The 54,510-nt window shown below is 35.6% G+C and overlaps 8 protein-coding genes across 12 annotated transcripts; 6 read left to right on the top strand and 2 right to left on the bottom strand.

Annotated features, from left to right (window-relative positions):
* Nucleotides 1-2,366: 2,366 nt before the first annotated feature.
* LOC140867472 (uncharacterized) lies at nt 2,367-3,994 on the top strand. 4 transcript variants are annotated; one of them, XM_073272543.1, is made up of 4 exons: nt 2,367-2,459; nt 2,803-2,899; nt 2,995-3,081; nt 3,518-3,994. In XM_073272543.1, exons 2-4 carry the CDS (start codon nt 2,854-2,856, stop codon nt 3,814-3,816), a joined length of 432 nt encoding a protein of 143 aa, XP_073128644.1. In that variant the 5' UTR covers nt 2,367-2,459; nt 2,803-2,853; the 3' UTR covers nt 3,817-3,994. The 4 variants fall into 4 exon arrangements, with proteins under 4 accessions (XP_073128644.1, XP_073128641.1, XP_073128643.1 ...); XM_073272542.1 differs by lacking the exon at nt 2,367-2,459 and adding an exon at nt 2,512-2,569; XM_073272540.1 differs by having other exon boundaries at nt 2,995-3,994.
* On the top strand, nt 3,865-6,183 carry LOC140861778 (uncharacterized). The gene is made up of 3 exons (XM_073264787.1): nt 3,865-5,616; nt 5,715-5,780; nt 5,856-6,183. Exons 1-3 carry the CDS (start codon nt 3,865-3,867, stop codon nt 6,027-6,029), a joined length of 1,992 nt encoding a protein of 663 aa, XP_073120888.1. The 3' UTR covers nt 6,030-6,183.
* A 2,434-nt stretch (nt 6,184-8,617) lies between these two features.
* LOC140865688 (protein SMAX1-LIKE 3-like) lies at nt 8,618-11,655 on the top strand. Of its 2 annotated transcripts, none has more exons than XM_073270404.1 (3): nt 8,618-9,976; nt 10,100-10,337; nt 10,435-11,655. In XM_073270404.1, exons 1-3 carry the CDS (start codon nt 8,805-8,807, stop codon nt 11,563-11,565), a joined length of 2,541 nt encoding a protein of 846 aa, XP_073126505.1. In that variant the 5' UTR covers nt 8,618-8,804; the 3' UTR covers nt 11,566-11,655. The 2 variants fall into 2 exon arrangements, with proteins under 2 accessions (XP_073126505.1, XP_073126506.1); XM_073270405.1 differs by having other exon boundaries at nt 10,444-11,655.
* A 599-nt stretch (nt 11,656-12,254) lies between these two features.
* On the top strand, nt 12,255-16,215 carry LOC140863463 (eukaryotic peptide chain release factor subunit 1-3-like). The gene is made up of 2 exons (XM_073266915.1): nt 12,255-12,414; nt 14,624-16,215. Exon 2 carries the CDS (start codon nt 14,653-14,655, stop codon nt 15,964-15,966), a length of 1,314 nt encoding a protein of 437 aa, XP_073123016.1. The 5' UTR covers nt 12,255-12,414; nt 14,624-14,652; the 3' UTR covers nt 15,967-16,215.
* Nucleotides 16,216-16,616: 401 nt separating this feature from the next.
* On the bottom strand, nt 16,617-17,766 carry LOC140867196 (transcription repressor OFP13-like). The gene has a single exon (XM_073272271.1). The coding sequence runs from the start codon at nt 17,631-17,633 to the stop codon at nt 16,869-16,871; it is 765 nt and encodes a 254-aa protein (XP_073128372.1). The 5' UTR covers nt 17,634-17,766; the 3' UTR covers nt 16,617-16,868.
* Nucleotides 17,767-21,107: 3,341 nt separating this feature from the next.
* Nucleotides 21,108-25,268, bottom strand: LOC140864261 (serine--tRNA ligase-like). Its single transcript, XM_073268322.1, has 9 exons — nt 24,981-25,268; nt 24,843-24,913; nt 24,608-24,769; nt 24,416-24,521; nt 23,880-24,073; nt 22,579-22,682; nt 22,220-22,403; nt 21,847-22,026; nt 21,108-21,636 (listed from the first exon to the last, which is right to left on the bottom strand). The coding sequence occupies exons 1-9, from the start codon at nt 25,111-25,113 to the stop codon at nt 21,433-21,435; spliced, it is 1,338 nt and encodes a 445-aa protein (XP_073124423.1). The 5' UTR covers nt 25,114-25,268; the 3' UTR covers nt 21,108-21,432.
* Nucleotides 25,269-28,096: 2,828 nt separating this feature from the next.
* Nucleotides 28,097-30,332, top strand: LOC140864695 (transcription factor DIVARICATA-like). The gene is made up of 2 exons (XM_073268994.1): nt 28,097-28,687; nt 29,891-30,332. Exons 1-2 carry the CDS (start codon nt 28,299-28,301, stop codon nt 30,159-30,161), a joined length of 660 nt encoding a protein of 219 aa, XP_073125095.1. The 5' UTR covers nt 28,097-28,298; the 3' UTR covers nt 30,162-30,332.
* A 1,422-nt stretch (nt 30,333-31,754) lies between these two features.
* LOC140867306 (transcription factor SRM1-like) lies at nt 31,755-32,715 on the top strand. Its single transcript, XM_073272381.1, has 2 exons — nt 31,755-32,129; nt 32,256-32,715. The coding sequence occupies exons 1-2, from the start codon at nt 31,792-31,794 to the stop codon at nt 32,527-32,529; spliced, it is 612 nt and encodes a 203-aa protein (XP_073128482.1). The 5' UTR covers nt 31,755-31,791; the 3' UTR covers nt 32,530-32,715.
* The last annotated feature ends 21,795 nt before the right edge of the window (nt 32,716-54,510 follow it).

The following is a 54,510-nucleotide window of genomic DNA, read 5'->3' on the forward strand; positions in this document are numbered from 1 at the left end:
GTTTACGAAAAAGAAAAGGGAAATTAAACATTCTCGTTCACTTTGTTTGTTTGTTTCTTTTTTATTTTATTTATTTATTTGTATGTGTGAAGTATCCTTTTTTGACCAAGTCATGAACCCAATCTATCTAAGTTGATAAAATAGCCCCACACAACACAATCTGGATACACTTTTTCTCTTTTTTCTTGGTTATTTGTTACAAAATCCAAAAATCATAGTGAATCTTATGATTTGGTTTGAGGGATCCAAGGCATTCATTGTTTTTTGTGAAAGCAAAAAAGGTTCCATAACATCACCATCACACCCACTAATTATTTTCAATCTCTCTCAAAAATTATCCATCAAATATTTAAATTTTAAGTTTAAGATTTGGACATCAAATTATATGGTTAATTAGGATTATTACCCAAAAATCAATTGGGTGTCAAATTTTATTTTATTTTATTTATGAGAAGAGATAGTATATATGATTGGTTTCATAATAAAAATTGGTGGGAGTTTGATGAGATCCGAGGCTTCAATTCCATTATTTTGATCAAAAGGCTTTATGAATGCAAGATAGTGACAATATTTAAAAGGATCATTTATATACCTTTTCTTTTGCTAAAGAAAAGACTGCAAAAAGATCAATGTGTGGAAACTTTGTCTCCATTTCCAGACCAGGCCCCAAAACTTTTCTAAATTCCATCTACAACCCTTTTTTTAGATAATTACGACTCCCATCACTAGAAAATTTTTAGGCCCCATATAATTTTCGTATATCATATTATTTATGTTGTAATTTAAATACTTGTTATAGGCCTATAGGCAAAATATACATTAAAATAAAGCAAAAAATCACATGTAAATGTTGCGAACAATTAGTAGATCCTTTAATCACAGTAATCACACTATAGATTACATGGTTTCGAGTCCACATAATATCGATTAAAACTATATATAATTATCTCCCATTTTTCTTCTACATAAAATACACATGATATCATATGCGTCTCTCATGTATATACACACACAGTGTGTGTGTGTAAAAGTACGTACATAATGGTTACTTTAGATCAATATATTAAACCTTAAAAGGCACATTTAGTGCCTAGCTAGCTCTTTACCTTTTCTTTTTTTCCCTATCCTTTGGGATTTCTCCCATATAAATTATTTCTTGATTATATATATATATAGATCATGCTTTTCTTCTAACGGCTATGTGATCATAATATGATCATTAATATAACTTTAGACTCGCTAATTTTTTGAAAACATTCACACACACATATATAAGCTTTCATCTTGTTGATACTCGTACGATAGATATCTATATAACATTGATGAGGTGACGCGCTCACCCATTAGATGTAATGAAACTCTAAATCCAATAGATAAACGTCATCTAAGCGATACTCACATAGGTGTCCATAAAATTAATTATATATATATATATATCATGGTTGGCTATATTTTACGTTTGCATTAAATTTCTATTGCCTTGGGATTAGCTCATGAAATATATATATATATATTATATAATTAGAATTTAATTCAAAAAGGATAAGCTGAATATGAAATATTGAAGCATATTATTTCAAAGCTACATTTAGTATACATTCCTTATAAAACGAGGCTAAATTGTGTGTAACAAATTGAGTAATCAAATGGTTACATCCAAGTTCCACCAATAGATTATTTATTTTTTCTGGCAAAACATTACAAGTTTGAACCAAACTACTTGAACAAAAAGCAATAGTGCTACAAGTCTTTTGAGATGGAAAAGAAATTCTTTTGACCACTTTATATATACCTCCTCCCTTGTGGAAGTTTCATATATCTTTTATGTTCCTAATTAATATTGGAACATTTTGATAATTGTGAATAAAGATCATTTACTATCTTTTGAGCATTGAATTTAGTTATATACAAAAAAAGATTTAAAATAAATATTTATAGTTATAAAATAACCAACTCCTCCGATCCATTAATTATATGTATATATATATATATTCTTTTGTTGTTGGTGAGATCATTCACTTTTATATCATTCATTCCATAAAGGGAACGAAGCTCGAGATGATCATGGTATCTTCTATCGACAAAGATTGCCACTAATTAAATAATTATTAGGATCGGACAAAAAGCTGTTAATTAGTACATTATCAAATTGATGGGGCTAAATCAAATTCAAAAGAATGAATATTTACATTTTCGGGAAAAAACCGGATTTCGTTCCTCTAGTTTGGGATTTGTCCCAACTTGGTCCCTCTTCTTTTCCATGTGCCAAATTAGTCCTTCTACTTTCAAAACATGTCCGATTTTAGTCCCCGCAGTTTTTCCAGGCGTTATTATTGACGGGAATTCATCACATGCGCTGCACATGACATTTTCTCTACCAAAATTAGACTCAAAAACCCTAAACCCATTTCTCTTCTTCTCGACCTGTCTGGATTCCTCCCCGACCCACCACAAAACAAGTTCGATTGCGATTTTATTTTCTGCTCAAGATTTTTTTTTAAATTTTTAAAATTGTTTTCTTCATTTATTTTTTGAGATCGTTTCCAGCAATATTTTGAACATGATTAAAGTTAGTTTGTATTCACTTGTGGCAGCATCTTTATATTAGTGTCAATGATATGCAAATGCGTTGAGAGATTAAATCTCATGTTACCTATTTATTTAATTTTTAAAAAAAAAATTAGAGGAATTTAATTTTTTGTTTTAGAATCAAAAATTTTCTGATCGTATTATATATATATATATATAATATTGTTATCTTCTATTTCTTTTTTAACTTTCTCCATTATTGTGATTGTCCAGAAATTAGTCGCTGGATTCACGCTAATCGAAAGCGGTGGTGATTTATGGACTATGGCTATACGAAGTAAACATTCTTTGGAATTCACTCCACATTATGGTAATATTTATATTTGAAACTTTTTCACTTTTAGTTTTTGTCAGTTAGATTAAATTTTAAATAACTTTATTGAGTGTGAATTCTTTTTTAAACAGGCTATATTGGAGAACCTACTTGTTTTACGATCAAATTATATTATAATGGTACAATGGAAACTAGTTTCCAGAAGAAATCATACAAAGGTGGGAGTGTTGAATTTTTTCGATTACGTTGATTTAGACAAGATAGGTTTGATTGAACTTTGGGGATATGCGGAGGAGGTCGGATGTACGGAGAAAGCTAAATTCAGATTTTGGCACAAATTTGGAAAAACATTGAATATTGGGAGATATTTGGACAATGACGAGACTGTTCTTGATATTATGAATCATATTCCTAGAAACTTTGAAGTAGAAATTTATATAGAACATGTTGATTGCGTTACAATTAATCAGATAGATGCGACTGTTGGTTTAGAGAAAACAGGACTTGACTTAGTGATAAGTGGTAGCCAGAGTGAGGATGATATTAGTTCAAACAATGATGAAGATACAGATGAATTTTGTGAAAGTGAGTTTGACTTTGAGGAAGACGATCAATTGTTTGACAATTTTGTTGATACGAGCATTCAAATTTCAGAGAAGGAAAATTTAGGAACTCGAGAAGATATTTCTATTGAGTTGCTGTCAAGAATGCAACAAGATGAAGGAGACGATGATTGTGCAAATAGTGGTGATATGGGAAGTGCTACTGATTCAGAAGATGATGATTCAAACAGATTTCTAGCTTATGACCCAAATGTAGATTCAAAAAATCCTGATTTGAAGCTTGGTATGATATTCAGTTCGAAAAAAGAGGCAAAGTTTGCTATCGAAAGTCATTGTATAAGACGAGGGATGATGATAAAGTTTGTGAAGAATGATAAGAGCAGGCTATGAGTTCGGTGCAGAAATGAAGGTTGTGGATGGGCTATTCTTGTGTCAAAAATGAATAAAGATTCTTGTTGGCAAGTAAAGACATTTGAATCTGAGCACAATAATTGTTATTGGAATTATAAAAATAAAACCATCTACTCAAGTTGGTTGGCCAAAACCTTTGCGAAGAAATTCAAATCAAATTCTAAGTTGGGGAGTAAAGAGTTCAGGCAAGAGCTATGCGATACTTTGAAGACAAGTATTACAAAGAAACAAGCTTATCTTGCAAAGGGAAAATCACTTAAGATAGTGGAAGGCAGTATAGAAGAACAATTTAGCAGGATGAGAAATTATTGTGCTGAATTAAAGAGGTCTGATGAAGGTGCTTCAGTGATTCTAAAGTTGACAGAAGATGATGTTAGTCCAAGATTTCAAAGACTTTATGTTTGTTTTTCTGCTTGCAAAGAAGGTTTTAAAGAGGGATGTAGGCCTGCGGTTGGTGTGGATGGTTGTTTTCTAAAGAGCAAGAATGAGGGGCAGTTATTATCAGCAGTTGGGCTAGATCCAAACAATAACATATTCCCTATTGCTTATGCCATGGTTGAAAGAGAGACGAAAGACAGTTGGATATGGTTTTTACAACTTTTGGACAATGATATTGTTTTTGAGGATCAACATGCTTGGACATTCATGTCTGACAATCAAAAAGGCTTGGTTCCTGCCTTTGAGCAATTGTTTCCAAATGCTGAGAATAGATTCTGTGTTAGGCACCTCCATAGCAACATGAAACACGATGGCTTTAGAGGTGTAGCGATTAAGAATGCTCTTTGGGCCGCTGCGAGAGCAACAAGAGTTGAAGTATTCAATAAACGAATGGAACAGTTGAAGAAAATTGATGAAAATGCCTATAAGTGGTTGGCGAAAAAACCTGAACATCACTGGTCCAAGTCATATTTCAGCACTGTTCCAAAATATGACATACTTCTTAACAATATGTGTGAATGCTTCAACAGCTTCATATTGGATGCAAGAGAAAAACCTATCATTCCGATGTTCAAAGCAATAAGAAATTTGTTGATGGTTAGATTTCAAAAGAACAGGGCAAAGGCTGAGAAATGGAATGGTGTAATATGTCCCAAAATTAAGGCCGTGTTGTCAAAATATTATTTGGAAGCATCTGGATATAGTCTCATGATGTCTGACGAGACACACTATCATATCTCGGGGCCAGACCAACAACACTCTGTGGACCTATCGAGGATGACTTGCAGTTGTCGAAAATGGGATTTGACAGGAATTCCTTGCTCGCATGCCATCTGTGCTATTTGGTGCAACAGAAAAGATCCAGAATCTTATGTACATCGTTATTACAGTGTCGAGACGTACAAACGAAGTTATTCGAGACCAATCATGCCCACTAATGGACCAGATTTGTGGCCTGCATGTCATTTAACCCCTCCGTTGCCACCGTTTAAAGAAAAAGTTGGGAGGCCAGCAAAATTGAGAAGGCGGGATCCAGATGAATTACCGGCTTTGAACCAAACAAAGCTAAAAGGTTTGAAACGAAATAACAAATGCAGGAGTTGTGGCGAGATTGGTCATAATCAGAGGAGTTGCAAGAGACCTAAATCTAGTGATGTAGATGTAGCGGCGCACCAAAATGAAGGGATAGAACATGAATCAGCACCTCAAGAATGTAATGAAATGGAAATAGGTCTAGCTACACAATGCAGCAGCACGATATCAGTTGCAGGTGGAAGAATCCTTCCCACCAAGAAGGTAGCACATGATGAGTTGGTTTCAAACAACAGAAAAAAACTACAGGTTATTAAATTTTATGCATTTTAAAGCAGAATACTATGTGTTCTGTCATCTGTGTGCCATATTAATGTTTTTTTTTAAATCTACATTATTGTTTACAGGTTAAACGTAAGAGTGCAAGTGGACTAAAGATTAAAAACAATTCTACCACTATATCATCAGTCCATGTAAGTGAAATGAATTGTCTATGATTTTTTTGTTCTTGTCGGATACATTTTAGTTTTGTAAATTTTATGTTTTAGGTTAATCACATATTCAACAAACCAGATCATGTAATTGTCAAAGGTGGAAAGAACTTTGTGACGGTAGCGGGACTACGAGCTTCATTAACTGACCAAGAAAAAAAAAACACAAGCATATTCATCAAGAGTTGCAAAGGAGAAGAGTGCCTCTTCATCAATGAAAGCATCCACTAACAAGTAGTAATATTTTAATTGTTATAAGTTTGTTATGGGTATGTTGGATTTATTATCGTCATTTTTGTTACTCAATGGGATGTGACGATCTTCTTGTTATTTGGGTAGGACAACTTTTTATTGGTGGATATCAATATGGTCATTTTGGCATGTGGTGATGTTTTTTTTTTTTCTTTTTTGGACAAAATTTTGTTGGTGAATTTTATGTTTTATGTTATGGTGCATATTAATATTGCTAATGAAGGTCATCATTTTTCAAATCATATTATATATCTCTACTCTAATATTTTTTTTAAAATATAAACATATTATTATCTATATTAAAGGAACAACATGATGAATTAAAAGATAAAAGGCTTCCAAGGAAACGTAAATACCTATAGATTTGGCACAATGAACTCATCATTGTGTTTATCACAATATTGTATACCTTTTATTTTATATTTGTTAATATAAAGATATTATCTAAAACAACGCACGACATGATGATTGTAAAAGTAAAAAAATTCAAATGAAATATAAACAATTGTATGTTAATACAAATGGACAGTAGTAATAGCAAATCTAATCTATCAAGTGCAAAAGAGTCAAATATACCATTTATCTCTTCAGATATTTCTGCAACTCTTAGCGTGTGATTGCGATTCTCAAGTGTTAAATTTTATTGGGCATCTAATAACTCGGCTATTTTTCAGATTTTGTTATTGAACAGTTGAACTTGAACCACAACCAGAAGTTGGAAAATTCTTGCCACCAGTGGGAAATTAAGCATTTGGAGGTTGTTTCTCCATATATATATCCCAAAAGCTTTCAATGCTTCTTTCTTGCTCCAAATGGCTTACCATTTACGCAAATTAACCCGCGTCTCATTAATAAGCACATCCAAAAAAGGAGTTAGTAAGTTGCAGATTTAATACACCAATCGATCCTACAACATTATGAGAGCCAAACTACCAGCAAAGTCTTGTAATAGAAGAGAAGAAAAAAATTGAATTAAAAGAAACAACAGTTTTATCTACATTACTTCATTCAATTTTTTACGTAAAATTAGATATATTTGTAGAAGGACATACAAAGCCTGATGTGAACGAGTAGCAAAGCAAGTCGCGAACGAAGCTGTTAGGTGGTGAGTTGGCGAGGACGTATCGTTGCTGGAAACGTGTAATCCACCCTAAAATTGTCGAATTCTAATGTATATTTGAGCATTTACAGCTTTCATTTGGGCGAATATGGGAGGAATCGTGACAAATCGAGAAGAGGATAGATGAGTTTAGGATGCTTGAATCTAATTTTGGGATAAAAAATGTCATGCGCAGAGCATGTGATGAATTCCCGTCAATAATAACGCCTGGACAAACGGCGGGGATGAAAATGGGACATGTTTTGAAAGGTGGGGGACTAATTTGGCACATGGAAAAGAAGAGGGACCAAGTTGGGACAAAGCCCAAACTAGAGGGACGAAATCAGGTTTTTTCCCTACATTTTCTATTACAAATTGAATGTGTTACTTCGTTTTTTTTTAATATTAATATATATAGTTTTGTTGCATGTGTTTTACTCGGATGTCCAATTTGTTTGTTTTTTTTTTCAAAAAAAGTTTTTGAGATGTTCGTGCAAACATCTCATGAAATGTCACATCAGTATTAAATGTTTTTGAAACGTTCGCACAAATACATCTCACGTCTCATTTATATTACCGTGCGTAACAAAACTCTCTCTATATATATTCTTTAGTTGCATGATTATATGTATGACAAGCTTTTATCCGAGTCTGATTCTGAATTCAAAAAAACAAGCTAAGGTGTCGATCTCGTAAATAGAAGGAAGGAAAATTGAAAAAGAAAAGAAGAAAAGAGTCCCCATCTTTTGGTCCTTTTTATTGTATCAATCATTTGAAATTTGCTTTATTCTTTGCTTTCTTTAATCACAAAATAATAATACCAAAGATGATAATAATAATTAAAAACAAAACAAAACAAAACAAGAAGAAGCTACTCTTAAATCCCAATTCCTCTAAACACAAACATAACATGTACATAGTTCACTCTTCAGTCTTCACCTTCCTTTTCAGGCTTTGGTAACTGTTGATGTTTCTTCTCTTTCTTCCTAACTTCTCACATAATTACAATGTCTTAATAATGACTCCACCAACATTTATGAGCCAAAAAATCCCATAAAATTGACACATTTTGATTGAAAACATTTTAAGTTGGAAGATGTCATATATAAATGTAATTAGGCTAGCTCACCATTTGTAATTGCTTCAAATAAATCTTTATTTCAATCTGTGTTTCTTGTGATATTTTGACGGATCAACTACTTTTCTCTCGTTTCTTTTTGGTACCCATTTTGAGTCCTTTTGTACCAATGAAGTATGCATATTTTATGCACCTTAAATATTGTTGTTACTTTCCAAAAAAGAAAAAGCAATCTAACTTCTTCAAATTTATCAATCCACCTTTATCCCTTGTACCAGTAAAAGATACAAGACAACTTAGCTTTGTTTCACATGCATTCACCTTTAACACAAATTTTCTTTAAAACAACTTTAGCATTCAAAACTAACAACAACAAGGAAAGCACAAACACACTTCACACTTTCATCTCTTATTAAAACTCAAACTTCCCATGCACATACTCAGTACTGCTCAAGATCATGAAACTCAGAAACTTAATCTACCTAGTTTTTCCATCATCAAGAAAATAGCACAACATCCTTAGAAACAAGCCTGACGTTTTCGAATTATCTTGTGAATTCAAAATCTTGAAACAACCATGAGAAGTGGAGGATACACACTTCAGCAATCTCTAAGCCCTGAATCGGCGGCTGTTGTTAAGCAAGCGATTGGTTTTGCTCGAAGGAGGGGACATGCACAAGTTACCCCTCTTCATGTGGCAAGTACTATGCTTGCTTCATCCACATGTTTGCTGAAAAGGGCTTGCCTTAAATCCAATTCTCATCCACTACAGTGTAGGGCACTTGAACTTTGCTTCAATGTTGCTCTGAATCGGCTTCCTACCGCTGTTTCCAGCCCTCTTTCAAACCCTCATTCTCATTTTCCGTCTCTCTCTAATGCCCTTATCGCGGCCTTTAAAAGAGCTCAAGCGCACCAGCGTCGTGGCTCGATTGAAAACCAGCAGCAGCAGCCAATTTTAGCACTCAAAATCGAGATTGAACAGCTGATCATTTCGATTTTAGATGATCCTAGCATTAGTCGAGTCATGAGGGAAGCTGGATTTTCGAGCACGCAAGTGAAAATCAATGTGGAGCAGGCTGTTTCCTTAGAGATTTGTAGGTCTAAGAGTCCAGTTCTAAGTTGTCCCTCCAAGGAAATTACCAAATCCTTGGTTCTTGGAAACGGTCTGTCACTCGGCAGAACCGAAAATTTGGCCAAGAACGACGACGTGACGAGTGTTTTCGAGGCACTGATGAACAAGAAAACAAGAAACACTGTCATTGTTAGTGAGTGTTCATCTACTGCTGAGAGGATTGTTAGGAAAGTGATCGATAAGTTCGACAGGAGAGACGTTCCTAGTGGCATGAAGTCCGTGCAATTCATAAGTGTCCCACTTTTTACGCTACAAAACATCTCAAAACAAGAGTTTGAAGTGAAGCTTGGAGAGCTGAGGTCCATTGTAAAAGCTTATGTGAATACCGGGGCGGTTTTGTACTTGGGAAATCTCGATTGGGTTTCTGAGTTCTGGTGTAATTATAGAGAGCAAAGCAAAGGCTTTTACTCATGCCCTGTGGAGTATATGATGATGGAACTTAGCAGATTAATCAATGGAGTTGGGGAAAACAGAAGATTATGGCTTATGGGAGTTGCTAATTTTAAAACTTATGCAAAATGCAAAAGTGGTCACCCTTCTTTAGAGACACTTTGGAGTCTTTATCCTCTTACAATCCAAGATAGCAGCAGCTTGGCGCTTAGTTTGAGCCTCGATGGGTAAAAATTATTTGCATTTTCTTATTTTTACAATGGGATGTTGGGATATATCTGCATTCTGATTTTTCAATGTTTCTTTTTACAGAATCATTATTTATGTGATTTTCGTTTCATTCGATGCAGCGAGACGTATGATCGGTTCAGCAAAGAGGCAGTTGATGATTCCAAGTGGCTATTTCACAAGGCTGGAGTCAAGAAACATCTGATTTGCTGTTCAGACTGTTCAGCAAACTTCGAGAGAGAAGCTCGAGGCTTGACGAGTACGAAACAAGAGTTCGCCGCTGTTTCTTGCAGCTCAAACTTGCCTTCATGGCTCCAACAGTACAAAAATGAGAACAAGGAACAGCCCAGCAATGATCAGGTAAACCTAGTTCTTTCATGTTTAAATAGAAAAATAATCATTATATTAATGAAATGAACTTATAGGTATCTGATATGTTTCTTGTTATATCATTAAGGTTTTTCAGGAATGTGAAAAAATCAAAGATCTTTGCAAGAAATGGAACTCAATCTGCACATCTGTTCATAGAAAACCTCATTTTCTTGAAAAAGTATTCGATTTAGCCTCACAATCTCCTTCGACCTCTATATCTTCAAATGATCAGAACAAATCCAATCTTCAAAAAAGCCTTCTGGATTGGCCGCTGATCTTTGAACCAAACAATGCACCTATTGAGCCCCAAATCCTTCTACACGAAAACGAAACCGAGGTTTCTAAACCATGTTTCAGGAACTACTTAACAGAAACAAAGCCGGACCTCTTATCTAACCCCAACTCTAGTCCTAATTCGGCTTCCTCTAGCGAAACAAGTGGAGATATGGAGCTAACACACAGATTTAAGGAGTTTAACTCGGAGAACATCAAGATTCTTTGCAAAACTTTAAAAAAGAACGCTCCATGGCAGAGGGATATAATTCCTGAGATAGCGAACACCGTCTTAAAGTGCCGGTCCGGGATGATGAAAAGCAAGAAGAACATGATCAAAAACAGAGAAAACAGAGAAGAAAGTTGGCTTCTCTTCTTAGGAGTCGATTCTGATGGGAAAGAAACAGTTGCAAGAGAGCTTGCCAGGACCATATTCGGCTCATACGACAGCTTCAACCCGATATATCTCAGTAACTTCACGTCAACCAGAGCCGATTCATCTGAGGAAGTAAGCAACAACAACAAAAGGGCAAGAAACGAGCACGGCGGAAGCCTGTTCGACAGATTCTTGGAAGGCGTCCGGGAGAATCCCAGTCGGGTCTTTTTCTTGGAAGATTTCGATCAAATGGATCACCATTCTCTCAAGTGCTTCAAAAGGGCAATCGAAGATGGGTTTTTCACACTTCCAGGCAGTGAAGAAGAAGTCGTTTTCAAGGATGCCATTGTCATCTTCAGCTGTGAAAGCTTTAGTTCTGCGTCAAGAGCTTGTTCCCCTCCAATCAAAGAAAGGGAATCTGAGAAAAAGACAGAGGAAGAATGTGGCTTGCTGGATTTGAACATTGCAACAGAAGAGTACATTCTTGGTGAGAATCATTCAGTCTCTGATAATGGGATTCTAGAGCTAGTGGATGAGCAGTTTGTGTTCAAAATTCAGGTGCTTTGAATTTGTAAGAAACAAAAAAAAAGTGCAAAATCTTTGTTTTGTTTTATATGTCTTCAACCTAAGAACTTTGATATATGGGGTGATGGTATACTTATGAGTTGTAAGTTTTATTACTGGATCTTAATCTAACCATATTGATATTATACACAATTATTTCCTTTTTTTTTTGGGTTCTTTCATGCATGTTATATATCATTACACTAATTGTAAGTTACTATATTTCGTGTCATGAATCAATATTTGGCATCTCTTCTATATTATTTACAAACTAATATATTATATTTGCCCATTTTCTTAAATATGGAACACATATTTACCATAGTCATAAAAATTCTCTTATGTATTAATCAATTGTTAATGTAAGTATGTAACAAGGAATGCTGCATGAGGTTTTTTGCCGTCCTGATATATTAGTTATTCTTTCATAATTATAATGAATACTAAATTTTTATCGAGAATAATAAATTCCAGTTATTGATTTGAATGGATTATTGATGATTAAATAATTTGGGGAAAAAAAAAATTGGCCAAAAAATGGTACTCTTATTCAAAATCAAACCATTAAAACACATTTTTACAGTAATTTTAATTGTAAAATTTATTCTTTTTTTCTTATATAATTAAAATATTAATCATCACCTTATTATATAATTGAGTATTGTAAGAAGGAATGAAATAAAAATAAAAAATAGTTTAAAGATGAGGAATTTTATCCGAAGAGGCCTTTCACATAATCGGGGCCGCTGAATCGGGCGGCGGCGGCGGCGGCGGCGGCGACCATCTCCAAGTAAAAAGTAGCAATTTAAACTCGTTCACGAATTAAACTGGGAGTTTCTCCTCCCTTTTGAGGTGCGTGAGCTACATCTCCGCGGTTGATGTTGCTTGGCTTATTTTTTGCGCTTAAACATGCTTGGCTTAATACGAATCACTGTTTTTTTGTTTTTTTGTTTTTTGCTTTTCTATTTATTTTAGTATATATCCATTGGTTTGAATTGATTAAAGTTTGAGTTATTTCGGCCCTTTTATGATGGGTCTGAATTTAGAATTTCTTTTTATGTGCTTATATAGGGATTACTAGCTTTTTGTTTTGGATTTGTTTTTGTCTCTCGGGCGCTATTTCATGTGTATTGAAGAGATTGATGAGTAGAGTGATGATGAAAGTGGTAAAAATGACAAGGCCCGTTTAGTGAGTTGATCAAGGGTGTTAAGGTTTTTTTCTGGTGAAACTTCTGATTTTCGAATTGTTACTTTAAGTTTTCTTTCTTTTCTTTTCTTTTCTTTTTTTTTTTTGGTTTTCTTCTTCTTCTTTTTTTGTTTTTATTTTTATTTTTGGTGAGATCGTTGTATGGTTCCAGAGGCAAAGAATGGCAAATATGTTGGCTGTCTGATTCCCTTGTCGGATAAGATTTTGTTTTTCTTTCGTATAAAGCAGTAACGGAGTCGTGAAGGCAGAAAGCACACTATAAGTCCTTTGTGTTACGATGTTCAGACTAACGTAAGTGTGAATTTAGTGTGTGCGCGCACACGTGTACACAAATATTTCCGGGCAGGGCCAGGTTCAGGGATTCTGGAGAAGGGGTCCAAAATAGGATAAGGGAGCCTCCTATAGAATTTGGGAGAGTGACTGTGTAATTGGGACGAAACTTGATTTGTTAACAAATAACATCCAAATTTTTAAATTTTATTTATTTGCGGTCTGATAGCATCTCCGTTGGGTTGCCAATATATAAATGTGTATTACGCAAAGTTCCTATGCATGCTCTACAACATCCCCATACGAGCATGCACTCAAGCATTACTATTTGATAGTTTGTGAATGTCATGCACTCTATGTCTATCTTTCTCTCGTGCTTATCTTCATAACTTATCCGTCAAAAAACTCTAGCTAGGCATGACTCATCTAACTGTATTCCTCGGGAATTTCTCATCATGGCTCTGATTTTCAAAGTAGCGGCGATAGCAATTAAGTTACATGTTCCACGGAATTAGAAATCTATCGTCCAAATCTATTATATATTTTGGCAACAAGAAAAATGTTTTGAGGATTTGAATTCTTTCTAATCGAATACGATATGACTTGGTATTTAAGGCATTTGAATTCCTCCTAATGTGTAATTTGAAATTCACATATCTTAAAATAAATCTATCAGAATCCCTATCGAATTCAAAAACCATTAGTCCAAACATAACCTTATTCTTGCTAGTGTCGGTAAATATTTTGGCCTGAGCCGATGCTTCAACCCTGTGGGTGTGACAAATAATTAAAGCTAAATTGGGGTTGGACCGTTGGTGGTGGCTTTTATCCCTGAAAAACAAAATAAAGGTTTTCTAGGAAAGTGCTCCATTTGGAATTATTTATGCATTACCGTTTTACAACACATGTTGGCCCATGAATTTGTAATATTTAGTCCTTTTTTTCTTGGTCATTGAAATAACACACAAGATCTGATGACAAATTGTCATTCTATATCTATTTCCTGAAGTTTTTTTTTCTCCGGAATGTCTTCTCATTGACTAAATTTGGGGTTTAAATGCTGGTTTGCAGCTCTAAAACTCCTTGTATATAACCTAGAGTAAGATGAGGTTTATCTGAAGTTAGGAAAAATAGGAAAGAATTTCTTACCTTCAATACTTTGAGGGATGAACTCATTAGTTTGAATAGATTACGCATATTGGTCATACGTAGGGGTTTTGAACTCCTAATCCTATCATGTCTGCACACCATAACATAGAGGGCCCAAAGGCAAAGTATGTGAAATGTGGAAAAGAGTCCATCACATCAATTTGCAGTAATAAAAAGATCACCTGTTAACTTTGTTTTCCCAGTATTGTTCCTAGCTTTCCGTCCTTCAAGTTGTTCTACATGATTGTTGCTTTGTTAAATGTTTGTTTTGGTGATATGGCGGAGGAAGTGCTTCTCATGTTGGAAGGTTAAAACACAGTTCTCTATATAGTGGTAGAATCTTTCCTTCTTGGTGGCATTTCTAATTTTTGGCTTGTTATTCCTTTTCTGTTTAACCTCTATAAACAATTTTTGTTTCATTTGTTCTTTCTTAAGGTTGTTTGTGGCTAACGAGATAATTCACCATGGCTGATGGTCAAGAAAATGATAAGAATATCGAAATATGGAAAATAAAGAAACTGATCAAGGCTCTAGAGTCTGCTAGAGGAAATGGTACTAGCATGATATCCCTTATCATTCCCCCTGGTGATCAAGTTTCCCGGGTCACTAAAATGCTGGCTGAAGAATATGGCACAGCTTCAAATATTAAAAGTAGGGTGAATCGTCAATCTGTCTTAGGTGCTATCACATCTGCGCAGCAGAGGCTTAAGTTGTACAACAAAGTACCCCCGAATGGGCTAGTTCTCTACACTGGAACTATAGTCACTGACGATGGAAAAGAAAAAAAGGTCACCTTTGACTTTATGCCGTTTAAGGCCATAAATGCTTCTCTGTACCTTTGTGACAATAAATTTCACACCGAACCTCTGTCTCAACTCCTAGAATCTGATGAGAAGTTTGGCTTTATTGTCATGGATGGCAACGGTACCCTTTTCGGGACCTTAAGTGGTAATACTCGCGAAGTGCTTCACAAGTTCACGGTTGATCTTCCTAAAAAACACGGAAGAGGTGGACAATCAGCTCTTCGATTCGCTCGTCTTCGAATGGAAAAGCGCCATAATTATGTTCGGAAGACTGCTGAGCTGGCAACTCAGTTCTTTATTAATCCTACTACCAGCCAGCCAAATGTATCGGGGCTGATACTTGCCGGTTCTGCTGATTTTAAAACTGAGTTGAGTCAATCTGACATGTTTGATCCTCGCCTGCAAGCCAAGATACTTAATGTGGCGGATGTGTCATATGGAGGGGAAAATGGATTCAATCAAGCCATTGAATTATCTGCAGAGATTCTATCCAACGTGAAGTTTATACAAGAGAAGCGTTTGATAGGGAAATTTTTTGAAGAAATCAGTCAAGACACTGGAAAATATGTTTTTGGTGTGGATGACACTATAAAAGCTTTAGAAATGGGAGCTGTTGAAACGTTAATTGTGTGGGAGAACTTGGACGTAAATCGTTATGTTTTCAAAAACAGCGTGACAAATGAGACTATCATTAAATACCTGACCAAGGATCAAGAGAGTGACCAGAACAACTTCAAGGACTCGGCTACTTCTGCCGAATTGGAGGTTCAAGACAAAATGCCATTACTTGAGTGGTTTGCCAATGAATACAAAAACTTTGGTTGTGCGCTTGAGTTTGTCACTAATAGATCTCAAGAAGGGTCACAGTTTTGCCGAGGATTCGGTGGCATTGGTGGTATTCTTCGCTACCAACTTGATATGCGATCCTTTGACGAGCCATCTGATGAAGGAGAAATTTACGAGGATTCGGATTAGGCTGACTCAGTGAACGCCGGTCCTGACTTACGGATGACCACCAAGAAATTTTGTGACCCCTTGGAGCTAGTGTAGCTTGGATTTTGAGTTTCTTGGTATTGCATCACATGGATTTGAATTTCTTTTTGACTCTTGAAATTTCTGTCACCATTACCATTTCTTTGACTAGGACTTGTTTTGTGATATTATATTTATGAACTCCAGCTGTGTGTTTCTATACTAATCACAAATGTGAGATCTTGGTGATTACTTGAAGCAAACTTTTATGATTTTATCAGTAAGTGAAAATTTGTATGATTTGTGTTCAAGAAACATCGATAGGTCCTTTGTGCCTACTGATGGTATAGAATGTGAGATAAATGAGAAGATGGTAGTAAATTTGATGGGATGATTGGTGATTTAGATATAATGCATTACAGGATTCATCCAGAGTCAAAAAGATACTAGTACAATTTGATCATTTGTCCGGATCAGAAATACATGTGGAGAATCTATGGTAATAACTCATTATGCGGACTCAAATCTCATGATGTTTGGACAAATATATACAACCTTCTGATTGAAAAATGCTGTAATGTCTTTGTCAAATGTATGTACACTTCAATTATTATTCTTCTTATTCAAACAACGATTTTGGCCATATTCGTCCTGGACTCGAAAAGATTTTCATTTCTCAAACATCTTTGGAATATGTGAACCCATCATATTTTATGAAATCTACCTTAGTGTGTGGTATATACACCAGATGTTCGTTACGAATCCTAAAACAAGATTCCTCTCAAAGTTAGTGCAGAGAAAATTAGGAGAAATAGAGACAGACAACTTGGTTTTTTCACAGGTACGTTGTAATAAGTGTACGTAGTATAATTAATATATATTACTATACACACAAAAAAATAATGTTAAGATTGTAATACATTAATATCCCCCCCGTCGATGGCTCTCGGAGAAGACGAGAAAGACGAGGCGGCGGAGGAGTAGGAAGTGGAGTCGGAGTTACAGCACAGATCAGCGGCGGCGGATGATTGATCTGTAGTAGAAGTAGAAGCGAGGCCAACGAGCAAATCCACGAATGCTCCCACGATGTAACGATGATTCATTTTCCCATTCATCTTCAAATACCATCCCAACAACTCTTCCAGGCAATCCCAATCCTTCAACCCTTGACTCTCCACCATCTCTTGCATGGATTTCTTGAAATCCATGTATGGATCACTCGACTCCAAAGCAAGCGCCACGCTCTCTTTGAACGGCAACACCACTCCTAATTCATCATCATCATCAACAACAACGTCCTTTGCGTCGTCGGCTTTCGTGACCATCGAGCTCGTGTCCCCTGGCTCGAAGAACAGCCTCTCCGATAGCCTCACACCGCGTATGATGGTCTCCAACCACTCCCCTCCTCCGTCGGAGAACTCGCCGTCCGTCGAGAAGCTCGCGCTCTCCGAGGTGTTGGTGAACCACGACTCGGGCGTCTCGGCCGGGTCGAGGTATATGGAGTTGACGGTCTTGAACATCATATTGTTGTCTAGTACGTCGCGGCCCGCTCGAAACGAGAGGGTCTTGGGATGCTTGCATGAGGGCCATTGCCAATTATAATATGAATGCTTTGCTTCATCTCTAGTCTTGAAAATGGAAGGGATCATCTTCATTTTCTTGGACATCATATGGGAGATTGGATCGATTATGGTTTTTTGCAAAAATAAAAAATAAATAAATAATTGTAGTGTTTTTAATAGTAGTGATGAGGAAGAATATGGGGAACTCAATTTAATATAAATCGGTGGGAAATGAATTGAAAGCCAGTGGTAGGACCTCTCATGAGTGTATTCAATTCACTTTCCTATTATTTAATGCAAGCTCACAACAAATGAACCAACACTACACTTTGTCAACTTTAATATACCAAATATATATGGCAAAATTGTTTTTTTCCTCGTCTATTTCAGTTCTTTATATTTTCAGATTTCAGTTTTAGTCCGTTATCTTTATTTTTTTTTTTGGCAATTTTAGTTCTTTTTCTGACATGGCGCTGACGTGGCACCAATTCAGTGCTGATATGGAGCTGACGTGGCACCAATTCAGTGCTGATGTAGAGCTGACGTTTACAGTGCTATGTAAGCATTTTCGAATAAAAAGAACCAAAATTTTCAAAAATCAGAACATGAAGGACTACTGAAATATGAAAACATAGAGGACCAAAATCGCAAAGTGACAAACATTCATGACCAAATTTGCAGTTTTCTCAATATATATTTCAAACAAAATAATAATTTCAATCCGTAACAAAATCTTATTTTATCTTCTATTTGGTATATTAAAATCACAGCCTCTCCCCACTTCCATTTACTGTCAACTCTCTTCTTGACTTTATTATATATGTGTGTGTATATTCTCTAAATTTTTTAATCATGGAAAACCCATGACCCGACCACATTCTTTAAATTAAAACATTAATTACAACTCTCCGTAATTAATAATTCATGTCATCGGCAATCTCGTTGATATATACTATACTTGATTTAGGAATTGGGGTCGTACGTACTATGTGTTATAGTTATAGAAGGTAAAATGGTTGAATTTTGTATATGTCTTTCACGTACGGCAGATTATATATATAAATGACAAATGATGCAAAATGAGAGATTAATTAATTATAATGTTTTATGTACAATTTGAAAGGGTAAATAAAAGTTGATGGAATTGGCAAAAATGAGTGGGAGCAGGCATGAAGAGCCAGATATCATGTGAGTCAATAAATAAACGGTTGATTGTACACAAAATTCATACTTGTCCTTGCCAACACAATAAATGGCATTATTTATTTGTGTGTGTATATATATATATATATATATATATATATATATATTTATATATTGCTCACATATTTGTTTATTTAAATGTACATTTAATAGGTGGACTCCACTTCAGTCACGTATTCACATACGTGTTCATAACAACTGCTCAACGTATCAAAATTTGAGCATCAAAATTATGTCTGTGTGTGTACATTTAGTCAATTATATTCAATGAAATTACCAAATCTTATATATGTATTGCTTTTATTACTTTCCAAATGAGTTCATAATTTTCATGACTAGTTATGGTTGCAATTTTGTCTTCTCATACCAAATTGATGATTTGGGGTGTCCAACAATATCGAGACCCATCAATATCTATTCATCTAATGTTTTTTTTTTTTTTTGAAAAAAAAAACATTGTATAAAATATTTTTGCTTTAGAAAAAAACTCCATTTTTTCTAACCAAAACTTTTATGAAATCGTAACACAAGTTAAATAGATTTCATTTTCTACACGAGTAATGAACAAATATTATTTTTTATATATATCGAGTCGATATATCTGATAAAAAATATCATTAACACTCTTTTTTTTAAAAAAAAAAAATACATTGACACTTTCTCATGAAACCTACTTTTTATTATTGTCTTTCTGGATTCACTTAAAATGATGTGTAGTGTCACTTCGTTTGGTTTTTAGGGAGTAGACCCCCACCTGTGCTGGCTCCAAAACACATGAGTGGGTATAAAGTGGGACTCAGTTTCAACCGTTGGATCAAAATCCGTGGAGATATTTCCAAATTTGAGACTTTTACATTTACATCCATAAATTTCGTATACTTTCTATTTTCCACAAAATGACACAACTTTGCTCACATTTCCATACTCGTAGACAAAAATAGAGCATGTTCCCTTCTGCACTAACTAATTATTATTCTTTTGTTGTTCTTCTTACTTTTTACTTATTTTTTAGAAACTCATTTGAAAAATATGGAGAGTAGTTTCTTATGAGACGATTTTACTTATCTATATCTGTAATACATGTTGATTTATATATGTCTACCACCGTCGATTCGATTAAACTGAGTGTACCGAACCAAATAGACCAAAAACGAGTTAATCGATTTTTTTCCCGATTAAACCGATCATTAAGGGTGGAATTTTCTTCTCATAGTTTATCAATTGATATTCGGAAGATTATAACATTGTGTGGTATGATGAACTGGTGTGTCTCCCATCTACCATGAGTTATGATTTATGGAAAATGTTCTAAATTAATTATAAACAGGCACATGCTAAGTTGACTTAATTGATTCCTGATTTGAATTAATTGTTTTATAATTAAGAAGCTTATTTTTCATGTATCCCGCCTTATTTGAAAAGAACTACGTAAAAAAAAAATTGAAGCATAATAGCAATAAGAATAATCGTTGCATGCTTATTGTTGTTTTTTTAAAAAATATTCTAAATTAACTATAATAAGTGAATTGTTATAGTTGAATTGCATAACACCTCAATTATATGCCTACTATAGTATTATTATATATTGTTTTTCGGTCGAGCTCAATTTATCTTTAAGATATTATTCCAAGTATTATTGGATAATTCTCGTTTATTTTTATATGTGAAGTTTATGATTTTTTTCATAGAATTCACGTACGAGAACGAATAAGAATTATTGGAACGTATAATAAAATAGAAACAAGACATGGGTCTTGCATTTTAATAATAAATGAAATAGTGCATGTTTAGTGGTAATGAAAATAATTAGCTTTTAGCGTTTGGAGACTTTATTAATTAGCTTTACGTCACTATTCGAACACAATGTTTGCTTCAAACAGTTTAATACATATATTTAAAATGGGTTAAGATAAGAATTTTGATGAATAATTAATAATCTAACATAATTTATAGTAGTAATTTTTATTATATTTTTTAAAAATATATATTAAATTTGGGGGGAAAAAATTAATGCAAGATGGTTATCCTTGATGGCTATGGTCGGTAGCATATAATTTTGCGAGAAATGAAATTATTTTAAATAAATCGGAAACAAATAAAAGGGGTATTGATTCCTTTAGTTATTCTGGTAGGGAACACCTGAATCCCGTGGACATTTAATATCTCCATTAATAATAATTACGCAATCTAATATCTTATTAGCCCACCATTTAACCACTCATCTTACACTATTAAAAAAAGGGGGTTATATGATATCACATGCATGTAAAAAATAATAATGATACGTATATACAAAATACATTAAATTTATTTATCATTCATTAGATTTATCATTTATGAAGTGAAACAGTACGTTATAGTGATTTTTTCTATTAAGAAAAAAAAATATACTACCAGATTTTGTTTAATTCACAGTAACAAGAACAATTGCGTTTGCACTTGCTACGTGTGTCTATATAGATCAAAATCAACATTTTGCAAGACAAAACTGTGACATTAAAACTGTTGCAATCGTAACAACAATCTCATAACTTGGAATTCGACACAATGCATATTCCAACGCCCAAAAATGTATCGTTGCCATGGGAAAAGGCGCGGCCAATGGGACGAGTAAAAAAGACCTGGAGACAGCTAGGGAGAGAAGGTGCTGATCCAATTCATTTGCTCGTCTTCAATCTATGGGTAATTAAAGAACTGGGATTCATTACTTGGTTTTTTTCCCTTTGGTCTCCTTGCCAGGGTCATTCTTGAAAGGAAGGAAGGTCTTACCGCCCATGTAATCTCTTAGAACATCCGGTATTTCGACCCCATCCTCCTTTTGGTAGTTCTCGAGGATGCAGCACAAAGTCCTTTCGGTTGCTGTGAGGGTTGAGTTTAACATGTGCACGTGTTTAGGTTTATCGTTACCCTGCACATGTATATGTGTAAGAAAAGTTAGGCCCTCGGGAGAGAGAACAGATTGTGAGACCACAACCACGAAAATAGTGGTTGAGGTGTTGTATAAATTTGTGTTTTCTTGAATCTTGTTGGTCCTAAAGATGCCCTGGGATAGATTGTCTGTTGGCATGGTGTAAAATTCATGGAGAGAGGTTGACAAATCCATGCATTCTAATTTTACCTTTTTTTGTCCGTAGCGAGTTTCCAATCTTCGCGCCTGATAATCTGTACAGTTCGAGCAGGAGACCAGTTCTCTGTATGTGTTTGATGCCGGGAACCAACCCTCCAGGTCATACTTTTTTGCAGCTGCATCATTTAGTGCCCCGGAGACAATGGCTACAACTTGATAGGGAATTTTCAGCTGTTCCAGAATAAATCATCCATAAAGTTATTGAAATTCATTCATGGTGTCAATATAAAGAAAAACAAAATGTGACCTTTAAATCAGCAGGTGTAGAGTAGGTTTCAAAACACAATTTTGCAGCAACCCATGTATAGTAAATTTTCATAGTTGACGCAATCATCGATCAAACAAGGAAAATTGAAGGAGATACCATTTTGTAGAAATCCTCGGAATTTTTTATCATTTCTTCGTGCATCTCCCATGACTCATTTTCATTAGGGCTGGTTATACAGAATTGTTCCACCTTCTCAAACTGATGAACACGAAAAATTCCAAGGGTATCTCGACCATGTGAACCTGCTTCTTTACGAAAGCATGACGAGTATCCGGCATATCTGATAGAACACATTATTCATAAGTAAAAACAAAAAGAAAAAGAAAAAGTAAACAAAAGAAAGTCTCAACTGACTGCAAAAGAATAGGTTAAACTCTACAATCTAGCTATAAGACCATAGCAGGCCAAGTTACTCCATTGGTGATTAATGATGGGGATGTACTGAGATAATCTACCTCAAAGGCAGTTGTGAAGGGTGTATCCAATCGTCTAGGTGATATGCACAAAGTGGTTGTTCAGCTGTGGCAATCAGATATTTGTCATCTCCCTCACCAGTTACCTGTTGAACATACAATCAGACAAATTTTCACTAACCAAAAATTTTTTCCATTAAGACAGCCATTCAAGTGTATGAACGAAATTGCAAGCAATATCAGCATTGCATAAAAAAAAATCCAAACGTGGGATTTAGCAACGACATTTTTATCGTATGATAGTATAAAGAAACTCCTATCAAACAAAACATAAACCTGATCTGAGTCTCTCAAATTGAATCAATTCATTCGACTAGTTAATAATAGCATTAAATGATGAAGTGAACCAACACTCTTCAAGTGAGAATCATATGTAAACCAACAAAACACTTCAACTCAATTCATATGCTAACCCCAAAGGCGATCTGAACTAAACTCAACTACTGTCTTTCTTCATTTTAAACCTTAATGGTTGCGAGCACCCTCTAACATTACCTGTTTGGCATTGCTAATAATACTTGCTCTAGATATTGACAATATCGTCCATTAAAACATTTCAAGTTTGCGAGTGTATCAGGGACAAAAATATATCATGCAAAAATTTGTATGACTCATCAGAGCATCAAATAACAAAAAATCTATTCTTCAGGTTATCATCACGAGGTTTCAGTAGCTTTTCAAATAATATTAGGCAAAATAATAGTCCTCGTGGAATAGACATCAACCAGAAATTTAGCAAAATATGGCATTGCAACACAAGAGGTGTGACAATGAAGGTGCCATTTTGGACCAAAAAATTCATATATGGTCTCCAAATAACATGCTTTGCCACTTCGAATTGCTTAACAAAGTAAGGTCTGTCTCCAGCCACCATATGGATTTGTTACAATGATGTCTCAAAGGTCTTTTCAAAGAAATATGCGTTGTCTACACCAGTTCTCATAATACTAATCTCGAGTTGGTTAAACATTTAATAACATTTAAAACAAAACAAAAATAAGCTAAAAATGCACTAGTAAACGTAACAAAAGCAGCAGACAGGGGTCAGTTAAAATAAGTTCTTCAAAAACTCGGGAACCCATCTGAGCCATGGGTCAATTATAATTTTTTTTCTAGCGTGCAACTTATCAATCTCACAAAGCGTTGAGATATGGACTTTTTGTTTTCAGTTCCTACTATTTTATTTTCACCAGTTCAACACTCAAGGCCCAGTACAGCTTCAAGTGTAGCATGAAATTTCTCTAACAGTTAGTTTTTGATTTGTAAAACAAGTTAAAAATTACCTTGTAAAGTTCTTCATCAAATTGTGTCAATTGAGCACACTTGGCCATAATTTCTTTCCGCATGAAGAATGGAGTCTGCAATGCAGTGAAGCCCCTCTTTTCCAAAAAATCAAGACCAAAATTGATCAGAGCTTGATTAAGTCGCACACCATCCCCTTTAAGATAGAAACCTCTGCCTCCTGCTACATTTGCTCCTAAAGTATACCAAATCTAGTTGTATTAGCAGGCCACTAAAATAACAATCTGCAATAATTGTGAAGTTCAAGATATTGTGGTTGAGGCATCTGCTGCTGCCAATGTGGATCTGAAACCCTTCCCTTCACGCATGATAATAGTCAGTTATGCCCAAATCAGTCACTTATTATCAATAAAACAGAACCAGACATAACATCAATCACGTGAACAATGAAAATACTCGAGTCTCCTTGAGAAATAGATTTCATTCATTAAAAATACAAAGAAAAATCAAAAGTAAGAAATTAGACATCAACTTTTAAACGGAAGCTGAAGATAATAATGACAATAACACTCAGTACCCTTTTTTATATCCGCAATTCCCAGAAGTTCTACGAGGTCGACGTGATTTTTCAGCTTTGGTGCAGTCCACCCCTCTCCCCATGATCGTTCAACAGCGTTATTTGCCTGCAAAATATTTATTTCAATCTCTCAATTTCATCAAAAGAAAATATATGTTCACGGAAGATAAACAACTTGAGTAAACGACACACCTCATCATTGCTGATGGGGACAGAATCATGCACAAGGTTTCCTATAATTTGCAATCTAGACTGCAGTGCTGCTAGAGCCTCTTGCACCACAGCCTCTTTCTTGGAAGTAAGTTGTTTGTTTTCCTCTGTACTTGCAATCTTTCCACTGATATCACCACCTTGCTTTCAATATCCAACAAAAGAATTCAGTCTGATATCCAAACACAGAAATTTTTACATCAGGACCATAACTCACAATACTGAGACTGGCTATTTCTTTGTTTATCTTGTTAAACTCCTTCTTCAACTCATCCAGCTCATGTTGTCCTGCAACAAATCCCATCAAAGCTGCGTAAACCCAGAAAGAAAAATGAAGGGTGATAAGAATGATTACGTTGGCGCCAAACAATGTCGAGTTGAATGACCTCATCGACAAGATCAACGTTGGCGAAACGACGACGCTGAGACTCTCTGATTAGTTCTGGGTTCCCGCCTTTCTCCGCCCGAAAGAGATTAATGTCCAACATGCTGATCTTATTACCAGATTGAAATGTGGAATCGATGTGAATTCGGTAAAGGAAGGAGCTTTAAGTCGGAGTTTGCAAGGAATTCACGACGGTTTTGGGCTGGAATCGGCGTCTGTTGCAATTTATTGCCCTAATTTTGTGTACGGTTGAGGCAGTACGTGAGATAGAAATGGTGACTAGCCACAGTCGAGATATCTCGGACTCAGCCCAAGACCAAGTAAATTTACAACCTACTCGGCCCACAATCATTATCGGACTCAACCCAAGGCCAAGTAAATTTAGAACCTGCTCGGCCCATAATAGTTATCGGACTCAACCCAAGACCAAGTAAATTTACAACCTACGGCCCACAATAATCTTTAATAAGGTAGTAAAAGGATTATATATCTTACTATATTATTAACGAAGAGACTTTTTAATTAACAATCTTTTAATTAATTTGTGAAGCTTGATTTGAAATTATCATTATCTCCTAACTTAATTTATTTTCAATAAAACCAAAACTATTGGGCAAATAGTCATTTTATACGGTTTCCTCTTTTCTAGCCATTAAAAGCTCACTTTGTGTCTTTTGATATTATTTTATTTACAAAAATGACACTCACTTTATAAGATATATATATATTTTTTGAATATTTGTTTATGAAACATTATATTTTTATTAATTTTTAATTTTTCAATTTATTATTTATTTTTTTCGTTAAAAAAACGAAATGTACGAGCACGCAACGCGTGCAGCGAAATACTAGTTTATATATAAAAAGTTGAGGCCTTTAATGGTCCTGGACCCTGGTGGCGTCAAATAATTTTTATAAAACTATTCTCGTCCATTTTAAAAATTAATTTTTTTAAATAAAAAAATTAATAAACTTATAATTTATTCATAACTTATCATATCCATCAACTTTCAAAAAAGTTCACATATCATCTCAACAAATTGAAAATTCAAATATATTATCTTAGAAAATGACACGTTTAATATAATTTCATCATTGTTATATAAATAATAATAATAATAAAAATAATAATAATAATAATTAAAAACAAAAAAATCATAAATACTTCATTATTTATTTTTTTAATGAAAAACACGTGTTGTGTATGTCATGATCAACTAGTATAACCTAAAATATGACATTCAACATCAAATACAATTGTAAAAGTAATAATATAGTTTCATCATTTTTATCTAAATAATAATTAAAAACTATACTAAAATATCATAAACACTTCATCTTTTATTTTTTCATGAAATATGCGTGCGTTTTACATGTGTCACAATTGACTAGTAGAACCTAATATATAATACTAACAGTGTGTTTGGAAGTCTAAAAATAAAATTTGAAATTGAAATTGGATTTGAATTTAAATTTAAATTTTAAATTCATGGAATTGAAACACCATTTTTGCGTTCTATAAAAAATTAAACTATATTTTGGAATTTGATAATATAAATTTTGGATAAATGATATTTTGAGAAATTTATAAAAAAAACTTAAAATTTATAAGTAAAGTATATACATTTATTATTAAAAATAATTTTATTGTTTCATAAATTCAAATTTCGTGAAATACGACTAATTTTGCCAAGATTTTAATTAACTATAAGTGAAATCTTATGAAATTCAATCAAATACAAATCTCGTTTTGAAATTTCATCTTGCCAAACCCTAAAATATTATTTTCAATTCCAAATCCCGTCTAATTTCACCGATCCAAACATTTATTAAGCGTCAAATGCTAGTGATAGTTTTTTTAGAGTACAAGTATAAGATTACATCAATACTATAAATACACAATTGTTAAGGGTGAGACCCTGAGATCAATTGGTCTCAGGTTTGATTTCCGCTGATTGCGGGTAGCTCTCCTAATTTATTTATATAAATTTAATAAATTTTTTTGCTCAAAATAAACAAGCCTCGAGTTTATGCTCAAATCCCGTTAGTTGTACTAATATACGTAAATCGTAATAGACATTTTTAGATCTAAATCGTGAGTCTAGCCCTTATCCGAATCAGCCAAAATGCATCCTTAAAAAAAACGTGTGCATTGTTGAATATTTAAAACCACATAAGCCTCGTGGCGAATTAATGGTCTTTCATTCTTATCCAAGACGCTCATTCTTCTTTCTCAAAGATGGCCACGTTTACTCTAATTTTTCTAAAAACTTTTTTTCAAAAAATATATAAAAATCTCGTTTAAATGATTTTTTTTAAAGTCATTTAAATGAAAATTAATGTATCCAATAAAGATTACGTTGCCATATAGGATACGTTACTGCTGGTCAAAGTACACAAAATCAACACTAGTCGCATATGGGCAACTACAAATAAGTAATAACAAATCCACAATGGAGTTTTGATTATATATATTTATGGACTAATTGCATATATTATATTTCACAGAGATTGTTGAAATCTCTTATTTTTATTAATCATTTTTGTTTTAAAATTTTGAGCATAAATACCTCTAAAAACACGTAAAACAAGGGTTGAGGCTAATAAATAATTTTTTTTTTCATTAGTAATTTTTAGCAATCTTGATATTTCAGTTGGTTAGTAGTGTAATGCAATTATCCCTATTTTTATTATTTTTAAATTTAAATTACAACCTTATACAATAATCAATGATTTTTATCAACGATTCAAGTTTAAAATGATATCTTAAATGGAGATCTCATCATAACAAACCAATATCTCAATTAAAGAAAAATATACAATCAATTCAACAACAACTTTTTTTATCAACAATTTCTATCGCGACTCTTTCGCATAAACGCATAAAACTTGTGCATGTGTTTATAGATATATGAACCGAAAAATATGGATAGTGTGGATAGTGAGTTCCTAACGTGCAAAAAAAACAAAAGTTGTATATGAGTAAGAAAAAGAAATATTTAATTTAATTTCATGAAGATTCTAGCCGAAAGAAAGAAGTCAAAAGGAAGTTGGTTTCCAAGTTCCACCAATTTAATTTAATTACTCAGCTAAAATACTCAAAACATTACCCTAAATTCTCCCCAACATCAAACACACGTGTGCGTACGCGTTGAAGAACGAAAGACGATCGATTTCAGTTCCTTTAATTTAGATGTAATTGTAAACAAAATCCCACCAAATTCGATTGCGAATCGTCTCACTGTTCAGAAATCTTGGATAACAAATTCTGACCCCTGTGGATCAACGATGTATAATTACCAGCTGCTGCCGCCGCCGATGGCTCTGAATTCCTCGGCGGTGTGGGATTGGAGGGACGACAAGGTTTTCGAGAATTGTTTGGTGGAAATCCCTGATTCGGTGGAGAACAGGTGGCAGATCATTGCTAATCGTATCCCGGGGAAGTCACCCGAGGACGTGCTGCTCCATTACGAGGCTCTGTTGCACGACGTGGACCAGATTGATGCTGGTCTGGTCGAGCCCCCCAGCTATCCCGATGGAACGGCGCCTCATGGATGGGATGATCGCCCGCGGGCTAGGGATTCTGCTCAGATATCGTTCGGGCCGGGTTCGAGTCGGAGTAGGCATAATGAGGTTGAGAGGAAGAAGGGCACGCCCTGGACTGAAGAAGAGCATAGGTTAGTTCTCCTTTTAACTATGAAATGGAAATGGATATGCATCTTGTCGCCTTGTGATTAATTGTTTACTAAATGTTTATAGTAAATCAATAGTGTTTTGATCCCTATCAATAAATAAGGGTTTTCAAACTTCCATCAGGAATTTAGTTTACTAGTTACGTTTGGAGATTCTGGGATATAATAAGTAAGGAAACACCGAGAAATGATTCAGATATTGGAGAATCTATGTGGCCCAGACCATCTCTATGTAGGCCGTCCGCATTCTAAATGATGTTGGAACATGCTTAGAAACAAAGAAAGGCAACAAAGAAAGGCTTAGGCTTATGTCATCCATCAAGAGAAAGGTATGTGATACAGTAGTAAGGGTGTTGTGATTTGGGATATGTGGATGGTTGTGATTGGCATGAGGACAGCAGAGATAGCAGTAAAGATTTGTTTATTAATACTAGAAGCCAAGGTTGCATTTAATTCATCTCACTTTGCTTAATGCTTAATTTGGTCTTGCTAAAGTCATACTATCTGGTATTTCATGGTGCTTATTGTGGTATAGTCTTGATTCAATGCAATGCTAAAATCATGTAGTAAGGATGAGTATTCACATATGTTGCCAATTTAGTTGTACTAAGATTGTAAGTGGGAACTGATTGTATTGGGCTGTATAAATGGAAAATATTGAGATGGGAATGGTTAGATAATGAAGCATTCATAGTTTCAAAATAATCAAGCTGCAAAAAATAAAAAATAAAAAAAGTTCAATCAAGAGCAATTTACAATTTTGCAACCCAAACGTGGAATTCCTTGAACATTGTTGGCACTTCTGCCAAATCCTTTCTCCTGTGCGCTAACTTTTAATTAGAATTTTAGTAAGTAGAGTAATCGAAAGCAGATTATTTTGTCATATAAAAGTGGTGCGGATGTATGAATGTATATGAAATGTTATAGAATTTAAACCGTGTTTGTGGAGTCACTTTTTGTAAATATTGATGCAATGATGGTGACAGTAACCAGATTTGGGAAGTCAGTTAGAACTCGATGAAGAGAGACATCTAATAATCCTAATAATCGGTGCAGTGGATTGATTGGCTTTTCTTGCACCTACTGTAAATTCATCTTTATGTTTGCATAATTTGATGAATTGGAATTCTGAAATATATCTTATTCATAATGGATTATCCATTCTCTGACATACATAATCTTTTACAGGTTATTTTTAGTCGGACTCGATAGATTTGGAAAAGGTGACTGGAGGAGCATATCAAGAAATGTGGTTATCACAAGAACTCCGACTCAAGTTGCTAGTCACGCTCAGAAATATTATATCCGTCAATCTGCAGCAAAGAAAGAGCGAAAAAGGTCGAGCATTCATGACATCACGACCTCTGTCGATAGCTTAACCGTGCCTGCACAGCCAAATCTCCCTGCCCCAAATCAAAGAAGCTTTCAAACTTTCCAGTTTGAAGATGCCTCTCTGTAAATAGGCATTCGTTGTATCCATTAGAATCAGTTTTTTTAAGCTTGTTAGTTTCAGTGTATTTAAAGGTTTATTATTTTTATTTGGGAATTAGAAGTTAAATGGAGTCGAATTTGCTGAGATATATTTAGATGTAAATAAATATGTAAATATAATTTACTTTTTAACTTTGAATTTTACATCTTAGATCTTTGAAATTTTCATAACTATCAATATTCAATGCACTCTTCACTTGTTAGCAATATTTTTCCCATCACATTTTAATTACTTTATAGATGAATTGTAACTTGAGCATTATGTCACGGATTTACCTTTTCTAAGATCACGTGCGGCCTTTGCTCTTTGACTTGGGTAGTAGCAAAACATCATTTTGTAAGTGTTTAAATAAGAACATAAGAGAGTAATGTTTTTGTATTGCTTTCAAACTTGGTGTGCTACAAATGATGGATCCACACTTTTATAATGGTGGCTTCCTACAATGAATGGTCAAGATCGTTTTGATCCGACGGTGGAGATTAACTCTCCAAAAGCTTTTACCATCTACAAAAGTCTACAACCTCTGCGATGCACTATGCAGATTCTTCCGGAATGCTCATGAAGATGCCGGTTGTGACAATTCGCTTGGTTCTAAACACTTGCCTCTCTCGAAGATTATATTTCCATCTTGCTACATATATTCCTACAGCTTTGTACATAGATGTTACTTACTAGTTTTTTTTCCTCCGGTTTTTTAAACTGACATTATATAGTTAATAGCTTTTTGAGAAGATATTGATGTAATCTTTGTGTATACTATATATCAAAGTATAGGACTCTATTGGTAGAAACATAAATAAAAATTATAATTTTATCATCCTCTATACATGTAATATATTAATAAGGTTAAAGAGTTTAGAGTGATTAATTTATTTGTAAATTTACTAATTATCTTATCTACTTTAAAATTGTTAAATATTATTTTAAATTTATCTAAATTTTTGAATGTTTAATTCTTAAATTAAAATAAAAACTATATATATATACATGTATCTAAACTTTTGAATATTCATGAAAATTAATTAACAAAATTAAATTTCATATATATGCACACTATTATATTTGTATATACGACATACTAATTTATTATATACTTCCAGTTTTCTAGAGTAATATTTACAATTTTAATACTTTGACAATACTTTTGAAATTTGGTGGTTCGTTTGGATGTATAAAATTCAAAAATCCGAGACGATATGTTATACGCCTATGTTTTGAAATTGTGGAAATGTTTTTTTTAAGAAAAATATTATAAACAAATTTGAAGAAAATGGGATAGGGTTAAAAATGTTGAGAAAGAGGAAGTCAAAACAAATGTATAAACAAAATTTAAAATTGTTCCTTATCAAAAACAAAACAAAATTTAAAATTGTTAAATATTATGGTTTTTGACGGTGACATGCACCAATTATTATTATTATTATTATTATTATTATTATTATTATATTTTTGAAACAAGTGACACCAATTATTATTATACTTGAAACCTGAATATTGAAATTTTAAACAACCCAACGCAAAATACATATAAAAACCCCGCGGACTCTATAATAACAACATACAGCAATAATTGACAGATTTTCTGGTTTCTTTCACCATGTACGCCGATCTCTCACCGATGGCGCTCAATTCCTCCGCTCGTTGGGATTGGATAGAGAACAAGATTTTCGAGAATTATCTGGTTCAGATTCCTGATTGTGCGGAGAAGTGGCAGATCATCGCTCAACATATCCCGGGGAAATCACCGGAAGACGTGAAAACTCATTACGAGGCTCTGGTGTACGATGTTTGGCAGATTGATACTGGTAAAGTCCAGCCGCCGATTTATCCCGACGACGAAACCGTGTTTCTTGGTCCGTCGTGGTTGAGTGATTCGGCCCAGATATCCGTTCCAGAGCGGAAGAAGGGCACCCCTTGGACGAAAGATGAACACAGGTTTTTTCTCCTTCCATATTCAATTAAACATGAAAAACGGCGGTGCTGTTTTATCTGTTAGACGGTTTCCCTTGATTATGTTTAAGTTAAATGAACTCATTCGATCACTGTATTATTTTACTATAGGCTATTTTTGATCGGGCTCCAGAGATATGGAAAAGGCGACTGGAGAAGCATATCGAGGAACGTGATCGTGACAAAAACTCCGACCCAAGTCGCGAGCCATGCTCAAAAATATTTCCTCCGTCAATCAGAAAATGGGAGAAAACAAAAGAAAAGGTCGAGCATACACGACATCACCATGTCATCTTCAATGGATATATTAACTATGCCCGCGCGACCGAATCTCCCGGTCCCAGGTCAAACCAAGTTTCAATATTTCCCGTCTCAACGCTATTAAATCAACATATCTTGTATCTTCTTGTTATTTGGTAGCTAGGGATAGAATAGATATGGAGTATTAGTTTTAAGTTACGTGCATATTTTAGATTCAAGTAAAGAGAGAATCTAACTCCTATTCTACCAACTCTCGTTTCTTTTCCTTTTGTTTGACACATATTTGGTTTAGATATTTACTTTGTATATACATGCATGTGATGCACAAATTTATTATATTTTGAATTTTTAGAATAATTAGTAGTTTGACACGTTGGAAATTATTTTGAATATCAAATTTCAAAATCTTTGAATAATAGTTTAGAGATAACTGATTTTTATTTATGAAATCGTTCGAATAAATTTTTTAAAAGATATTGAAAAAAAATAGTGGTGCGGTGAAATATGTTGAAGACGACTCCAGAGTGTCGTGGTGGGCCAAGTCAAAAGTGAGTTGACTTAATTTCTTGATTCTGAAGTGCGAGGAAAGATACAGTTACATCAATTATATTGTTTTTTAGAATGGTTACATCAATTATGCTAAATCTATACGTACTTTAATTAGCGTAAAAAAATATTTTGGTATGTAATTATTGATAAAATTTGATATTTGTATATGAATTATTGAGGTTTAATTGGTATTAGCTACCGCGCATATGCGTTGCGTTTGTAACATAATATGAGATTAAAATGTTGTAAAAAATTGAAAAATTACGAAAAAATATAAATCGTGGAAATAGAGAGAGAACGTGAAGTATTTCGCGTGAAAAGTGGAGTGAAAACAAGGTTGATAGGAAAAAAAAACTGAAAAAATAACACCTCAAATGAGTAATTATTATATATCTATAAAATATTATAAAATAGTAGAGATAGTACAAATATGATCAAAATTAAAATTTAATTTTGTTATTTACTTAAATTGTTTTAAAACTTAATATTATTATTAAATTATACTAAATACATATTTCGTTTTTAATATAATTTTATTGATTAAAATAATAAAAATAAATTTATATTCACTATACTATAATAAATAAATAAAAAAGTTGTATATTATAAATGAAAAAACATATATATATATATATATATCATTGGAAAAAAATCGATAGCATATGAAGGTTGGAACACCAATAAAACAAAATGCGTATCTTGCTAATTATTGTTTGATTTATACAATTATGATTGTCAAAATTTTTCGTGCGTGGTTAGTCATTTATAACAAATTATATGATTTTTTAAGTGTATTTTAATTAATTAAATATTTAAATGTAAAAAAAAATTATTTTATAATAATTTTATAGATACACAAAGGCCAGCAAACTTTACCCTTTCTATCCCTTGCCACTCCCGGCCCTCACACTGTATGACATGGAATTTAATATGATATTTTTACAACTATAAAATATTAAAATTTAAGCATATTTTATAAAATTAAATTTATATGATAATTAAGAGTAAGTTCTTTGTGATACGATCTCACGGATTTTTTTCTGTGAAACATGTCAATCATATCTATATTTACAATAAAAAACAACATTTTTACAATAAAAAATAATAATTTTTCATGAGTGAATCAAATAAAATATATTTCTTACAAATTGACTTGTGATACGTTCTCACTTTTGTAGATGACTAGTGTATGAAATGACTTGCTTGATAACTAAAAAAAAAAGCTTCATCGAAGTTGGTCACTATTCAACCTCTTACTTTATTAATTTACAATACAAAATAATATTTTTGAAATAAAAAATAATAATTTTTATGAGTGAATCAAATAGAATATATTTCTTACAAATTGACTTGTAATACGTTCTCACTTTTGTAGGGGCTAGAATGTGTGAAATGACTAGCATGATAACTAAGAAAAAAACTTCATCAAGTTGGTCACTATTCAATCTCTTACTTTATTCATTTATAATAAAAAAAATAGTATATTTGAAATAAAAAGTAATAATTTTTTATGAGTGAATTAAATAGAATATATTTCTTACAAATTGACTTGTGATATATTATCACTTTTCTAGAGGGCTGGTGTGTGAAATGACTTGCTTGATAACTAAGAAAAAAGCTTCATAGAAGTTGGTCACTATTCAACCTCTTACTTTATTAATAACTAGTGGCATCGCACACGCATTGCGTGTGTAGCATTATATACAAATATTATATTCTGTGTGTATATATTATAAATTTATGTCTTTCAAGTGTTTGACTTTAATCTTTTTTTTTGTAATTTGATAATTTCTCCCCTTGATTTTTTTTAAAAAAATAAAAAATGAGCATACAAAGAAACTACTAAGGTGCTCTTGCTTAATATATAGTATAGATATATTAGTATTCGGGTGTACAATTTGTGTGTTTGTATAATTTTTTTTTTCAATTTTTTGGGAGTTTTTTTTTATCATTACTTCGATTTACATTAAAATAAAATAATATCATAATAATAATCATACAAAATTGACGAGGAATCGTATTATAATTTTATATGGAGTCAAGTTATAATTATATTTGATAAAACGTCGTCTATATCTAAGATGATAAGTACGATATTTTAAAAATATATTATAGTGTAAATGTATACATCTTTTCTATCTTAAAAAACTCGATCACTTTTGACCGACGATTTCGGTTGTGAAAATTCTAGCAAGTGAACTAGATCAAGTTATAATATAATTGGACTGAGTTCAAGTCCATCCCATAGAAACTATTGTTTAAAATACTAATATATAAATTATTCAATTTAATCTAGACTAAATAAAATAAGGGATTTTTATGAATTAACTACTAACTAAAATAAAATAAATTATTCTAAAGCCGAAATTTTAATTAAATTAAAGAGCAGAATAAATTTAATATGGATTCAAATTTCAAAAAAATGACCAGGAACACACAACGGTACTAGACATAGATGATTGCCACGTATTGGATTTAATCAAGCAAGAATCATTCATATTCACGACGAAATTCCCTAGAATAATTATTAATCTATTTCTAGAATTAATAATCCTATTTTCATTTAACAGTCCAATTATTTCTAATTGAATTTAATTAAACAAAAACGCATTTACAAGTTATGGAATTTCAGCTTTCGCCTAAAATCTCAAACTGAAACCGAATACTAGTTCTAGACGGTTTAACCATGTATTGATTAATATCTTGAAGCAAATTTCAATCTCTTCTTTTTCAAGTTCAGATCGAACAACAGACATACAATTAATTGGCCAGATTAAAAGCAAGAAATATGCACAAATATTAATCAATAAACATAAAATAAATAAAAAAATCAATCAATTCATTGCATGAACAAAAATCAGTAGTCTGGCCCTATCGTGGCCCCGGTCAAAATACGACCAGTCCATAATAATAAAATCAAACAAAATTCTAATGTTTGAATTCATGATAAATAAAATAGAGAAAGAAGAAATAAGAAAATCTCAGCGATGGTGCCGAATTTTTCTTGCGTTGTGCGCTTCTTCTTCTCCCCAAGCTCTAGCCGTCAATTCTGAAATCTGGCAAAAGTTCAAAAGTCCAAAGTCCTCTCCAATTAGGGCTTGATTCTATTTATATTTTTTCCTCCCAGAAATCCCTATTTTTTGTCCCCAATAATATTCAATATTGCCTCCAATAATAAGAGTCTCGAAATTTTCAAATTCTGATAATATAATTGTTTCCAAATTCGCGACATGCATGGACCCTGGACATATGTCCGTGCATACCTCAGTGTCGTTTTCCAACATTTGAACAATAATTACACGGACCCTGGACATGGGACCGTGTCCACCTCCAGGTGTATTCTGCCTCGGATTTTTTCATTAACATGTGCACGGAGGTTGGTCCAGACAAGGAACGGGGTCCGGATATTAAACTGGGCCGACTCTTTTTTTTACACCAAAGGCACGTACCCCCTTCCATAATGTGCACGGGGTCCGTGTATTTTTTTTGTCTCGAATCCTTTTTTGTCTCTAAAATGCACGGACCCCCTTCCAGAGCATGCACAAGGTCCGTGCATTTAATTCTCTTCATTCTTCTTGGCGTTTTATGATTTTTTCGTGTTTTTCGGCCAAGTTCTGACGTGACATCGCATTGTTTGACTTTTTCTTCAATATAAGCTTTCTCAAATTTTAGTCAAACCTACAAACACATAAAAGTATGACGATTTAGACGCAAAACTCGAAATAAAAATGCCAGATAAGCACGAATACAACAAAATAATATGCCAAATAAGCTCTAGAATTTATGTTTATCAAATTTTAAAAGTAATTTTGGTACGCTTTAATGACACCAAAATATATTTATCAATGAACTTTTGAAAGTTAATTTAGACTTTATACTTACACTACAAAACAAATTGAGTGTAAAGGGATGAAAAACAAAAAGAATATAAAATATAAGGTTCGTTTGGACTTGTTTTTAAAAAAGCGTTTTTAATGTTTTATATGTATAATTTTTTTAAAAAAATTTGTGTCTGGATAAAATTTTTGAAAATCATATTGAAAAAAATGTTTTTTTTTTGTTTTCTAACATTTTAAATTAGAATTTGTATATTTTAATTTTATATATTTAATGTACTTATTATGTTTTTTGGTTACTATATTTTAAACGAAAATTTTTATGTTTTAAATTTTATCCATTTAATTGTGCACTAAATGACGATAAAAATATAAAAAAATGAAAAGAAAAATAAAAATATCTCCCATACAAAAAGAAAAATGAGTAAAAAATTGATCATAAAATGTTTTAATAAAATAGTAGTCTAAACACCTTCTTAATTATTTATAATTTTAAATTTTTTTTAAAAAAATATTTATCCAAACATATTCTATTCTTAAAAAAAAAACTTTTAGAACATTTTATAAAAAAAAAATTAAAAACCCGAATGTCGAAACAGAACCTAAATATGTATATATATGTATACCGCGTTCAATAAATCCCACAGATTCATTCTGATGTCCCTAAAAATATATGGGTCTAGTCCGACTCGAACCCGATAACCCATGTCCGGAAAAGATACCCCAAAATCCACAAGTTCTATTAGGTGTCAAAGTCCAAGCTTAATAAGAGCCAAATCAACACAAAAGGTAATATTTATGGTCCAAGCCCTAACTATTGAGCCCATTGGACGGAGCCCTGACGGGATATAGTAGAAGTCCGACCCGGGCCCAATAATGGAAAGTTTTCCTATCGAAAACTCTTGAGGATCTAACAGATAAATATAAACTCCTACAAATTCGAGATTTGATAAGGTTCATAAGGTGGTTCAAGAGCCTAGCTGTCATCCTAATTGAGTCATACTCTAACACAAATTCTACCTCAACAAGCTAACTTACCTTTCAGTCCAACTATTTCTTATTTTCTTCTATTCACCAACTTAGACATAAGAAGGTCACGCCGAAAACACTTTCGACGCCCGACCCATTTCCCCGAAGAATTTGAAGATCCACCGAACCCCTGGTGAAATTTTTTGTATCATCGCATTCCATTCAAATTTCAAAACTCCAGAATTTGGTATTTCTCACCAATGGCGCTGAATTCTTCGGCCACTTGGGGCAGGAGAGAGAAAAGGATTTTCGAGAATGCTCTGCTGGAGATTCCAGATTGTGACGAGAGGTGGCAGATGATCGTCGCACGTATCCCAGGCAAATCGGTCGAAGACGTGGGGTTTCATTACGAGGATCTGTTGTTCGATATTATTCAGATTGAACGTGGTATGGTCCCGCCGCCGAGTTATCCCGAAGAAACGGCGTTTTTTGGTCGGTCATGGCCGAGTGATTCGGCGGGCCATTTAAATATATAGGTTTGGTCTTGTTTTCAATTCAATAAAAGGGACTCTTGACTTTTTAATTCAGTCAAAGGGCCTCATTAAGGGTAGTTTGGTCCTTTTTTTTTGAAAAAAAAATAAATTATATGAAACTCACATCAACCCTCCCCTCTCTCTCATCTACAGGATTTGAACTCTGCTCTCTTCTCTCCTCCTGGATTCTGACCACTAAGCCACTAATATTTTTAATAATAATACTAAACAATAAAATATATATACAATGATTTGGGGGTGGACCCAAGCCTGGGTCGACCAAGCCGGGGCCCGGTCGACCCAATTTGGGTCGACCAAGCAAGAAGCATGGTCGACCCAACTAAGCAAAGAAGCATGGTCGACCCAACTTGGGTCGACCATGCTTCTGGTTGGGTCGACCATGCTGGGTCGACCTGCTGTTGGTTGAGTCGACCCAGCATGGTCGACCAGGTCGACCCTGCTGGGTCTAAAAAAAAGAAATAAGAAAAAGGAAAAAAAAAAGAGGAAAGAAGAATGGAAAAAGCAGGAGAGAGAAAATAATATATTTTTATCCGAGGTCTATCTATTGAATTAAAAATAAGACCAGGTCCATATCCCCCATTTTCCCGTGATTCGGCCCATAAGAAGCGCGTGCCGTGGACAGAAGATGAGCACATGTTTTTTTTTCTCCATCCATTATTAAATTAATTAATTAATTTGCGTTGCTTGTCATATTTTCTTGAATCGTGACATGGATCTTTGTTCGTTTATGTAAAAATAAAAAAAAAATAAACAACACTGTTTGATAATATGATGGTTAGAAGATTTTATATTACCAGTCACACTATGAAGCTCTGAAATAGAGTTTGGAGAGTCACTTTAAACTTTTGTAAGTAACTTTCTGTGTTTTAAGAATGATGTTGGCAAGATAAACGAGGAAAAAGGGAAGACTGATGGTATTTCTTGATTCAAGAAGGCTAAAGATAGGCAAATTAGAGAATAATATGTTATACCTTGGAAAAGGGGGATTTTATTTAGTTTGTAAAGTTTATTGTACAATATGGATGGAGTAGTGATTAGCATAAGTCATGATGCAAAACATTTTCTTCTCAATATTAGGCTAAGCTGATATGTTATATTGTTCAACATGCATTTTTTTGCTTTAGCTAGACCGCCTAAGGGAATGCAATATGATTTTTATTGAATCCTGGTGTGTACAATGTTAGAGGATGATATAGCCTAGATCAACGAAACTTGAAACATGCAATGAAGGTTTAATGGTATGGAGACAAACCGACGAGGAAAAACTAAAAAGGGTTGTAAGCTTTGTAGGACTAGGCTGAATACATGCAGCACCCATTAAGGTTTACAGTAAGAGGCGTGTTTCTAGTACTAAAATAATTTTTCTAGCTTTTATTCAATCCAGGAAAACTCTGATGAAATGATGCATATGGTTATGAAAGTGATTGGAATAGTAAATTGGTGCAGAGAAAGATTCAAAAATGGTAGTAAAACGTGAAGGGGAAAAATCGCGAGTCATGCTCAAAAATATTTCTACCGTCAATTAGCTGGGGACAGAGAAAAAACAGAGGCGGAGCATACACGACATTACGGCTATGTTTGGTACCATGGATAAAGTAATGATTAGCCACTAATCTGCCGTTTGTCTCGTTTTTAAGCGCATTGAATGATAAACGTCGGCCCGTGATTATGCCCTATTTCTGCCAGAAAATGTTTGATTATTATCCAAGCATCTCCCCTGGTATTGTAATCCCAATTAGCACAGTACGTTGGATTTCTGCTTGAAATTACCTGATTACCCTTCTTCCTATTTGAATTCCCCTTTTGTAACCCTCCTTCGCTGTTCTCATTGTCGACAGAAAAGTCCAAAGACAAGACCTCATAATGAGGCGGTAGGTGGGAATATTATATTTGTTCAAATTGCATAAAGAAAACATGTGGCAATGTTGTCAAATATGGCGGATGACAAAATTGAAACGGAAGAATTAATGCGACGAAAATTTGTAGGCTTTCACACGAGGGATCAGCTCTATAAATAGAGCTCTTCCTCGGCATTCAGATCATCCCATCTCAAGTTTCTTCCTTCTGATTTTGAGTGATCTTCTCTTCTTAATTATTTCTATATATATTTGTGAGATAGGTTTTCTCCTGTATAAGAGAGTGAGTGTCTCTTTGAAAACACAGAGAGAGGTTGTAATTCTCCAAATATTATAGTGGAATCTTTTGATCTTGCCCGTGGTTTTTACCCTAATATTATTGAGGGTTTTTCACGTAAATCTTGATGTCTATTTTATTCTTCAATTTCCATAGTTTCTATCTCGTAATGCCGTACCTGGAACCAACAAGTGGTATCTGAGCCTTGGCATAAAATTTCTTAAAATTCTGAGTATGCTCTGTGGTTGCAGCTTTGACTGATCTTCCATATCAGAAAAGATTTTTTGAAGATTTTATAAGGCAGGATTCTTGTAGTCAAGATGACGGCAAAATACGAGATAGAAAAGTTCAACGGGAGCAATTTTTTGCTGTGGAAATTGAAGGTTCAAGCAATTCTAACAAAGGAGCATTGCTTGGCAGCTATTGGAGATAGACCGGTGGATGTCACGGACGATCAAAAGTGGAACGAGATAAATCACAATGCTATTGCCAATTTGCACTTGGCTATAGCGGATGAAGTTTTGTCAAGTATATCTGAAATAAAAAGCGCAAAAGTTATTTGGGATACTCTGACAAAATTGTACGAGGTCAAGTCATTACACAACAAAATTTTCCTAAAGAGAAAGCTTTATACTCTTCGGATGGCGGAATCCTCATCGATGACCGACCATATCAATACACTGAATACTCTATTTTCCCGGCTCACGTCTATGGGGAATAAAATAGAGGAAAAAGAACGTGCGGAGCTTCTTCTTCAGAGTCTACTAGATTCATACGATCAGCTCATCATCAATGTTACCAACAATGTTCTTTCGGATAATTTAAATTTTGACGATGTCTTAACTGCGGTTCTTGGAGAAGAGAGTCGTCTAAGGAACAAGAAAAATAGGTTGGCAACATCGAAGCAAGCAGAGGCTTTACCGATGACGAGAGAAAGATTGACGGAGCGTGACTCCAGTGGAAGCCACAGATATGGTAGATCCAAGTCAAGAAGTAAGAAAAAGAATATTTACTGCTTTAAATGTGGCGGTAAAGGGCACTTCAAGATAGAGAGTACGAAGAGCATCGATAAGGGATCTCAAGGAAATGTGGCCAGTACTTCAGGCAGTGGTGAAATATTATTCAACGAAGCAGCAACAGCAGAAGGCAGACACAAATTTTGTGATGCATGGATTATGGATTCAGGAGCGACATGACATATGACGTCAAGGAGAGAATGGTTCGACCAGTATGAACCAGTCTCGAGAGGATCTGTATTCATGGGAAATGATCATGCCTTGGAAATCGCTGGGGTCGGTACCATTAAAATCAAAATGTTTGATGGTACTATTCGCACCATACAGGAGGTACGACATGTGAAGGGCCTGACAAAAAATCTTTTGTCTTTGGGGCAATTGGATGATATTGGGTGCAAAACCCGTATCGAGAAAGGGATCATGAAAATTGTGAAAGGCGCGCTTGTGGTTATGAAGGCGAAAAAGGTTGCTGCAAATCTGTATGTATTGTTGGGGGAAACACACAAAGAGACGGAACTAGCTGTTGCATCAATTGGTTCGGGAGAAGAATCAACAGTGTTGTGGCATAGAAAGCTTGGACATATGTCAGAACGAGGAATGAAGATTCTATCTGAACGGAAGCTGTTGTCAGGGCTTACAAAAGTGACTCTACCATTTTGTGAGCATTGTGTTACCAGTAAACAACACAGATTGAAGTTTGGCACATCTACTGCCAAAAGCAAAGGTATATTGGAGTTGATTCGTTCTGATGTTTGGCAAGCACCGATGGTGTCCCTAGGAGAAGCGAGATACTTTGTCTCGTTTATTGATGATTTATCTAGGGTGTATCCAATCAAAAAGAAGTCAGATGTTTTCGAAGTCTTCAAAGTTTTCAAAGCGCGGGTTGAACTTGATTCTGACAAGAAAATCAAGTGTTTGAGGACTGACAATGGAGGAGAATATATCAGTGATGAGTTTGATGCATTTTGTCAGCATGAGGGCATCAAAAGACAGTTCACGACGGCGTACACGCCTCAGCAGAATGGAGTGGCAGAGCGGATGAACAGAACTTTGTTGGACAGAACAAGGGCCATGTTGAGTACTGCGGGTCTGCCAAAGTCATTTTGGGTAGAAGCAGTTAAAACCGCTTCTTACATCATCAATCGTTCTCCTTCAGTGGCGATTGATTTGAAGACTCCGATGGAGGTATGGACTGGCAAGCCAGCTGATTATTCTCGATTACATACATTTGGAAGTCCGGTGTACGTGTTGTACAATGAACAAGAAAGATCAAAGTTGGATTCCAAATCCAGAAAGTGCATCTTCTTGGGCTATGCTGATGGAGTAAAGGGGTTTCGCTTGTGGGATCCTACTGTCCACAAGCTTATCATCAGCAGAGATGTTATCTTTGAGGAAGATAAAGTGAAGGGATACAAAGGCACACTGAATTCAGAAACTACTATCATTCAGGTGGAAAATAAGACAGACAAAGATCAAGTTTCTTGTGAAGCAGTACCAGAGCATGAGGAAAAAGAACCAGTTGAGTCAGAGGTTTCCAAAGTGAGGCAGTCAACTCGAGAGAGAAGACCACCAGGTTGGCTTTCAGATTATGTCACTGAAAGTAACATTGCATATTGTCTGTTAACAGAGGATGGTGAGCCATCGAGTTTCCATGAGGCTACTCAAAGCTCGGATGTATCCCTGTGGATGACAGCGATGCAGGAAGAATTGGAAGCATTGGACAGAAACAAAACTTGGGATCTTGTTACACTACCACGAGGGAGGAAAGCTATAGGTAACAGATGGGTCTATAAGATCAAGCGTGATGGCAATAACCAAGTGGAGCGGTATTGAAACGCCTAGTGCTAATAAATGCGGAAATTTTTATTTTTTTTTATAAAATAATCTATAAATAATACTATACATATACGCTCATACATATATGTATAAACATAAAAGAAATAATTTTACTACAATAAAAAAAATAACTTAATTAATTGCTGAAAATATCCTTATGCAAGAATTAAAAATACTAAGTTTGATAATTCAACATTCCCAAAATTAAAATAATAAAAAGATGAACTTGTTTAAAAACTCAGCATAATAAAATAAATGTTTCTTAAACATCAACTAAAATCTGCGACGGTCACGGGTTCCACTGCTCCGTGAGCTCATAGGTCCTCACCACCGGTAGGAGCTACATAAACGTCATCATGCTCACCTGCACCATATAAGCGTAGTGAGCCTAGGGGCTCAACATGTCTAATCCTTTATAACAAGGTTAAAAATAATGCATCACATAATTACTAATACATATACATGTACATGAGCATGCATGAAAATATTTTCATCACATAATAAAACTGCTGAATCATAAACTGAATTATAACCATAATCATAAACATATTATTTCTTCATCATATATAACATAATTGAGCAATGTTTTTGAAACCTGAAGATGGTCCTATCCATAAGTGTGACGCTCATGTGTCGACTGATCAGTCTCCTGAACCAACGTACGATGGCGGTGATAAATCACCTCCTATGGTAGTAAACTACCGAATCATATGGTGGATAATCACCCCTATGGTAGTAGAACTACCGAATCATATGGTGGAAAACCACCCCTATGTCACACATACTTCAATTTTCACCAAAATATTTTATTGCTCATCATTTACATAATTATATACATAAGAAATTTCATGAATCCATGCACTGAAAATATGTCCGTAATATATATTTAATTAATTTTTCATAATATACTTAAAATAGACTTCATGCATAAAAATAATTAAATATATATTCCGGACTTATTTATTTTTCATGGGTTGGTCCAGACTGCTGGTCTCTCTAATAAGCCCCTTAACTGACTTAAAACCCATTAACTAACTTAAAGCCCATAATTAAATAAATAATTTTAAAAATTATATTTTTTACTAAAATAAAATACTTAAATATTTTTGGGCTTAAATAAAAATATTTAGGTCCATTAACTAATTAATTCATAAAAATTCATTGACTGGCCCATAAAATCACTGACTGACCCAAAAATTCCTATGGGCCCACGAGCACATAAAAATCATTAGGCTAACTTAAAATAAATTTTGAAAGCCCAAATAAAATTATTTGGAAGCCCAAATAATTTTATTTCAAATTAATTGGCCCGAAACCAATTAAAACATAATATATTTAAAAATTAAAATACTCGAGCTCGGCCCACCTAACCCGAACCCGAACCGACCTGACCCGGCCCATGACCCTACTGACCCGAACCAGGCCCCAACCCGACCCGGGAACCCAACCTAACACCTAACCCGATCCCAACCCCTCTCATCCTCTCGGCTACGGCGGGCAGCAGCCATTCCATGGCTGCTGCTGCCCCGGTCCGGCCACCACTGGCCGGACTTTCGTCGGCAGGACCTTCCCAGGGTCCTGCCGGTTCAAACCCAGCCTTGGCTCGGCTGAGTCATGGCCTAGCATGACCAGCCGAGCCTCCCTTCCACCAAACCCTAAACTGCCGACTCCCAAGACCCATCTCGATCCCAGCCTTGAACCAGGCCAACTCCAGCCCTTAGCCCGACCATGGTTCCCTTCCTAGGATCCTAACTCACCTCTTGACCGAGCCCTAGCCCCTGGACCGAGCCATGTAGAAGAAAAATGTGAACCATGCCAATAACAACATCAAACATACATCAAAACCCTTCATACATGCATAAATCGAAAGTTTCTGATAAAAATTCTGAATAAAACTCATCATGCATGGTTAATAGCTTATATGGTGTCCAAAAAAAGGATTTAGACATGCCTTGAATTTATTTGACGAGAGTTGATGCGTTTACGGGTCTCCGGGACGACGAACGGACCAAAATTCTTCAAGGAATGGAGCTTGAATGATCGGATATGGGGTTTTTCTATTGGAAGCCGATGTAAAAATTGAAGATTGGGGTGGGGGGAGAAGGGTTGTCGGCTAAGTGGGATAATGGTAGGGTAAGTTTAGGTTTTAAATAAATTAAATAGAATAAAAATAGGATATTAATTAATTTAGGAATAAAATCATACCTAATTAAATATTTAAAACTCCATATTAACTTAATAATTCTGATAACACAACCAAAAATCCCGAAATATAAAATTAGGAAATTTTTAAATATTAATAAAAGTCATTAAAATGACTTATTTTGGCTAAAAATAAATCCTTAAATAAATATATAATTAAATACTAAAATTTTCTTGACAAAATATCTTAAAATATTAATTTAAGGCTCATAAAACTCATAAAATATTTTTGGCTAAGAATTTTGGTATCTCGTCCGTCCACGGTCCCGTCTACGCAATCAAAACAATTAATTCCTTAAAAATCTACAAATACCATAATTGCGGGTTAAATGCTAAAATACATTTAAATCATGCATATATTTCACATAATATCACATAAATACATTTAACCCCAAATATAAATTTTAAATAATTATTTTCCTTAATTATGCATGCAAATTTACGTATTAAAATTTTCGGGTGTTACAATTCTCCCCCCCCTTAAATTGAATTTCGTCCTCGAAATTAAAGTGCTTACTCGAATAACTCCGGGTAGCGAGTCCTCATGTCTGCCTCGGTCTCCCAAGTGGCTTCCTCCTCGGAATGATTCTGCCACTGGACTTTGACCATCAGTATGACCCGCGTCCTCAATCTCCGCTCTTCCCTGGCTAAGATCCGAACAGGCCTCTCCTCAAATGCTAGATCTGGTGCTAACTGCAAAGGCTCGTAATCCAACACATGCGTCGGATTAGAGATGTATCTTCGAAGCATGGATACATCGAATACGTTGTGCACTGCTACAAGCCCTGTCGGTAGTGCTAAACGGTATGCCAAAGTGCCAACTCTCTCCAAGATCTCAAATGGCCCAATATATCTCGGATTCAACTTGCCTCTGCGACCAAAACTCATCACCCCTTTCATAGGTGATACTTTCAAAAACACATGATCACCTACTACAAATCCAAGATCTCGTCGTCGAGTATCAGCATAACTTTTCTGACGACTCTGAGCTGTCCTCATACGATCCTGTATCTGTGTCACAATATCGGCAGTCTGCTGCACAATCTCGGGACCAAGTAAAATCCTCTCGCCAACCTCATCCCAATGCACTGGCGATCTACATCTCCTCCCGTAGAGAGCTGCATAAGGAGCCATACCTATAGACGACTGAAAACTGTTGTTATAGGTAAACTCCACTAATGGCAGTCTAGTCTCCCAAGAGCCCTGAAAATCAATGACACAAGCTCTCAGTAGATCCTCAAGAATCTGGATCACCCTCTCCGACTGACCATCTGTCTGGGGATGGAACGCTGTACTGAATAATAGCCGAGTCCCCAAAGCTGTGTGCAAACTCTTCCAGAATGCAGACGTAAATCTCAGATCTCTGTCCGATACAATCGACACTGGTATGCCATGCAGTCTAACAATCTCCTTGATGTAAAGCTCTGCATACTGCGTCAATGAGTAAGTAGTCCTCACCGACAAGAAATGAGATGACTTGGTGAGTCTATCCACGATCATCCAAATAGCTGTACATCCTCTAGTACTCCTCGGAAGGCCAACTACAAAGTCCATCGTGATGTTCTCCCACTTCCACTGTAACGACCCACTATATCAAGACGGGTCTTTTCAGCGTGCTTATATCCTCACTCACACGCACCCTGGAAAACATCCCAGGGGGTCATCCATCCTATAATTTCCCCAAGTCAAGCACGCTTAACTTTGGAGTTCTTATGTGATGAGCTTCTGAAAAGAAGATGCACCTTCTTGATATGAGTTGTACATATCAAATCTTTTGTACCTCTCATTCCGGTGTGGAATCGGTTCATTCATGTCACCCGTCGCCCATTCTTTGGTGGGGTTTCCATCTTTCAGGTATTAACCACCCATATTGCGGACCATGTACCGTCCTAGGACTTTTTGACTCCGGGTGTCACATGTCCACCAGCTTCCGCTTGGTTCGTCCCCAAACCATACCGTACTGGAAGAGGCCAATCTGTGATACCATTTGTAACGCCCACTATATCAAGACAGGTCTTTTCAGCGTGCTTATGTCCTCACTCACACGCACCCTGAAAAACTTTCCAGGAGGTCACCCATCCTAAAATTGCCCCAAGTTAAGCACGCTTAACTTTGGAGTTCTTATGTGATGAGCTTTCGAAAAGAAGATGCACCTTCTTGATATGAGTTGTACATATCAAATCTTTTGTACCTCTCATTCCGATGTGGGATCGGTTCATTCATGTCACCCGTCGCCCATTCTTTGGTGGGGTTTCCATCTTTCAGGTATTAACCACCCATATTGCGGACCATGTACCGCCCTAGGACTTTTTGACTCCGGGTATCACATCCACTCCGGAATGGGTAGAGGCTTAAGTAACCCTGCAGGACGCTGATGCTCTGCCTTGAACTGCTGACAAGTCAAGCACTCTGATACAAATCGGCCAATATCTCTCTTCATGCTGGGCCACCAATACAATGACTGCAAATCTCTATACATCTTCGTACTTCCGGGGTGAATGGAATACGGAGATGTATGAGCCTTTGTCAAGATCTCAATCCTCAACTGATCAACGTTCGGTACCCACATACGACCACGGTACTGAACGATACCATCAACAATTGTATAAAGAAGCCCGCCCTTGGCTTCATCTCTCTGCCTCAATCGCTGCAACTCCTCATCTGCAGGCTGTCCAACTCTGATACGATTCCGAAGATTCGGCTGTACCACTAACACTGCCAAACTCGGTGCCTGACCGCTCGAGTACAACTCCAGCTCGAATCTCTGAATCTCCCCCTGAAGTGGCAACTGAACTGTCACACAAGATACCACTGAAGTCTTCCGACTCAACGCATCAGCCACTACATTAGCCTTACCCGGATGGTAGCTAATGTCACAGTCATAATCATTAACTAATTCCAACCATCGGCGTTGTCTCATGTTCAACTCCTTCTGTGTGAATAAGTACTTAAGACTCTTGTGGTCTGTGAAAATCTTGCACTTCTCACCATACAGATAGTGCCTCCAGATTTTCAAAGCAAAAACCACTGCTGCTAGCTCCAAGTCATGCGTCGGATAGTTCTGCTCATGAATCTTCAACTGTCTCGACGCATAGGCAATGACTCGGTCACTCTGCATCAATACGGCGCCCAAAACAAGCTTAGACGCGTCCGTGTAAACCACTAACTCCTCGTGTGGAACAGGCATCGCCAACACTGGCGCAGATGTGAGTGCTTCCTTAAGCCGATCGAAGCTCCTCTGACAGTCTGAACTCCATATAAACTTCGCATTTTTCTTGGTCAAGGAAGTCAAGGGTACTGCAATAGAAGAAAAACCCTTGATGAACTTCCGGTAGTAGCCTGCTAAACCCAAGAAACTGCGAATCTCTGAAGCATTCTTCGGAATTCCCCAATCCTGCACTGCCTGCACTTTCGTCTGATCCACCGCTATCCCATCTTTCGAAACTATATGGCCAAGAAATGCCACCTGCTCTAGCCAAAACTCGCACTTGCTGAATTTCGCATACAGTCGATGCTCCCTCAAAGTCTGCAAGTGCTGTCTATGCTCCTCAATGCTCCTCGAGTAGATCAAGATATCATCAATAAAGACTATGATAAACTGATCTAAGTACGGCTGAAATACGCGGTTCATGAGATCCATGAAGACCGCTGGAGCATTGGTCAATCCAAACGACATTACTAAGAACTCGTAATGCCCATAGCATGTCCGGAAAGCAGTCTTGGTCATATCTGCATCTCTGGCCCTCAACTGATGATAGCCAGATCGCAGATCGATCTTAGAGAAAACCGAAGCTCCCTGCAACTGATCAAACAAATCCTCAATCCTCGGCAGTGGATACTTGTTCTTCACCATGACCCTGTTGAGCTCTCGGTAATCAATACAAAGTCTCATGCTACCATCCTTTTTCTTCACAAACAACACTGGAGCTCCCCAAGGAGAAAAGCTATGACGAATAAAGCCCTTCTCCAACAACTCTTGAATCTGCTCCTTCAACTCTTTCATCTCAGTAGGAGCAAGTCAATACGGTGTCTTAGAGATAGGCACAGTACCTGGTATCAGATCAATACTGAACTCCACCTCTCTAGCTGGTGGGACTCCCGAAACGTCCTCCGGAAAGACATATGAAAAGTCACAAACCACCTCTATATCTGACAATGATCTGCTAGGTGGTTCTGATGAAGTGACTACACTGGCGAGAAACCTCTGGCAACCACGTCTCAATAACTTCCTCGCACGTGTATAAGAGATAACAGGCGAGATCTCACTGCTCGGAGATGCATAGAAAACAAACTGGTCGCCTACCACTAGTTTCACTGCCACTGTCCTCTGCCGAAAATCAATCACTGCTCCGTTGACTGAAAACCAATCCATACCCAAAATCAGATCGAATCCAGTCAACGGTAAAACCACAAAATCTGCTCTGATAGTATGTCCCTGTAACTCCATCTCCAAATCTCTGCAGACGCTAGTGGTAGTAAGAATCTGACCAGACGGCATAGTGACATCGTAACCTGTAACAGCAACCTCAGGCTTGATGCCTACCCGCCTGATATACTCTAGGGAGATGAACGAATGCGTGGCTCCTGAATCTAGCAATGCAAACGTGGAATTTCCTCCCACTAGAATTCTCCCTGCACGCAAAAAATCCCAACAATCGCATACTAAACTTACTTTTCTCCCAATACAAGTTACAAAATTATTTCTCTTAATTAAACACGAATAAATTGAACATCCTACTCTAACCAAACAAACAGATAATTCATGCAATTTAAAATCATGAAGTAAATTCCCAAAAATTTCTTAAAAGAAGAAGTTTAGGAAATACCGGTGATTAAGGAGGTATCTGGGTCTGCCTCCTCAGCCTGCATGACGAACACCCGCCCAGTGGTGTTCTTCCTCTTCGGGCAGTTATATGAAACATGCCCTGGCTCCTTGCAAACATAACATACATTGGACCCCACTAGACTCTTCCCGGTGTGCGGCTTCTGACACTGTGGGTAGATCGGAACTCCTCCAGTATTAGGGGCCCCGCCCCTCTGCTGCTGCTGTAGCTGACGCCCCTGAGGCCTCTGTTGCTGTCCCTGCTGATTCGGGCTCTTAGACGGCCCAGTATACGGCTTCTTCGCAGGAGGCTGCGAAGTCGCCCTCTGATACCCTGGCTGGAACTGCCTCTTACTCTGCTGCTCTCGCTGCATCTCTTGCCTCCCTTCCTCAGAACGTAATGCTCTGCTAACTGCCGCCTCATAAGTAGTGACATCCAACATGCGAACGTCATGTTTGATGTCAGCCCGCAAACCATCCACAAATTGCCTCAACTTATCCGGCGCACTGTCAGCAATAAGAGGCACGAAACGACACCCTCTCTCGAATTGGGTGATGTAATCCACCACAGACTTGTCTCCCTGGCGGAGACTCATAAACTCCCGGATCATGTGACTGCGCACATTCTCAGTGAAATACTTGGCATAGAACATGCGTCTGAACTCTATCCAAGTTAATGTAGGTAGATTCACACCTCGAACTGCACCTTCCCACCAAGAGGCTGCATCACCTCTCATCATATACACTGCACACTTCACCCTGTCAGCATCAGTGATCCCCATGTATTCAAATATGGACTCCAGTGATCGAATCCACCCCTCAGCAATGAGTGGATCAGTGGTGCCGACAAACTCCTTAGGTCCCTTCTTCTGGAACCGTTCGGCAACATCCTCATCATGGGTGAGCCTAGGACGTGCCGCCTGCTGCTCCAACAGAGCAGTAATCCCAGCCATCATATTCCCATTGGCCTGCTCCAATGCTGCAAGCGAATTCTGCGGAGGTGGAGGTGGAGGTGGAGGTGGAGGTGGAGGTCCCCCTCGCCTATTCATCTGTCTCGGAGGCATTCTGCACCACCACATATTTCTTTACGTAAATCGCAATACATAACTTAAGGGTTCTAAAACTTTTCTAACATGAAAATCTTAAATCATTACATATGCTCCTTATAAATCATAAGAAAACAATTTAAAACTTACAAACCGATAGTAGGATTTCTGAGCTTCACGTGGCAGTAGAACACCCTCCAAGGACCGCGCTTTGATACCAAATGAAACACCTAGTGCTAATAAATGCGGAATTTTTTTTTTAAAAATAATCTATAAATAATACTATACATATACGCCCATACATATATGTATAAACATAAAAGAAATAATTTTACTACAATAAAAAAAAATAACTTAATTAATTGCTGAAAATATCCTTATGCAAGAATTAAAAATACTAAGTTCGATAATTCAACATTCCCAAAATTAAAATAATAAAAAGATGAACTTGTTTAAAAACTCAGCATAATAAAATAAATGTTTCTTAAACATCAACTAAAATCTGCGACGGTCACGGGGTCCACTGCTCCGTGAGCTCATAGGTCCTCACCACCGGTAGGAGCTACATAAACGTCATCATGCTCACCTGCACCATATAAGCGTAGTGAGCCTAGAGGCTCAACATGTCTAATCCTTTATAACAAGGTTAAAAATAATGTATCACATAATTACTAATACATATACATGTACATGAGCATGCATGGAAATATTTTCATCACATAATAAAACTGCTGAATCATAAACTGAATTATAACCATAATCATAAACATATTATTTATTCATCATATATAACATAATTGAGCAATATTTTTGAAACCTGAAGATGGTCCTATCCATAAGTGTGACGCTCATGTGTCGACTGATCAGTCTCCTGAACCAACGTACGATGGCGGTGATAAATCACCTCCTATGGTAGTAAACTACCGAATCATATGGTGGATAACCACCCCTATGGTAGTAGAACTACCGAATCATATGGTGGAAAACCACCCCTATGTCACACATACTTCAATTTACATCAAAATATTTTATTGCTCATCATTTACATAATTATATACATAAGAAATTTCATGAATGCATGCACTGAAAATATGTCCGTAATATATATTTAATTAATTTTTCATAATATACTTAAAATAGACTTCATGCATAAAAATAATTAAATATATATTCCGGACTTATTTATTTTTCATGGGTTGGTCCAGACTGCTGGTCTCTCTAATAAGCCCCTTAACTGACTTAAAGCCCATTAACTAACTTAAAGCCCATAATTAAATAAATAATTTTAAAAATTATAATTTTTACTAAAATAAAATACTTAAATATTTTTGGGCTTAAATAAAAATATTTAGGCCCATTAACTAATTAATTCATAAAAATTCATTGACTGGCCCATAAAATCACTGACTGACCCAAAAATTCCTATGGGCCCACGAGCACATAAAAATCATTGGGCTAACTTAAAATAAATTTTGAAAGCCCAAATAAAATTATTTGAAAGCCCAACTAATTTTATTTCAAATTAATTGGCCCGAAACCAATTAAAACATAATATATTTAAAAATTAAAATACTCGAGCCCGGCCCACCTAACCCAGACCCAAACCGACCTGACCCGACCCATGACCCTAATGACCCGACCCAGGCCCCAACCCGACCCGAGAACCCAACCTAACACCTAACCCGATCCCAACCCCTCTCATCCTCTCGGCTACGGCGGGCAGCAGCCATTCCATGGCTGCTGCTGCCCCGGTCCGGCCACCACTGGCCGGACTTCTGCCGGCAGGAACTTCCCAGGGTCCTGTTGGTTCAAACCCAGCCTTGGCTCGGCTGAGTCATGGCCTAGCATGACCAGCCGAGCCTCCCTTCCACCAAACCCTAAACTGCCGAATCCCAAGACCCATCTCGATCCCAGCCTTGAACCAGGAAAACTCCAGCCCTTAGCCCGACCATGGTTCCCTTCCTAGGATCCTAACTCACCTCTTGACCGAGCCCTAGCCCCTGGACCGAGCCATGTAGTAGAAAAACGTGAACCATGCCAATAACAACATCAAACATACATCAAAACCCTTCATACATGCATAAATCGAAAGTTTCTGATAAAAATTCTGAATAAAACTCATCATGCATGGTTAATAGCTTATATGGTGTCCAAAAGAAGGATTTAGACATGCCTTGAATTTATTTGGCGAGAGTTGATGCGTTTACGGGTCTTCGGGACGACGAACGGACCAAAATTCTTCAAGGAATGGAGCTTGAATGATCGGATATGGGGTTTTTCTATTGGAATCCGATGTAAAAATTGAAGATTGGGGTGGGGGAAGAAGGGTTGTTGGCTAAGTGAGATAATGGTAGGGTAGGTTTAGGTTTTAAATAAATTAAATAGAATAAAAATAGGATATTAATTAATTTAGGAATAAAATCATACCTAATTAAATATTTAAAACTCCATATTAACTTAATAATTCTGATAACACAACCAAAAATCCCGAAATATAAAATTAGGAAATTTTAAATATTAATAAAAGTCATTAAAATGACTTATTTTGGCTAAAAATAAATTTTTAAATAAATATATAATTAAATACTAAAATTTTCTTGACAAAATATCTTAAAATATTAATTTAAGGCTCATAAAACTCATAAAATATTTTTGGCTAAGAATTTTGGTATCTCGTCCGTCCACGGTCCCGTCTACGCAATCAAAACAATTAATTCCTTAAAAATATACAAATATCATAATTGCGGGTTAAATGCTAAAATACATTTAAATCATGCATATATTTCACATAATATCACATAAATACATTTAACCCCAAATATAAATTTTAAATAATTATTTTCCTTAATTATGCATGCAAATTTACGTATTAAAATTTTCGGGTGTTACAGGTATCGTGCGAGATTGGTTGTCAAAGAGTATGCTCAGAAAGAAGGTATTGACTTCAATGAGATATTTTCTCCTGTGGTTCGACTTTCAACAGCCAGAGTAGTATTGGCATTGTGTGCGGTGTTTGACCTACATCTGGAACAGCTAGATGTGAAAACAGCATTTCTTCATGGCGATCTTGAAGAAGAAATCTATATGCTCCAGCCAGAAGGTTTTGCAGAAAAAGGCAAAGAAAACTTGGTTTGCAGGTTGA

The sequence above is a fragment of the Henckelia pumila genome, chromosome 4 (genome assembly GCF_033568475.1).
Source record: "Henckelia pumila isolate YLH828 chromosome 4, ASM3356847v2, whole genome shotgun sequence".
In the NCBI taxonomy this organism is placed as follows: Eukaryota; Viridiplantae; Streptophyta; class Magnoliopsida; order Lamiales; family Gesneriaceae; genus Henckelia; species Henckelia pumila.

What these genes read in the sequence shown, in the direction of transcription:
- LOC140861778 (XM_073264787.1), top strand. Translation starts at nt 3,865, where the DNA reads ATGAATAAAGATTCTTGTTGGCAAGTAAAGACATTTGAATCTGAGCAC. An exon ending in ACAACAGAAAAAAACTACAG is followed by an intron (nt 5,617 to 5,714) that starts GTTATTAAATTT and finishes TATTGTTTACAG; the next exon opens with GTTAAACGTAAGAGTGCAAG. An exon ending in CCACTATATCATCAGTCCAT is followed by an intron (nt 5,781 to 5,855) that starts GTAAGTGAAATG and finishes TTTATGTTTTAG; the next exon opens with GTTAATCACATATTCAACAA.
- LOC140865688 (XM_073270404.1), top strand. Translation starts at nt 8,805, where the DNA reads ATGAGAAGTGGAGGATACACACTTCAGCAATCTCTAAGCCCTGAATCG. An exon ending in CTTAGTTTGAGCCTCGATGG is followed by an intron (nt 9,977 to 10,099) that starts GTAAAAATTATT and finishes CATTCGATGCAG; the next exon opens with CGAGACGTATGATCGGTTCA. An exon ending in AACAGCCCAGCAATGATCAG is followed by an intron (nt 10,338 to 10,434) that starts GTAAACCTAGTT and finishes TATATCATTAAG; the next exon opens with GTTTTTCAGGAATGTGAAAA.
- LOC140863463 (XM_073266915.1), top strand. Translation starts at nt 14,653, where the DNA reads ATGGCTGATGGTCAAGAAAATGATAAGAATATCGAAATATGGAAAATA.
- LOC140867196 (XM_073272271.1), bottom strand. Translation starts at nt 17,633, where the DNA reads ATGATGTCCAAGAAAATGAAGATGATCCCTTCCATTTTCAAGACTAGA.
- LOC140864261 (XM_073268322.1), bottom strand. Translation starts at nt 25,113, where the DNA reads ATGTTGGACATTAATCTCTTTCGGGCGGAGAAAGGCGGGAACCCAGAA. An exon ending in CGACATTGTTTGGCGCCAAC is followed by an intron (nt 24,914 to 24,980) that starts GTAATCATTCTT and finishes GATTTGTTGCAG; the next exon opens with GACAACATGAGCTGGATGAG. An exon ending in TTGATGAAGAACTTTACAAG is followed by an intron (nt 22,683 to 23,879) that starts GTAATTTTTAAC and finishes TATGTTCAACAG; the next exon opens with GTAACTGGTGAGGGAGATGA.
- LOC140864695 (XM_073268994.1), top strand. Translation starts at nt 28,299, where the DNA reads ATGTATAATTACCAGCTGCTGCCGCCGCCGATGGCTCTGAATTCCTCG. An exon ending in TGGACTGAAGAAGAGCATAG is followed by an intron (nt 28,688 to 29,890) that starts GTTAGTTCTCCT and finishes AATCTTTTACAG; the next exon opens with GTTATTTTTAGTCGGACTCG.
- LOC140867306 (XM_073272381.1), top strand. Translation starts at nt 31,792, where the DNA reads ATGTACGCCGATCTCTCACCGATGGCGCTCAATTCCTCCGCTCGTTGG. An exon ending in TGGACGAAAGATGAACACAG is followed by an intron (nt 32,130 to 32,255) that starts GTTTTTTCTCCT and finishes ATTTTACTATAG; the next exon opens with GCTATTTTTGATCGGGCTCC.